At 47.0% G+C, this 72089-nt stretch overlaps 1 protein-coding gene across 1 annotated transcript; it reads left to right on the forward strand.

Annotated features, from left to right (window-relative positions):
* Nucleotides 1-7046: 7046 nt before the first annotated feature.
* LOC129383019 (monocarboxylate transporter 1-like) lies at nt 7047-41246 on the forward strand. The gene is made up of 5 exons (XM_055067205.1): nt 7047-7276; nt 16087-16230; nt 30949-31291; nt 31667-32199; nt 40435-41246. Exons 1-5 carry the CDS (start codon nt 7105-7107, stop codon nt 40569-40571), a joined length of 1329 nt encoding a protein of 442 aa, XP_054923180.1. The 5' UTR covers nt 7047-7104; the 3' UTR covers nt 40572-41246.
* Nucleotides 41247-72089: the final 30843 nt, after the last annotated feature.

The raw sequence follows: 72089 nt of genomic DNA on the forward strand, positions 1-72089 counted from the left end.
GTCATCGTGGTCAGTGTCTATGTCGGTCCTCCATGTCATTGTTCGTGTTATCTGTCGAAACAATATCACTCTAAGAAAACTTTAAACCGCTTGAGTCGTATCTTGCCACACGAAAATAAACGTCATCTGTCTTGTCCGCATTTACTTTCTTTGCCGCTGCGAGCCCGGTACTTCCAGGTCACGAACGGCACGCGCGTTTCAGCATGGCATAGCATTCCCAACAGGAAAGTAGCGGGTGTGGCGTTTTCAAAAAAATTTAGGAAACGCAAGCAAGGCAGATGGCGATTATTGTTGTGCGGCAGATATACAACGCAAAGGATGTAAACTTTTATTAGAGTGCACTCTTATGCTATGTTCGGCTGGTCGTTTCTGAGCACTCTGGAGCGCTCTCGCGAGCGGCGTTGTCTTCGACTGGTTGAAAGAGGGTGCGCGCCCTACGTTCGGCTGGTTCTTCTCCATTGCTCTCCTCTATCTTGGAGCGCTCTGAGGCGCTCCGAGCCCTGTCGTCGGAGCAGTCATCGAGATTGAAACGTCATCGCAGCGCCGCGTCGCTGCTGTTGGCGACGGCCCACCGTAACCTTGGCAACCTAGGCCACTGCATGCTGGCGTCTCGACGAACGTTCGTCCCGCCGGCACGTCCGCCGGTTTTTTGGGCAGCGCCGGGAGCTTTGGATAGGCGAAGCATCGGACGTTGGCAGTAGTCACGTGGTTTCGCATCAGCAATTTCCTCCTCCGAGAGCGAGTCGCACGTTCGGCTTGCGCGCTTGTCCCCTACCTTTGAGTTCGGGAAACGACCGATCTACCCGATTCTGCTTCGGCGCATACAGGCGACCAGTCGAAGATACCATTAGACAGAGGTATACCCATTGGGGTGTATTTATGCCACACAGGGATAATCGTCATCTGCCTTGCTTGCGTTGCCTTTCTTGAAAACGCCGAGCCCGCTACTTTCCTGTCGGGAATACTATGTCATGCTGATAATGCGCATGCCGTTCGCTACTGGGAAGTACTGGGATAGCAGCGTTAAAGAAAAGAAATGCTGAGAAGACAGCTGACGTTTATTGTTGTGTGGCAAGGTACAACCCAAAGGATGTAATTTAGTTTTAGAGTGTGTAGCCATCCCTTGTTTATTCAGCGTGCGGTGTTCGGTGTGAAAGCAAATCACGTCATGCGATATACTTTGCGCGGGAGGTGCCGGTTTTCCCCTTCGTACTTTCTGTCTTCTCTATTATCGCTCCACTTGTACGATGGATAACGCAGAATTTGGCGGCCGTTCACTCCATTGCAGTTGCTATTGTTCACACAACAGTTTCCGCTGTGACCCGGGAAAGCAGAGATAGCGATAAACTCGATATTTGCTTTAACAGAAATGAAAAGAGGCTGTTCGAGATCTCTAGTATGTAAACTGAAATTATGACCAGCCGCTGCGCAACAATATATTGCTGTTTATGTTTAGATCTCTCCTGGTCAATAAAGAAAGCCAATACATTAATTACCAGTAGAGAGTTACCGTACTGATTGCGCACTTGGCGCATAAAGGGGTGCAACTATGCCTCCATTTTTGCCTGATTGCGGTCTCTATGCATAAGAGGGCGCAAATGAACTCCAGTGTTGACTATTTGGCAAGCGTGGACTTTTTGTTGTTCGAAGACAAAATCGTTTTCTTTCAATTTGCAGACAGCGACCCGACTAGAGACCGAAACACACTCGCTTCTCCGCGATTGTGACTTCCAACTTGTAGTGGCGCTCCCTACGTTCATAAAGAAAAAATCCTCCGTCACATATACTTCTCAATCAACTGCACATCTGAACATTTGTTGCCAGATACAAGTTAACAACGGACTACTGAGCCTCTAAGAGGATATATATGAAGTGAACTTGACATTTCAAATCGAGCGTATGCGTTCATAGACACTTGAAATTTCAGCAAGAAGAAGCAACTGCAATTTTCAAGGTAGGCAAATTTAAGCCACCTTATTGGCGAGACCTATTAGTCTTCATTATGAATCTTTATTACCACTCGCCACTCGTGATCGGCTGGCCCTATTGAGATAACTATAAGCGTAGTGCCACTCTGACCCCTGAGGAAGCGCGAGAGGGAAATAAATTAAAATAGGATTACTACATTAGCATAGGGCCTCGTTAATTATCCATGCTGTTCATTTTTATTCATTGCCTGGTGGTCCCTGATTTGCGGGCGAGATGAAACGCAGCCCGAAAGTAACAGACTACCGCCACAATCGGCACACCTGTCTGTAACTGAATGACTTCGGGACACCTAGAGATGCTAAGGCTAAAGAGGAAAGACGGAACCGTCAGGTAAGCCAGGTTCATGGCATGGCGAGACGTTAAATACAGGCTCAGAAATTGGCTGCTATTTCTTTCCCAGGGAGTACTTGCACGAAATGTTCTTGTGTTTTATGAACGGGAGCTCTAAATCTTTAGAATTGTATTAGCTCATATTGTTTGCGAATACTGGAACTGAAATATCTTCAAGCACGGAGCTGATTTCCTGCTACATCCGCAGACTGCGATAGCTATCATCGCCTTCTTCTGAAAAAGTCATTTCTGGCTATGCACACTACGTCCGCTGATGTTGCTTGAAAAATGGACGCACCGACGCGACCGCTTTCAGTGTGTGTGCCAGAGAGAGGTGCAAAACCGTTCACAAATTGCATTCACGAACGTCAAAATGCGATACCGCAGTCCTTTGCGTATCCCGTGCCAATGTGTAAGTTGACATATGAACTGCAGTTCAAATACTAGTCACGACGCTGGCTGCCTTCCAATGCATTTGCGCTACCGATGATGAAATTGTGTGTTTGATTCGTAGCGGTACCAGTTCGATAGGGGCGGAATCCAAGAATGATCGTGGACTCCTTTTAAGGTTCACTGTAAAAAATCCCCAGGTGTAATGAAATACTTCGACCCATGATAGCGAAGCACTAACGCTACACCTGCCACAATAATATACGCACGAAGAGTCCCATTATTTTGCCTCGTATCAATTAAAGTGATATTTCAAACACGTTGTGAAGCAAGCTGATTTTGCGAAGAAGGCGTTCTTCAATGTTTGCCTTAGTCGTGTTCACCTTCCTTTGTGAAGGGTTCACTTCCCCCTAATAAACAGGTGTAGAAATGGATTCTGTTTTTTTTTTCATCTTGCCCACATTGTTTTTTTTTTTTTTTACCGAGTTTTGTTTATTTCAAATTAGCTCCGCATATTACCGATAATTTGCACAACGTGGCATCAGCTAATCGTTGGTCTTTAGGTGCATTACGGTGTTCTTTTACTGCATCCGTAGAAGGGGAAGCACTCTATTAGGCGCAATGAGCCATACCAAACGTCATACTTATCGGATGGAGGAAAGATTCGTACAGGCACACGCAGCCCTCTCCTGTCGACTCGGGAGAAAGAAAATTCAACGCAGTGTGGAGGTAGGGCTGCCCGGAGGGTGAAAGAAACGCATATGGCCTATTTATGCCTCCTCTTTCGTATTCTGCTTTTCCCATTCTACAATTGGCTCTATTTGAGTTCTTTCACCTCGGTTTCACCTGCTTTTTGTAAGTGAATAGCAGAGCATGGGTTCATACCACTAGAGCAGCTGGCAGTGTTGACGTGCTTTTGAGGTGCAGTATTGTTCTCGTGTGCGGCATCGGCGGAGCGGCTTGGCTGGCGCAGCAAAACGAGGCATCGGCAGCTTCCTCATTTACCGGGCATCCACGATGTACACATCATTGCCATTCAACAGATGCAGATTGAACGTAATGCAGGCACAGTAGACGCGGTAGAACCTTTCCTGTCCGATTACCAGGTGTGTCTAAGCTGCGCTATCGGCGTTTCTGCCTATTATATATATTATTTCTGAAGAAGGAACTGCGCTACGATTTCGAGGGGCGCATATAACGATCCCACGTAAGTATATATGGGGGTGCACGGAGAGTTGACGGTGTCCCCTAAGCAATGTTTGTACTTGAAGCCGCTCTGTTGTACAATTTAAAAGAGCCGAAATTTCGAGGGTTTGTTTAATATTTGCGCGAATTCTGCGCGGTTGCCTACGCTTACGTTGTTGGCATTTTGTAGCGATTAGAACATTGAAACAGCCGTTTTGATATCGAAGCAGTTTGGCGCGCTTTTTTAGCCAACATTAATTATAAGAAAAGTTGTGGATTTTGGTTTGGTATGTGTGACACAACTCCTCCTCATTGTACTAGAATCGAAGGTAAAGAATATCTGCTCTACCTGTAAGTGCCTGTCTCGCATCTCCGTAACAGTAATGCCTAGGGGACGGCACACGTAAAGAGGACGCGTAAAATAACGGAATATTTGTATTTTATCCCCAAGTACGTGTCCGGTAGCCACTCTATGTGTGCACAAATGATCTCTCACTGCTGGAAATTGAAGACACAGTGACTGGGACTGACGTGGCCAGAAATGAGTTGAGCCAATGTGCTTCTCCAGCTTTAACGGGGTGGTCTAGGCCTGATCACGCTTTGCTCAGGAAGCTCATCACGCACCTCCTTTTCTTCTGTAATGGCGAACATCCGTTCGTGCATAGGATGCTGCAGCTGTGCTTTGTCTATATATATTATATATATATATATATATATATATATTATTTTCCCAACATGGTTGTGACACCAACCTTTATGTACGCATCACAAGCGCTCTTGGTAATTTTTGAAAGAGGTTGCTGAGACATTCCTGTCTTTGGACGTTTCTTTTTTTTCAGCAAAGGATCTTTTTTAATGTTCCTGAAAACATTCCCCAGCGGAGTTGTAGATATCAATATGCGCTCGAACGCGTCTGTCTACTGTACCTGGCACCAAGGGTTAAATTGGTTATCCCTAAATTGCACACAGCAAACCTTCCTGCGTACCATAGTCAGCGAACTGCCACCTACGTTTGCGAGACGGCAGTAAAAAACACTGCGTCATACACTTCACGGACCCCATTTTTCGAAAGAACCTCAAGAACAGTGTTGCTATCATATTCCGAATTAATTCTTTACCTTTCAACAGCCTCGAAGATTCCATACGATATGTTTGTAGTATTTGGTCGCCCATAGCCTATGCAAACGTAAGCTGTGTTATATGCATGCAGGAGTCACGCGATCAACGAAATTATTCCTCTTTTATTTTTTCGGGAAACTGCGGCATATGTTCGTAGTGTGCACACGGCTCAAGAGGCCGCCGCCTGAGTTGAACTCCTGGTCAGATACCTGGCTTTGCCCTTGCTTAGTAATAGCCATGTGTGTACTTAGCGCTTATGCAGCGCTACTGCCTCTTTTCTAATGCAGAAAAAGAAGACATTGCAGCTGGTACGTAATACCTCTGACTGCAATTCAGTCACAGCGATGCTGTAATTCATTCGGGGCACTGCCTTATTTTATTTATAAAAACTCGCAAAACAATTTCGGATTCCTGCAACAGACACAGGCAGACATTGATACGACGAGAAAATTGAGCCCACAGCAGCTATTGCAGTAAAAAAGGGCGAAGAAGCGGCTCCCATAAGGCAAGGTGTCTCCCACGGTCTGCTGTGCAGCTTTCTGGAGCTAAACCCAACGATTTTGTTTATCCTAGTGGCGGTAGTAGGGAAAAGATAGGAGGGCGAGGGTTTGATAGATGCAATTAACTTATTATTATGTATATTTCGGAGGTCATACCGAGCAATACTGTACTGGTCGCGGATTACATTACGTGCATAGCAGTGAAAATTGGTCTTCATAAGGTTGAATATGTGTTTGTAAGGAACTCTTCATTGTAATTCTCCTGTCACCGGCATGAGGCGAAACAAATTAGCGTACATATCGTTCATCATGACAAGCCTCAAACGTGGCTCATAGCCACAATAAAGGATGCATCGAGAATAAGGTACTGTATGAAAAACAACGTCTAAATCTCCACAGCTGTGTTCCAATGACAATGACACGGGGTTTAAACAGTAGGCCACAGTACTCACAAGCACCCACTGCTTATCTAGTAGGTAGTGCAAATGCACAGAAAAAAAATGAAATTGCTCAAATCTTGTAGGTGGCACTCCGTCACTTCGCTCGTGAGATCAGTTCCACAAGTTTCATCTCGGAGTGTATTCAGAATTTCAATGTGGAACAATTAAAACGAGTCATCCTGCCTTATAAGCGTGAAGCCTTTAACAGGGCAACTGTATTCTCCCCTGCGGCCTAAATATTCACTTCCGCAAAAACAAAGAATGGTAAAAGAAGACTTAGTATTTGAAGGTCATTTTAAGTACCCCGCTGTAGTCACGTCAAAGCATGTAGGTGCTGGCAGGTTCTCCTACCCCACGACGAAAAAAAAAAAAACGGCTGTGACACAAAAGAAAAACGAAAATATAGAAGTTGAACGAAGATTATACCAATCAATTATGCTTAAATGCTGAAACTTTAAAACGCCATAAAACATATTCGCATGATAAGTTGGTCAAACAATTGCGAACAAAAGTTTTTTTCAATCAATGTTGTTTTAACCAAGTAAATATAACCTACTTACAGAGTGCTGAAGTCTGTCCATGTCTACTTTCATTTTCTCAACATGCACTACTATGTCGTATAAAATGAGGGCTCCATACATCACAAATAAGAAAAGGTAAGAACTTATTTATTTTCATACTACCATTTCTGGATTAAGCCAAATCATAATTACCGTTTCAAGGTAATAATAAATTGAGTTCTTCCTGTTGCTTTAACTAATTATTTTTCATACTACCCACCCTTCCCTCTTAAATATTACCCTAACCGCAGCGACCTCTTCCAGTTAAGCGTAGTGGGAGAACGCGATTAGTTGAGAAATAAGCAGGAAGCCAACACGCACATAATAAGATGCTGGTATTCACGGTAGGAAACGCTGATGTCACATTAAATAAGGTCTGCGCCGAAAGAATCGCTAGTCTGCTGTGTTTTTTGACATTCTAGGTTGTACTAGCTTGATAAATGCTTGAATAAATGTACTAGAAACTAACGTAGTACAAACCATTGTTTGCAGACACGTGATTTGCTGCTCCCGCGGACAGTCGAATGTGAGACGATATACCTGCGGCAACTTCCAGGACGTCGTTCAGGTTAAGCCTGCGGCACAGCTGCCATGGATCGTTGCTGGACGGTGCCGGTTACAATGGCTGCATCCGCATTTCTGATTTGTATGCCCTGGACATGGTTTGGTCTCCTCCTCGTGATGTTCGTGGAAAAGTTCGACGTAACCAGGGAAACCGCTTCCTGGCCAAAAAGCGCCGCCACTATGCTGAGCCATCTTTCAGGTATTTATACAGCTGTGCCCAGGTTGTGGCATTCCCTTACAGTGCGCTTGTCGCTTTGATAGACTACTTCATTAGTCATTCGTACGCACTGTCAAAGATCACTGTCACTTTCTGCAACATACTGCCGCGAGAGAGATAGGCTACACTAATAAAATTTACAACGTCACCGTTGTCAGAACTTCCATCACTGAAAAAAAAAATTCACTTTCGGCTTCGGACTCAAGCCTGACTGACTAATTATTAGTTACGAGACTCTATTCCCTCTATCGCCCTTAGGCACACCAAGATTGGACAAAAGATTAACCATTTTGACTAATAAAAATCAGAACCCACCGGACCTCAGACGTGCATGGACCCACAACAAGACTAGCGCAGGATTACTCAGACCCACGGACTGCTCACTTGGCCCCTCTTTAATGCACAGAGCGGGGCTAGTTGGCTTTAGCTTGCAACGCTAAAAAAAGGAAACCACAGATTAAATAGAAGCGCAAAACTCGACTTATTGCAGCATCTTCTATTTCCTTTTTTTTTTCTATTGCTCCAAGCTCGCGGATTCGTTGGCACATGGTCAATGAGAGTCAATAAAAGAAAGGGAAAAATTGGCATCCACCCGAATTGTAGCACGAAGCTACAACGGAAACACATACAGGTATGGTTAAGCCAAGGTCAGAATAAATTTTTCTTCACCTGCGAGGCTTCTCTTTCTGAGAAACATGTATGGGTTTCCATTCAACTTGCTTATTCAATAACGCTGATGGTAGAGCGACCGCCCCGGAAAGGCGTTGGTCCCGCGTTCAAATCCCGGACCACGACGAAATTTTTTTAACTGCGACCAGTTGCGTAGCCAGAACTTGTGTTCGGGGGGGGGGGGGGGGGGGCGCTCACGTTGCAGCTCTATCTCCTCCTCATAAAATTTCTCGAGGGATCAAATACATGAATTATAACTGCATTGCCATTCCCAAAGATTCTGCAAACAAATTTGTGAACGCTACGCACTGCCAAGTAAAATATCTATCTTTTCATAAAGAATACACTCGTACGTCCCTAATGTTGTGCCCGAAATAACCGATATCAATGCTTCCATGTTTTTGTCTATTTAATAAGTACATAAAATATCACACGAACTTTAGAACAATATCAGTTCTAAACCAGCAAAGCAGTGCATGCCGCTGATGTGAAACATGGAAAGGCCGTGAAATGAACAAGTTGTGGACAAATATTTTAATGAAACTTTAATTGTCATTCAAGAACCTTGCTTACATTTTTGTACATATGCAACGGCCAGGAAAAAATCTCAGTGACGCTGTCCTTTGTTCCAATACATTGCGCGGCAGCAGCTGCCAGCGGTCGTGTATTGCAATTGCACCGAAATTATAGTCGCGACAGAGAGCACATACATAAAGCACCAGTTCTGCAAGATATACGAGGGCCAGTCAAATGAAACTGAGCCGATGCGACTTAATGACAAACGGGGTACTTGCTTTAAAAGTAGTCTCTATGACCATTTATACATTTTCCCACTGACTAACGAGTCTCTTGATTCCCGTCTCATAAAGATCCTTGGGTTGCTGCTTCAAAAAGTCTGTAACTGACTCTTTCACGTCATCGTCCGACACGAGTCTGGTTCCCTTGAGCTGTTTTTTCAATTGCCCCAAAATGTGGAAGTCTCAAGGCGACAGTTCTGGGTTGTATGGCGGATGTGGCAAAGTTTCTCACTTGAACTTTGCCAGTTTTGTGTTAACTACATCAACGACGTGCGGACGGGCATTGTCGTTGAGCAAGGTGATCCTATTCGTCAATTTTCCACGTCGTATGTTCTTCATTGCGACACGCCGCCAATCCAGCGTTACCGAAAACAATTAATAGTCTCTAGGTTTAATAAATTCGATCAAGTAATGGCCCCTGACAATCTAAAAAAAGAAACTCAACAACACCTTTCCGGCGGAAATGACGGCCTTTGCTTTCTTTGGGGTGGTGAATTCGAATGTTTCTACTGTAATCATTTCGTCGTGTTTCAGGCTCGTAATAGAGCCACCATGACTCGTCTATGGTGACAACTGAAGAAGTCGTCGCCCTCATTGTGATGCCGGATCAGATGAGTCAAGGCAGCGCCGAACATCTCCGTCTCCTGGCCGTGGTTCAAAATCTTGGGCATCCATTGCGCACACAAGAGCGAATTCTGTGAAGCAACACACCTCAGAGCGTGGCTGTAGGCCCCGCAAACGCTTAGCTACATTGTCGTTTTTTTTTTTTTGCTATTCCGGTCTCTCTCTCCCTTTTACTTCCGGTCACTATCTCCATCTTTTTCTCCCCATACCCCTTCCCCGTGCAGTGCTGTTGAGGTGTCCTCCTGTGAGAGACAGTTACGGCACTGCACTTATCTCTTCCATTTCTCTTTAAAAATCACTTCACACATAACCGAGATGTTCATGAATTGCGGTGTGAGCCGAATTGTGGCTGATGTTCATACGCTGTGCCAGTTCGTCGATACGTATCCTCCGTTCTTGTCTAATCAGCCTTTGCAATTGCGTTAGGGATGATTTCACGGTGGCTTTCGCGCGGCCATGGATCGTCATTGCAACTTTCACGTCCTTCTTTGAACCGTTCGCTCCAACGCTTCACAGTGGATGGCATATGAAATGCAAAGTTCAAGGTACATGGCAGTCATACGGCGACTAATTTCTTTTTGAGAAACACCTTCAGCTTTCAAAAACCTCACGAAACCACGCTGTTGAACTTTTGGAGTGTCCATTATATCACGCAACCATGTTCAACCTATGGAACGTATAAAAGCAATAAAGAACATTTATCCTCACGCCTGCATGTTACTTTTTTAAATGACAGATGCCTGTGTGCTACGCGCATGGCTCGCAAATAATGAACCGAATCATTATTGCGAAGGGTGGGTTGGCTCACTTTCATTTGACTCGTCCTCGTACATTAAAAATGTGAAGATACAAGGGAATAGACAAATGAGAAGATACAGCTCGATAAAGGGCAAAAAAGTGTCACTGGAAATAATGTTCTATCCAATTATACATAAAGACCTCGCGAATGATATTTAAATATACGTCGAAATCTCCAATAAATCTACATGTCTGAGAAAAATTGATGTATATGATGCGTCAAACAAGGCAAATAAACATGGTGGGCAATCACAGATCACAGAAACCTAAGGACCACCCCCCCCCTCTCTCCACTCCTCTTGATGTATCGCACGTGACGGAAGGCGGCACGCTTGCTCCCCGCTGCTCTCCCTCGCTCACACAAGACTGAGCCACCATCAATGGCTCACCCATGCCACCCCCCCCCCCTAGCTTTCACTCGCACATGCAGCATGCGGCGCGCGGTGATCGTCCTGGGACTTTACGCGGAACATAAGGGCGACGGCGACAGCAGAAATGCGGCTTTAGTGTCAATTTAATTGCTATCGCAATAATATAATAAGAATATCCGGCAACTGAAGCGTCCCGCGGCCCATTACTTTCCGCAAAAGAAGACGAAGTGACGAAATCGAACTTTCACCATGCGGCAATTCGCAGCGCCGCAATATTTTTTTTTTTTTTTTTGGTGGGGCCAGAGCAACGAAATAAAAAAAAACGCAATGGAAAGCACGTTGGTTGTAATCGAATGCCTGCTTTAGGCACCTAATGCGCCTACCGAAGAAATATCGAAGAAATCGTGAAGCGTTGGTGCACATACAAGCATACGCATACTGCTCAGTATCCTACACCGGTAAAACAAGGCTTTCCGGAGAGGTTGCGCTCAAGCGAACGCGTTGCCATCTGCCGAGTCCCCACAGTGATGGTGGCAAGCGACCATTGTTTCTTTTACTCCACTGCTATCGAGAAACCGTGCAAAACTTTGCCTGCCGAAAATGCACTCGGCCAGACAAAACGAAAGCGCGCAGAAGGGCGCCGCGCAGTGGTCGGACCAACACGAGAAAAACGCATGCGCTCTGGCTGGCTCTGGCAGCCCGCGGGTATCGACAACTAGAAAATTGAAGAACCTCAATACGTCCTCGCGAATTAAAGTCAAAGTAGAAAAATAAATAAGAACGTAGTTACCTTTGCTGGCTTTAGTGTAATGACATGGATACTTTGGCGCAGGTGAAATGATACTCTTTTCTGTGACATGACGTCCCAAATTAACCACCACAACGCTTCGTCTCATCAGACCTCGCTGCGTGCTTTGTCCGCTTGTCTGATAGTCTATTGATTTGACTTGTCTCATTGTATAGTCCGATGTACGACTTTAGAAAAGTTGGTGCCCCTTTGGGCGTCAAATGCTTATAACAACATTAAACCCACAAAGTTGCGGAATTGATAACCTAAAGCACGACTCTGGAAATGTCAAGGCACCTTTCGCTTTAAATGTTTATAAGAGATTGCTACACATAATGTTTCGAGATGGAAATCCATGCGTTCCGTAGATGCAGCGACGAGCCCACTTGCTATCAAAGCGCCCTTGAAACATTGTGCTCGGATGGGGCTCCGTGCGTTATGTGACTCCCGGTGCATAGACGGTGCCGCGAAATCCAGCCCGAGTTTGCAATGTTTGCTCTGAAATGTCTTTTCGAGCGTGAAGAAGACATTGTAGATAAAATCCAAAATGACTTCCGGCGCCGGGTATGTTTTGGTCGGTGGTGCATGACAGCACGAAAAAATTTCGGGGGGGGGGGGGGGGGGCTGGGGCCCCATGAGCCTCTTCCCTCCTGGCTATGCCTCTGACTGTGAGGCTTTTCTTCCTGAGAAACCTGTGTGGGTTTTCTTTGTAGCTTAGCGCTACAGCTCGGTTGAATGCCAATTTTTCGCTTGCATGTGCTTGCCTCCACCTTGCGGGCTTCCGCAGAACTCATTTGCCGAGAGTTAGTACGCACAAACTAACTCCAGAAATCTGAATTGAACATCTGATTTAGACGGGCTTGCAGAATTACGGGATAAAGTTGAATCCTATTCGTAAAATGGCGTACTCGCTGAAAATCTTGACCTGGGGCCTACTTCGGTCCCATTACATCTCAGTTGGGCTCGTTCCGACTAGGACTTGCAGGTGAGTCCTAGTGGGAGCGAGCCATTAAGTTAGCATGAGGAAGCCAAATCATGAGTGAGTTTGCACACTAAGCAGGTAGGGCAAGGGCACCAATTTAAAGTAAGCACGCTTTACTCGAAGTAGTAAGTTACTTTTCTCCTGGGTGCCTATTGTACGGCCCCGAACACGCTTGTGTAGAGCACGGAGCTGCTGAGCTACGATATGCGTTTGCGCTGTTGGCCTTTTGTCACTGGTTTGAGCCAGTTTGCTTTGGGCATCTATTGGGCAATGAGCTCGTTGGGGTTGCAGGAATTTCTCGCCATGCAATTCGCTTTCACTAGACCCTTGTACAGCCCATACCACCTGATGACATGCTAGCATCAGCAGGCGCGAAGAAAAACCACGTGCCTTATTAAAGCGAAACTTCCCTTGCCTACAATCATGGGATGTTGCCTATGTTGGCCGCAGAGTTTGTCTTTCCCACGTCGGTCTCACACTAAATAAAAAAAGCTGGGGCATAGCTTATTCTTGGTTCCGCTAAGTTTATGCGCGTTTACGCTTGGAGACTCGGTCAAATTTTCTGAGTGGTGTCGTCGTTAGCCCCACAAAGAGCAATGAACACTCGGTCAATAAAATATGCACAATGTGTTGTTTCATTTTCAGTATCAGTCATTTCTTTCATCGTCGTCGTATAATGGCACAACTACACAGGGCAAATCTTCGTCGAGCGCGTTTTCCCACTAGTAAACCTCGCCACTGTTTCATGGGCGCGATATTTGGGATAGGACTGAAGTCGTCGCATCCGTTCTCCAATAGCGGCGCGGTGGCTTTCCCGCCGCGCTTCCTCTTACTGTGAAGTGGCGCTCTTCTGTCGCCCACCTCTCTTTTCGTCGGAGACCCGGCTGTTCTGGCGGCGCGACGGTGGCGCGGAGCTGCTTTTATACGCCCATGATTACGTCACGGCTTACGTCATGCGCGACTTCCGTACGGCGCGGGGAGGCAAAGCTACGGTGAAGCGGTGCCGGCGCGGGCGATGACGTCATCGCTCGGTGAGATTTTGCTGCGCACGTTTGCCGGCCTAACCACCAGCTTAAACAGCATCGCTGTGAAAATAAAGAAGAGCGTCGCCCAGCACAGCAACCCAGCGCTGTAAAAATAGATAAAATTTTTTTCTTCTTTCATACAGGGTATTTATAGCAGCATCTTAACATTCCGTGGAAGCTACACAACCCAAAACCCACAAATACCACATTATAAAGAACATAAAAAAATCCATTCGTATGAGTAATAGCCAACAAGAAATAAACGATCATAGTGGGCCCTAAATTGGAGGCAACGACGCACACCTAATTAATTGAAGTTACCAGTTCGGCGGAAATTGTGTTTGGCCATATTTGTCCACTCTACAATATTGCCCTGAAAACGAAACAACAAGGACATAATTGCAGACAATCATTGTTCGACTCATCAAACTGTGTATTCCATTATAAAAAACATGTCGTATGGCACACCATCTTTGTACGGAGCAATCAAATGCAGTCACAATATGCGGATTCAAATCAAATTTTTTCTTCACAGTCATTTGGAGCACGCTCCAAAAATATCACATCTCTACAACTGATAAAACAACGCTCTATTGCTTCTCTTAAATCGCTAAAACTGCAATTTACAGACGACAGAAAAGTGCCGTCATGTTGTATTCAGTATTGAACAGGTAATGCTTCGGTGTGTTTTCTTATAAAAAGGGATTTTCGTCCATTGGGAAAGAAGGATCTTGTACACAGTTTGTGTACGTCATGGCCCTTCTCCTCTATTAACGATCTGCATTTTCTCGTCTATCAGGTCATGAAACACTTTAGGCCACATTCGCGTGTTTACTTCCGTATAGTGTCAAAACCAACTAGCTCTTTTAGCTGATCGGGCCTTGTCGAAAGGGATTATAATTTCCATACTATAGCACATACCGCCAACTGGGAATTGGTGAAAAAGCATGTCGCTGTGTTTGTTACGATGATTTTAATACTATGGTACATACCTACAATGGCGTATCAGCCAACAAGTGCGCGGTACACGAAAAATAAATAATTTTAAATTAAGAAGTACCAACCAATATGAATGTTCTCACACTACGCAGCGCTGGTGCGTGAGAATACCATTCTTGCGCACCACTTCACACCAAATACGCAGCAATGAAGCGGGCTAATCTATATAGTTCCATTGACCGCTTCACGAAGGCTTAGCTTCACATTTATTCCAAGATTTGGAAGAATCTGCATCACTTTTCAATAAGAATAGCGGCTGTTTTTGTTGCACAGAGCGGCATGCTCGACGCTTGCGTTGACCCGTGGGTAAGGCGCTGACACGACTACGACCACTCAAGGTGGCTTTTACCGGTGAAAGGACGACGATGGAAACGGGCATTGAGAATCAAAAGTTCTCAATAGTGCTCCTTTTTGCACTTGACTAATTATTTTCTTAATTCATACCAGACTTGGCCAATCCTCCCCCCCCCCCCCCCCCCCCATAATAGGTATGAGCCACTCTAGGAGGCAAACAAACAGATGAAAACCGGAAAAATGTATTTATGGGCCATGCATGTATTACAGTTTCAAGAGCTTGAGCCGAACAGTGTGATGGTGACCGCCCTAAACGAGGTGACTTACTGGTCCAGCTAAATGAGATATCGCGTATAGGCGAGACATTAGGCAGAGACTTGCGAGGAACGCTGGTTCCCTCATCGTTGTTTGTCGCCGTTGTCCAGCCATCCATGGAGAAAGTCGGCCCTTGCAATGATTGTTCTAGCGTTAGGTGGCACCTTGCTGCACATTTAGTCGACTCTTTACGTCAGTGGCCGTTTCCACTTCGTTGCTTAACGCTATTGTCCGGTGAATAGGGTGTGGCCGTGAGTGCGACCAATGGCCGATGCACGGACTGGAAGCTTGTCCACCTCCAAGGAGAACCTCCGCACAAGAGAGTCTCCAGGACAAGCTTGCTTTACCGCTGGCTGCAGTTCTACCGAATGTGTCACACTTCATCAGTGGCAAAAGTGATGATCATTTCTCCTAAAGAAAAGCAATTTGCTCGACAAAGGAAAGAGGGGTGGAGGCCTCAGGCAGGCTTGTGACGGCGAACTCAAGGCCGGCCATAACAATGTCGCGTGCCATCAAGGAAATTGTCCCGAACCGCCAACCTCCACTAGATGATGCGGGAGCGTGCTTCACTACTGCGTTGCATTCTGCGTAGCCGTTATACTTAATTAACCACAAGCGGAGAAAACCGGCGCAAAAAAAAAGAAAGCAATATCTTGGCGTGGATGTGGCAATTGCTTTTGCTGAAGAACATGGTCCGGTTAATAGATTGAAACTACACGCGATGCAAATTATCCGGCCCTGGATGCGCAATTAGCCGTTGCCACTTAAGCATAACTACTTTGCTGGTCGTTATCATTAGTTTCGGCGGCCCGAAGGCTGGGAAGTGAGGAAACAAGGTACAATCGTGCGCCCTTCAATCTTATAAAAACTTGAGTAGTTTTGTTGAAATGTGTACTTTGTCGCGTCCAAGTAAATTTTTGTTAGTCCTTCTTTTTTCCTGATGTATAGCCTAATATAGACAACAATACCGCAACAAGCGCAGGACTCCTCAATTGATCTTACACACCTAAAGGCATTATCGTCATTTCTCATTGAATAATAAATCGTTGGCTGTGCTGAGCACTTCAGCTCTGAAAAGCGTGCTCTTTGTGTACTGATTACAAATAATGAATAAGGCCTTTCTATCCGTAGGACTGGTCGTCTATGCCCTTCAACGACGAATCAAGACCTTCTACATCGTGTTGTTTAGCACGATGCTCACATCTGTGGCGTTTATCTCGGCGGCATTTGCTCCCAACATGCTCTGGATGACAATAACAGTAGGCGTTATCCATGGTAAGATCTCCCATTTCCTTCACTTTGACAATTATTCCTGTTCATACGACTCCCTTCCTTTAATGAAGCTGTTTACCTCTCGCGTCGCTCATCTACCCTGCAGAAGATTGACTATAACCATCCTTACGAAGTTGACGGCATTGTTATTGTAAGTATTTTTCCAAGAACAACATTCAAGGTAATCAAAACCGAACCAAGATTTTCGTGAAAACGACGCGTCAGATATGTAAGAAACTTACCGCTTCTATGAGGACGACGAATTTTGTGCTACGGTGCGTTGGCTTTATAACAGCAGTTTTGCCATGATGAAAGCTGCACATCGCAATGGCAAATAAATTTTCGTTTGCTGCCAGAAACATTGTGACGAGATTTCGACTGCGCAAAGATAGGACAATTAAAAATTCACGACAGACCTCATCTCGCAAAGAACGTGGCTAATAATGCAGTTAGCATTCCGGCAATGTACTGACACAACGTATTTCTGAAGTGACGGTTATTTACCTTCTGTATCGGTCATTGTGAAACGTGTGTTGTTTCGGCTATATATGCCATGTACTGCCCTACCGTCCCCCTTGGTTATGGCACTCACTTGTCGTGGTCTCTCACGACCATGGCGGCATAAAGACGACTGTATGGCATCGACGCAGTGACGATTAGGGAACGACGACGAAGAAATAACGCAGTGGAGCAGCTATGATGGTACGACAACGACGGCATGACTACAATGAGATGACGATCCGTTATTGACGACTACAAAATAAAGAGGGGAGCGCGACTCCGACATCGAGACAATGGCGTAACGACGAGTGTATGGCGACAATACGGTGGCCAAATGGGTAGGTGTGCCGACCGCCATCGTTCACTGTTCCTCCCCGTCATGACAGCAGAGTGGCGCCGTGGTCAGAGGCCTGTCGCGAAGCACGCGTCGTTTGCTACTGATTATGTTGTTACTGTGTGCCTGTAACATTTAAAATAATTGTTTTTCGCAGTAAGACCTAAATACATTGCTGAAACGTTGTTGACACAGTGCATAAACGTGTGCTGTCTCTTGCTTCACTGAGTATCCTTGAAAAAGCTCATTTATATCGTATCTTAACATGCTGACGACACAACGTGCTGCGCTCGCAGCCACGTTAGTCTTGCGAGTTTCTGTAATTCCCTTAGAAGTTCAGGCATTGAAGCGACTACTGTGGGTGATGTTCATGAATACGGAGCTTTTCAGGCTTCGAGACAGAGCGTAAGTGCCCAGAAGAAAGCTATTTGGAGGCGCACTACTTACTTTGCATCGAATCACAAGTTCGGCTTCAAATTTGCAAGCCACGTGTTCAAATATCACTGATTTCGACGCCACGAGACCTTCAACCTTACGAGAAGCGTGAGCTTGTACACAGCCATGCGAAGAAAATGCTTCTACCTTAGCCGTCTGTAAGCGCCACTTCGGGGAGAACCTTATTGCGCGCATTGTGCAAATTCTGAAGGGGCAACTGCGACTAATGAGTGACACTGTCCCTTCGATTCTATCCAACGCTCGAGCTGAAGAAAACTCCAGCAGAAAGAACAAGCGTGGCTTCAGCTGGATGCGTGTCACTAAAATAATCCTGAAGAGACAGTAACCGAAACTTGCACACGAGTTTGAAGCAAATTGGATGCGAACGAACATGACCCGTCTTGAAGAAGCTAAGAATGAGTATTTGTACGCAAGTGAGGGAGTAAACGTGTCGAAAGACGGTCGACAAAATTATGCTGAGTGAGGAGCTAGAACACGTTTTGGTAAGTACGACGACAAATATCAACAGTCGCATAGTAGAATAAAATACAGCTTCAAGTGCAGTGGCCGTAGCTCATAATAAAACGACTGTTGCGTGCACTGCAGCTGGCAGATTATTCTTCCTTTTCCCAGCTCAAGCTTTCTGAACTGGTGGCTTGTGAGCAACACAAATGTAGTATTATTTACTCAAAATTGCATTCAGCGCTTTTATTCTTTTAAAAATATTTGCATCTTCATGTAATAAATGATCGTTGTGAGCAAGCATCTGATACTTGGTGGAAATGCCCGCCAAGCTGATTTGGGCTACTGTATAGGAATTTGTTACATTGTTTCTGTTCTGGTCGTCATTGCTATAATGAGCAGAAAAAAAAACGAGTTGGGACTGAACAAGTCTAAACACGAGACTCAACATAGAAATCCGCATGTTCGACTCAACTGTTTGTCATCAAACGGCCTTAAAGACTTTAAGCAGCCGAAGAAAGGCTTAACACGGCCGCCATCATGAACGAGAATGACCGTGACGATGGAACACCGTCTTCCTACGTGACAGGACAGAGAGTATGAACAAAGCCAGTGGAATGCGTGCAACGTGGAGTGGGGGTATCTGGAAAGAGCTTCACCTACCTTGAAGCGGCCACGAAAGAAATGCAAGAACTCAGGGGTCAAGGCCCCTCGTCAAGTCTGAATCACACCGAAAATGACGACAAAATGAAGCAGGGAGAGGACTCGCCAACAGGCGAGAGTGAAGGGCTGATAATCGCCGGCGACTCAAATCTACCTTGGCATTCAGAGGCAATTGTAGAGAGGGTGAAAGAAGAGAAAAGAATGGCGGAAGGGACATTTCCAAGTCGGATATTGGGTTTTGTCATTGAACGAGCAAAGAAAAGCTAGCAGTAAACGCCCACGGACGCTACCTTATTGTAGTAGAAGATGGGCGAAATGACGTGCTAAATAGAAAAGGGGCAGCACAGGCTCCGCGCTTGGCGACGGGCGTAGACGACTGGCGCGAGATGTCCCCTCAGCTGCAGATCGTTTTGTGCACGGTAACGGTGTTGCCTGTACGTCACAATCACATACAAATAGCTGTTATGGGTGCTGATCAGGCTATGTGCACAATATGCCGAGAGAAAGGTTTTGAGGTTGTAGTAGCACACAGGGAAGCAAGAATGTATGCGGCTTTTCAAAGAGACGGGATCCACTTCAATGACAGGCTTGGATGAGAAGTGGGCTGGTAACATGCTGTTCGCGCAGTTGCTTTTGGGGGAGCCCTCGGCCGCTCAGGATGCCAGGGTAGGTAATGAAGAAGGTCCCCTAGGGGAACCTCAGAATGGTATCTTCGACAATGACAGAAGTAGGAGGAAAACGAGAAAGGGGAGAGCTCGCTGTGCAGTATGCTACATAAACATGAAGCGCGCCCGAAGGAAGGAAAAATAGGTAGAAATTGAGGAACAGTTAAAATAGTGGCCAAATTGCGGCGTATACTGTTACAGAGAGGCATCTTACAGACTCGGATGAGCCACGAGTGACTGAGAATTATGTTTGGGAAGGGTGCAACAGAACTAAATTGGAAAAAAAAAGGAGGGGGACTCGGAATGCTCATCCACCTGGGAGCCAAACGGAAGAGAGTAAGTTCCAAATGTCGAGAGCATCTTTGGTTGTCATGCACAGTGAGTGGAAAGAAAACTTGGCAAGGCATAACGTCTTTTTGGACCGGAAATAATTGTGCAGAGAATCAAGAGTTAGTGGAATACCAAAGCTCTGATATTAAGGGTCTGGGGAATGATGCCGAAATTATCCTATTAGCTTACATAAATGCCCATGTTGAGGACCTAGATGGCTATACGGACAGAAATGGGAAGTCAGTGCTACATCTCTGTGAGTAATATAACCTCGTTATCGCGAATACACAGCCTACGTATGTTGGGCAGACCACATGGGGCGTGAGAAACCAGCAAGCGGCCATTTATTACTCTTCGATAACAGGAGGAATTTATTATAAATTGAGAGAAATGGTAATTGACAAGGAAGGGTATAGCAGCACAGAGAGTGACAATAAGCGCAACGTTTTGAATATACGATATGTATTTGGGTAAGAGAGCAAGCAGCGAAGAATGCGCAACTTGAACGCTTACCAAATATCAAATCTAGTCACAAGACTCGAGCAAGAACTTGGCAAATGGCCAAGCAAAGATTGCGAATATAGTGACCTTCTAAATGTAATTACGACAAAAATACGGAAAGAGAGGCTTCATGCTCGTTGGAAAAAAAAAGGAACTACCGAAAAGCTGGTGGAATAGGGAGATACCAGAAACTAGTGCCGAACGACAGAAAACATCACGAGAGCACAGGCAGCCAAAAAAGGGCAGTTGCCGCAGGAAGTAGCCAAAACAATGGAAATATACCGAGGAAAAAAATCTATGGTTCAAATACTGCTGCCAGCAAAGTTAAAAAGTGAAAGTGAAAGTTGGTTGTCAGAAATATGTGAGAAAAAGAAGGCCCCAGCTGCAATATTTGGGCACTACATAAATTTACTAGGCAGGAAGTCTTGAACGATACAACATGTCCTAGACAAAAATGGAAACAAACTGGAAGTGGAGATGGTATAAATTACACCCAAAAAATAACAGCAGAATCTTTCGCAGGAAATGACGGGGCTGTATTAGAGAAAAAAATGAGCATGAAAGAGAACCCGATGGTAAAGGAACTGGTGCTGACAATTTTCAATTGGCAGAAAGCCGAAGAGAAAACTCCTAAGCGCACAGCCACAGGGTTGGACGAAGTTCTCGTTAGGCTTATTAATAATACAAGACAAAAAGTGAGGAAGCTCTGTGGAACGCAGCAGAAAAAGAGTCAACGTATAGACGGACACCAGATAGTTGGCAACAATGTAGGATGAATTTATGTTTATAAAGTTTAGGGCGAAAAGATAGAATTGACTCATATAGACCGTTGACCATTGCATCGGTAATATACAGGTTAGCAATGCGCGCGAATTCATTAAAGCTGCGCGCATGACCAAGAATTATGGCATATTGGAAGAACTGCAGAATGTCTTCAGAATCGGCACGTGTTTGAACAATAACTTACTTGTCTTTAATCAGCGTATTGAAATATCCAGAGTAGAGAGGGGACCGTTATAGTGGATTTTTAGAGACCATAGAGGCGTGTAACAGTGGAGACTGCAACATTTTGTGGGATGTTCTGCACAGGCTAGGCTTAGGCGATGATCGCATACACATTTTCTGAGATGATTATCGTTTGCGTTGAATGGGAAGGAATGAAGTGAAAAGCGAAAGTTGAAATGAACAAGGAACTCAGCCAGGGATGTCCTGTATCCCCACAGCCATTTATGATGTACATGGCAAGATGTAAAAGACCACTGAATGCTTAAGGTAAAAGAATATAAATACGTTGGTATATGCTATATATGGAAACGCAGGAAAAGACAATAACAGCAAAGGGGAAAAGAAATGAGCCCCAATGAAACAAAGAGCGCTATGGAGCTGCAATAATTACGAGGTGCTCCGGGGTAAGTGGAACGGTGTAATAGTTTTAGGACTTACATTTGGTAATGTGGTTTTTTGCTTGAAAACAGGCGTACAATCAAGTCTCGATGGCAACCAAAGGTCAGTGGCACGCCTCCCATTGGACGCTCACGGGACGACTACAAATGAAGCATTGCAGGTGATATGGGCTGGACAAGTTTTGAAGTGAGGGAAGCTCCGAGTAAAATTGATTATGAATTACTGAGGAATATGGACGAAAGTGATTGGTCTGGGACAGTGTTCAGATATTTGTAGACATTGATTCACAGTGCAGGAAAATAACTAGGAAGCCTACCAGCAAGTATGCGACTGGTATGGTGAGCAATATGGCAACAAAGAACGTCAAACGGAAAGTCACAGTGCCTTAAATATTCTCATGAGTAGCGGCAGTAGAAATGAAACTGCTATGAGTTATTACTTAAGAAAAGGCGAAATCAGGAAGGAAACAATCTGATAACTCAAGGAAGCTCATTACTTTTCGAAGCGAGATCAGGACACCTGACATCGTGAACTTATAAAGCTAGGTACAACAAGGAAGACGAAGCTTGTGCTTACGGCCGTAAAGCTAGGGAAACGATGTAAGATGTCTTATTGGATTGTGAAGATATCGGCCCAGTGGTCGATTAGGCACCTCTGGCCTCCTTGAAGCCCTTGGGTTCAGCGAGAGCAGGGGCAAAGTAAACATGTCCACAATAGACATTAGTAAGAGGCGATTCAATTATTGGAGGAAGAAAAGTAGACAAACCACCAACGACGTAGATACACAAAAAGAAAGTTCCTAATAGGGGTCCAGAAAGTATGGTATAAGAGCTTGGTGGTGCAACGCACCGCCCCTTTCCAAAAGGGGCGCTCATAGTATGGATCCATCCATCCATCCGTCCATCGGAAATGCAATGGTTAGTGCAATATCCAATATGGTAGCCTTTTAGCGTTAACGTGCATCGGTACGCGCCGTGCTCGCCCTGTTGGCTTTGAAGCATGTATCAATGCCTTGGCTTTGGCGTAGCTGGTGCGTTCTAATTTTCAGGAGGCCCGACAGCCTCTACTGACGACGATACAAACAAGCAATGAGTGAGTGAACAGGATGTAGGACTTTATTGGCATAAGAAAAGCAGTGCACCTTCTCGTGCAAGATGACAAATGAAATTTGAATGAGGAGATACGCTGAGGCCATTAAGGCAAGCTCGTAAATGCCTCACTTTCGTGGTCGTGCACGGCGATCTGCTAACGAGCGACAACAAGCAGTGCAAGCAGATCGTACGGTGTCCCACCTGTTTGCACCGACCGTCACCGCTGAGGATTAGCAACTTGCATTGCGAAGCGATCGGGCGCGGCAAGCATCTTCTGCCGCAGCCAACACAGGAACATGGAATACCAGCCATTTTACCATTACATCCTTTCCAAATTCTACGTCTCCTTTTGTTCTTTCGGAGCCACTAATGTGTCGCAAACACTTGGTTCCCCATTTTATATAAATGGTCGGTTCTTGGTCGGTTTATTGTCGGTTTTTTGGGAAACACCATTTCGCAGCCCCTTTTGCATGCCTTTCCAGCCGCGTGGCTGTCAACTTCATACACTTCGGATCATGCCAGCTTGTATGGTAGTTTCCGTTCACGCAAAACAACGGCCCAGGAAGGCCACAAGCATACTTTACTCATGGCTGCAACAGGAAAGGACGGACAGGGAGCACGAATCACCGTGCGTGTAAACAGGGAGTCTGTGTCGATGTGCCGACTACAGCAGCAGGTGCTTACCTCGAGAGACTCTTACCCAATGCAACCGACCAGGCCTCCACATCCAAGAAACATAACATGGCGACCATGACCAAGTGAGACAGCAGCGAAATAAGGCTCTGCCTTCAATCAGCGCATACGGTTCAGACAATACACTATACATTGGCTATAAACCACATAACAGCACTGAGCATTCACGTACACGTGTCGCTTACGGCGCATACAACCATCTGACTACAGGCATAGTGCTTGCCTTCGTCACAGATAATGGTCTGATGACAAATAACAAACATCATGACGAGCTGATTGGACAGAGTGTCTTACAAGTTTGCATCAGCAGTCACCGCTGAAGGTGAGCAAGTTGCATTGCTAAGCAATCGGGTGACCAAGGCATCTGCTGCTGCAGCCGACACAGCGAAATGGACTACCCAGCATTTTAGCCTTACCTTCATTCCAACCTGCGCTTTTGTTTTTGTGCTTTCGGGGGCCACTAATGTGTCGCTCACATTTGGTGCCCCGCTTCCTCTCAAAATCGGCATGGTCGGTTTCGTGGGCATCACCTACGGCAGCCACTTTTGCGGGCCTTTACACCCAAGTCGGTATGAACTTCATACACTCCCTACCATACAATGATGCGTACTAATCTCATGTCACGCCAAGTCACAGCCAACGAGCGCCACAAGAAATTTTGCACACGGCTGCAGCAGGAAAGAACGAACGGGGAGAACCAGCCAGGGTACGTGCTAACTGGGAATCTATGTCGCTGTGCTGGACTGCAGCAGCAGGTGCTTACCTACAGAGACTGCTTCCCAGTGCAATTGACCAAGTTGTCACATGTGAGAAACGTAACACAGCGACTACGACCAAATGGGACAGCAGCGAAAGCAGATTCTGCAATCGATCATTTCACTGTTACTTGCACAAAAACCCAGCCTATCGAGCAAGAAGAGCAGCCATGAACGATAATAAGCATTAAATATAAGAATGAGGAAGCTTGCATTAAAGAAAGAAGCCACCCTGCTCTGCAAGTGTTCTAGGCCAGCTGGTTCCACAAGCAAATGCATGAAAGATATTTGAACTATTGCATTCTTTTTCTGCCCAAAGGGCATACGCTGCTTCCCTACTGCTAAAAAATATGCCTGATGGTAAACTGAACAGCGAGAACATTTGCAGCCAACAAGTACGCAATATCAATGAATTATCATGCGTGCAACGGTTCGATACATTGAAATAACTACTTTCACTTCAATTTACCCAAGGGTTATTCGGTTTTTTGGACGAAAGAAGTTGCCCTCAGACTCGAAAAAGCGAATATATTGATGAGGTTACTCAGTCGCCCATGGCCATGGCTACAACGAATTGAAAAATGCGACGGGCGTTCCGATATCGCTTTCTCTTTCCTGATTGCGTGCATAACGGTGGCCTCACAACTAAAGATTTATTTCGGAAACAGCCACGGAGGGTCGTTAACTTGTCTCCGCATTTGAGCTAACAACGCGAATAATACATAAACATTCAAGCAGCGATATAAAACGACTCACCGGTACTGCCGTCCTCAGTTGCAGCAAGATCCCGCTCCCGTTTCGTTGCAGACATGTTCTGTGTTGTTCACGGCCGAAACCTAGCCTTCAGGCTCACATCTCCACTCGCAAACACGTCACTTCACCCCAAGTTAAATAACGAGAGATAACGAAGTGCAATAAACTGGCTTTAGCAAAAAATAAGCAATCATCTTAAGTGTACGAACCAATGAATCCGTGCCTTCCGAGCCCGCGAAAATACCGGTAAAATTTTAAATGCAGGCCAGAGGTCACGTGGGCGGTCGTCGATGCTGAACGTTATTTTGGGTTTAAAGTGGCAATAAAAAGGAAAGCAGAGTAATACTCAAAAGTCATTCATCATCGCCATCAGCCTATTTTATCACCACTGGAGGACGAAGGCCTCTCCCTGAGATCTCCAATTACCCCTGTCCTGCGGCAACCAATTACAACTAGCGCTTGCGAATTTCTTAATTTCATCACTCCACCTAGCCTTCTGCGGCCCTAGACTGCGCTTTCCTTCTCTTGGCACCCGGTGTATAATTCTAATGGCCAACCAGTTATCTAAACTACGCACTACATGATCTGCCCAGTTCCATTTCCTTCTCTTAATGTCATTTAGAATATCGGCTATCTCTGTTTGCTCTCTGATCCACACCGCTCTCTTCCTGTCTCTTAAAGTTAAGCCCGACATTTTTCTTTCCATCGCTCCTTGCGAGGTCCTTAACTAGTTTTCGAGCTTCTTTGTCAATTTCCAAGTTTCCGCCCCATATGTCAGCACTAGTAGAATGCATTGATTGTACACATTTCTTTCTAATGGTAATGATAAGCTTCCAGTCAGTATCTGAGATGCCGAATGCGCTCCAACCCATTTTTATTCTTCTCTAAGTATCCTTCTCATGCTCAAGATCCCCTGTAAGTAATTGACCTAGGTAAAGGTACTAGTACCCAGACTCTAGAGGCTGGCTGGCCACCATGAACCCATGCCCGGTTATTGATCATTATCTTTGTCTTCAGCATAATATTCTTCAATCCACTCTTATACTCTCTCTGTTCAGGTCCTCAATCATTTGTTGTAATTCGTTCCCAGTGTTGCTGAACAGGACAATGTCATCTGCATATCTGAGGTTGCTGAGATATTCGCCGTTGATCCTTACTCCTAAGCCTTATCAGTTTAATAGCTTGAATAGTTCTTTCAAGCATGCGGTAAATAGCATTGGAAATATTGTGTCTCCTTCTCTGACTGCTTACTTTATAGGTATCTTCCTACTTTTCTCGTGGAGAATTAAGGTTGCTGTGAAATCTCTAGATAATTTCCCAGATGCTTACCTAAGTGTCCTGTGCTCCTTGCTTACGTAATGCCTTTATGACTGCTGGTATCTCGACTGAACCAATTGCCTTTTAGTAATCTATGAAAGTCACAGAGAGAAGCTTATTGTACTCTGCAGATTTCTGGATCACCTAATTGATGACATGGATATCCATTGCAGTGTATCCCTTCCTGAAACCTGCCTGTTCCCTTGGTTGACTAAAGTCGATTGTTGCTATTATTCAATTGTGTATTATATTGCTGAATATTTTATAAAATATTGGAAGTAAGCTGATGGCTTTATAATTTTTCAATTCTTTAACGTCTCCCTTTTTGTGGATTAGTATAATTTTGGCATTCTTCCAGTTCTCTGGGACCCTTCAAGTCGATAAGTAGTTAGTATAAAGGGCCGCTAGTTTTTCAAGCATTGTGTCTCCAACATGTTATAATAAATCGACTGGTAGTCCATCCTCTCCTGCCGCTTTTCCCCGTTTGATGTCTTGCAAGGCCCTTCTAACTTCATCGCTAGTTATATAAGGAGCCTCTTTAACCTGTTCATAACTCCTTTGAATGGGGGTATCGTTTTTGCTTTGGGTAGTGTACCGCTTAGTATAGAATTCTTCAGCTGCTTTTACTATATCATCGAGATTGCTGATGATATTACCCTGTCTATCTTTCGGCACAGGCATCTTCGTTTGTCCAAAGCCTTGTTTCCTTCACTGTTTTTAGGCTGCGTCCATTTTTTACTGCTTCCCAAGTCTTTCTCATGTTATAATTTCAAATATACCTCATTTTCTCCTTGTTGATCAGTTTTGACAGTTCCGCGAATTCTGTCTGATCTCTTGAGTTCGACAGTTCCATTCTTTGTCGTTTCTTTATTAGGTCCTTGGTTACCTGGGAGATCTGTATGCGCCTATGTCACCTTCATCTCTCTGTTCTAAGCCTGCAAAGTTGTTTGAAAGTGCAAACTTGAATTGATCTGCTTTTACCCTTACTGCGTGATGGTTGGCCTGTTTCTTCTTGACCAATTTTACCACTTTTCTCTTCAAAGTGAGGTGAATCTTAGCCCTGAGTACCATGAAATCATTGCACTTTACCCTACCTAACACTTCGGCCACCTGCACTATGCAGGGATCGGCAGACAGTATGAAATCAATTTCATTTCTTGTTGCATCATTAAGGCTCTTTGCAGATCCACTTTTTGTTTCAACGCTTCCTGAAGAAGATTTTCATTAATCGCAGCTTATTCTTTTCCGCAAAATCCGCCAACATCTCTCTTCGAGTGTTCCTACAATTCACGCCGTAGTTGCCAATTGCTTGTTCACGAGCCTGCATTTTTCCCACTTTTGTATTGAAGTCGCCCTTGACTACAGTATACTGAGTTCGCACTTCTCGCATCGCTAATTCCTCATATTCATGAAACTTTTTATTTATTCATCATCGCGACAGGAGGCTGGAGCTTAGGCTTGTACTACCTTTATTCTATACCGCCTATTTAGCTTTATTACGACTACTGCTACCCTCTCATTAATGCTGTAGAATTCGTCAATGTTGCCCGCTATGACCTTATGGATGAGGGGTCCTACTATGAACTGTTTCTTATCTGGTTGTCTCCTATACCAGAGGACGTGGCCATTTGTCAGCAATGTAAAAACTTTATCAGTTCTTCTAACCTCACTAAGGCCAGTGATATCCCAAACCATGCCTGATAGTTCGTCAAAGAGTCCGCCACGCTAGCTTTACTAGAGAGGGTTGGGGTGTTAAACGTTGCAAAAATCAGTTTCCATTGGCGATCTGTCCGGGTCCAGAGATGTCTAGCAGCCTCTGCTGTGTTACATGCTTGACCACCGGCCCCGTCAGGTACTCCGCAGCCGCGGGGGACTGCGGGCCATTCTGTAATTGCGTGAGTCATTTGGGAGGGAGTGGCCGGATACTCCACCCGGGAGGTGGATTCCTGTTCTGGTGATTGAGTGCCTTGTTGAAGCTTAGTGGGTCTTGTTTTACCTGGATTAGTATAGCCCCACTTGCTCTCGGCGTTTTCGCCAGTGCCAGGCGCCACTCTAAACATGGAGATTTTGTGTTCAAAATGGCAAAAAGAGAAAGCAGAGTAATACTCAAAAGTGCAATGCATAGTTAGGAATAATAATTTGATGCTCTATTTCATGTAATAAAAACGCTTGAATTTGTGTGGGAAAAAATTTCGACATTAAGCTGGCCCTTACGACGGTGCCCCTCAGTACAGTACATCGAAGCCACTCCAACGAATTTTCTATTTGCCACTAGGCCTGCAGAGGAAAAAGCACTGAGGCCTGCAGAGGGAAAGGCTTTGATGCGACCACACACACACAGAGGCACTGCTGGCGTCTTCCTTGCCGAGGCGGAGAAGGGGCAAATACACACATGAAGCTTAACCGTCCTGCTCGTTGAAGGAAGACAGCACTGGCGAGTCTGCGTTAACATTAGGGCGTCGCGCGCGCCGTAGGTAAGGAGCGAGGATGTGCACACAAAGGTATTTTCGCCGTTGCGGCCTCCTAGGCATTTCTTCGACAGTTGCGGGGGTGTTCGGCGTACATGAAGCATCCGGGCTTTCGAGATGGTTTTTTCCGGAGTGACAAACTGTTCACCGGACAGAGCGGTCGCGTAACACAACCTAGCGACTGTAACGACGCTGGCATAATGACGAGAGTCTGACAACAAACGGATGTCGAAGCTGACATGACGACGATGGAACGACCATGGTGGCCTGACGAAGAAGGTGTGACAACGGATGCCTAAAACGACCGTCTCACAACGACGCCACGGCCACGACGTAATTACAACGAAGGCATATTCACGATTGAACGTGCATGGATTAGATGATTGAATATAGATTTACTGGCAATGCGTGGCGCCATCATAACGTCGATGGTGGACGAAGGCAGTATGACGACGACGGCATGACAACAGGGTGAGGACAAAGAGATGGCGACGACTGTGTCACAAAAATTGAATAAAGATGACTGCAGCGCGAAGCATGCATTATATTGATGGCTTGACAATGACGGCATGAGGCGAGTCGCATGACGAAGCTGGAGTGACGACATTTGCACAACCACGTTAGCATGACGACAGCGTCATGACACTGGATGCATAATAGCAGCTGTCTCACGACGGAATAACTACGATGGCATAATCATGGCTGCATAATCACGACTGAAAGTGGACTACCATATTACGACGGATGACCAAAAAGCACTGACGTCGATAAAAAGACGAAGGCGGCATGGCGACGGGAGTGTGACGACAATGCGAAGACATTACTGAACTCATCATGATGGCAAAACGGCGGCATGGCGATCATGGCATGATAGTCGTGTCTAGTATGTGCGCCATTGCGCACGCACTAGACTCGCCTTTAGTGAGTCAGAACCGTGCAGCCACCATGACGTCGGGAAAGCGTGCTCGTCTCGCATTCCGGACGGCCAGGTTACATTCCCACCCAAACCGCAATGTACTGACTTTTCTTTTCAAAGCAATTCATTCACTTTGCCTACAGGGACCTGCGTGACAAATCTGACGTCTATCCGAGCATCTTTTTTTTGCTTTAACTCTTTGGGCCATCGGTCATTTTTGATGCCATCGCTCGGTCACGCTGTCAACGATCACGCCGTATTTTCGCGTAGTGAGACACGTAAAGCTTTCGCAATAATAACATAGCACTTTAGCAATCTAAGGCACAATTGCTTTCGGTGCGTGCGCGTTTAAATGACCCTCTTTCAGGTCAACGCTTTTGCGAGCAGTGCCATAAATGGCCTATGTATGTGCCACTCTTCAATTAACGTCTCGCCATATTGCTCCATTGTGTATGCGCCACTGGGTTTGCGGCCAGAGAGGGAACAATTCTCAGCGTTCGCACCGAGCTGCATGCCGCACATCTCGTTTCGCAGGACACGCGTGGACGTCTCGGCACGCGCCATATATGGCGCAGCTGGTGCAGAATAATGCGCAAGGGAGGAGGCCGACCGCCGCACGATGCGTTTCTCAGCGCATCCCGCGGCGCGCCCTGCATTTAGGAGGCCACGTGCAGGCTTCGCGGTGGTCCCGCTAGATGGCCCGCAGCCTTTGTAGCGAAAGGCGAGCACGAATCTCACTGCACTGTAGGCCTCATACAAATGCATTTCGGCGGCGGCAGTACGTTCTGTAGCTGCATTGCTTTAATACGAAGCGCATTATTCATCGTGAGACATTGGTCGACAGTCATCGTGAGATAGATTTTGCCGTTCTAGTTCTTCGTGGAAGATGTAAATTTAAATTGGACGTTGATCCAGCTGCGTAAAATAAAGGGCAGTCATAAATTCATTCAGCATAGGTAAATGAACGACTGCACCTGCAGCGCGTTCCTTTGGTGCTGCAGCAAAAAAAGCTTCTGTCCGTTTTGCCATGATATTGGTGTGTTATTTGATGATATGTCAAATAATAAGCCTGGAAGTCTAACGCAGCCAGCATCCGCTCAGTATAGTCGAGCAATAAGAATGCACAACCTACCTCCTCGATATTGACCTAATGAAACAGTAATTGCTTTACAAAACTTTTATCATTACCTTTGAATGTTACACGACAATAAATTTCTCACGTAAGTTAGAATACTCATTCATAAAGTTTCAAAAATCATGCTTAGCTCTAAGAAAATAGTAAGAGTATTATTTTATGTAATTTTGGATTCGTAGACATAGTTGCGTATCTTAAGCTTCACTAGTTAGTGCCGAGAATATTGCACTGAAGGGAAAATTTCCGGCTTGAGCAAACTTAAAGAGCAACGAAGAAAATGCACTGTTGTACCACGCAGGCTTGGGACATGGAATCTTCCTCACCTCTTCCACAGTATACACGCTACTACATTTTGTCAAGTACCGGACCATCGCCACATCATTCATTTTCATCGCATATGGCTTATCAGCTGTCGTCAGCCAATTCGTACTCACCGGGCTGATGAAATTTTATGACCTGAAAGGAGCATTGCTGTTGTACGGTGGAATTCTCTTGAACTCGTTCGTGATTGTTATGCTGGCCTGGAACCCTTCCCCAATCAGACTTCCTTGCAAACAAAACAGCCATGGATGTCTTGAAAATGCACTTCCCACGGAAAGGAATTATGGAGCAACTGGCGACGGCAACGCATCTTGGAAAAGGTAATGCAACCGCATTTTGACAGCTATTTAGATTATGGGATTTAAATGGTTGTATATCATACATCGAACGTCATAATGTCTGCTCGGAATAACCTCAGTAATCTTTGCCGCGAAATGCTTATTGCTGTTCGCCATGGAAGAGTTAATACAGTCGTTTTGTTTACATTAACCAGACATTCTTGCTTGCTGGTCAATATAATAACAATGGCAAAGTGACTCGTTGAAGCAGGATTTTATCACTGCTGTGACGTACGCTTGGCAAGATATAGCTCATTTCCGTATCTGTTGCTTCGCAAATACCGTAGCCTTAATTTGCATCCTTAATGCCACTTCAGCACAAATAATTTTACCTTGGTGCCCATTGTTTTATGGAAGCTCAGAAAACCGACGGTGCTCCGACCTCACGGACGAAGCGGCCCAGCCCGAGAGCAGCACCTTGAAGCATGTCCTGGCCCTCTTCAGCACGCCTTCATTTTACGTTCTGCTTGGAGCCATCCTTGTTGGAGACTACACTGGCGTCGAGTTCCTCAGTACAATCGTGGATTACGGAGTCGACAAAGGCTTCGAGCTTGGCAGCGCCCAACATTTGGTGACATTCTCTTCAGCAGGCCAACTTGTGGGCCGTATCATAGTTCCAGTGCTAGCGGACTGTGTGCCTTTCACCCGCCGACCGCTGTACGCGTTTAGTTTGGTGACATTTGGTGTGTGCATGATGACAATGCCACTAGTGGATCTTATCTTGCCGGCGCTAGCGTTAGCAACACTGGCGGGAGTGGCGCAGGGATACATCTTGTGCATCCGGTACGTGCTTCTCGCGGAATACCTGGGAGTGGAGAGGACGGCGGCCTCCAGTGGCATCGTCGGCGTCGCCATGGTTCCGATGTCCTTGGTCAGCCCAGTGATCATAGGTAACTGCACAACGAAATTGTTGCGTGCCTTGCTTGCGCGCTTGGTTGGTTTATCCAAGCATTGTGATTCGATTGTACTTCGTCATTACAAATATGGAAGAGGATCCTAACACACTAGCTGCCATGTTCACAGCAGGCACGCTTAACTCATTCTAAAGATTGCCTGCTGTCCAAGAACCCTAGACTGCGGGAGTACGCTGCTTTTGTTTCTTTAGGGGTGATAAATGTCTAGAATGACTGAACTATCTCTTTTCCGGATGGCATGAAGATACCTTTGAGATTCATTATTGTACAAGCTAGACAAATATTTTTTTAGTACGTAAAAATTAGGAAAACGTCTAAGTGCTACACACTGACGCGAAAAATGTACTGAAACCATTGTAAACTTCGGGATAGAGCATGAGTATTTCTCTTATTGGGACCAAAGTAGAACTGGTCAACGGGATCTGTGTAATAATATTTTCGCATGAAGGCCAACATACAAGCCGAGTTTTTAGGCTACAAAGTTCTTTTATAAACCAAAACTATGATATTAGTGAACGTGGATTTTTCACGGTAGAATTCCTGTGCGAATTGGACGCAATTTTCCCCGAATATCATGGCTTACAGAAGACTTATGAACAAACATTTTTCCGTAATTATTTGTCACATTCTGCACTGCAGCTATTTACATGAAACTTTTGGAGGCCACCAAGTTGTGGCCCACTTCCATGTCCTAAAATTATTTAGGATCGCACCGAATTCGTGGCACCCTATTTCCCGCACTCTAGTCCTTAGAATGCGCAAGTTGGAAAACTTAAATTTTGCTGCGCGCCCACTATCTACGGGTGCAGGCTACATATGATCCTATCTGTGAAGATAGGAGGAGCGTTAGAAGATAAAGAGACCGGATAGTGCCAGCTTACTTTTTCCGTGCCATATCACATAGAGAAAAGGGCTTTGCGATGGTCGTAGCTGAGCAAGCCCAATATTTCCTGCTTTTTCTGGTAGCTTGGGATATCGCCAGGGTGTTTGAAATATGCACCGCAATTATACATCCCCGCGACAATATTGCCACGGGGCAGATTTGGTGAAACGTAAGTGTATTTACAAGTATATGCAAGTTGAAGCAACACTAAATGCACAAGGTGGCTGCCCCAACCAGCCGCACGCTCTTCTCGACAAATCGTTGTCTTTTTTCCCAGTCATACTCTTACTATGCCCCACCGTTCCGTAACACCAGGCCCCTGTCGGAAAGCCGCCGTCTCGGCGGTAGCGTTTACGGGGGCGAAGTCGCGGTGAAGTAGGCTTTCGGCCTAGAAACGTGCACGACATCAGCGGGCGAAAGGGCAGACGATGAACCATAGTCCAGCGGGGACACTTCGTCATTTACACCGCCGAAATGGCGCAGTATCCTATGAGGCCTTGTGTAGTGCGGGCGAAGGGTTCATAGAAGAAGCGGAAGTGAGGGCAGAGATTGTAAGACTCAGAACGAAGTCGGCTCCGGGCCATGACGGGCTAACGAACAATATGCTCAGGAACTTAGACGATGATTCCATTAGTTATCTAACGAAGTACATGCAGGAAAGTTGCGATAAAGGCGAGCTCCCACAAACCCGGGAAGCCTCCGCAATTGGAAAACTTACGACCAATTTCCTTAACTTCATGCATGGGAAAATTGATGGAGCACGTCGTCCAGACCAGACTGATGGGCTTCAAGGAGCAGGGCGATCTGTGGACACATGAGATGGTCGGGTTCCGACCTCACTTGTGTACGCAGGACGTCATGCTCCAAATCAAACATGATATAATAGACTCAAGGTCTAGAGATGCAAAAGCAATTCTGGGACTGGGTCTCACGAATACTTTTGACAACGTAAAGCATGAGGTGGTCCTGGAATGGCTGAACAACAATAATGTAGGTAACGGGACATATCGATACATCAGGGACTTCCTGACGGGAAGAACTGCCTGCATGAGGTTCCAAACGCTGGAATCCCGCACAATTGAGCTTGGAGTAAGGGTACGCCCCAGGGATCAGTGCTGTCTCCCCTACTCTTCAACGTGGCTATGAGAGAACTGCCCGAGCAAATGGCAAAGCTCTAGTAATTAAAATTTACTATATATGTAAAATTTACTATATACTATATAAAATTTATATATATGTATATATATTTACTATATACTATACTATATATATATATGTAACGTGGTGGTGACGTTAAGAACACAGTAACAATACTGTGAAAGGCAAAACTAGATTTTTATTGGGCGAACCTGTGCCCACAAAACAGGCTACACTTATAGCACAACGAAAACGGCAAACACAGTCGGCGATCGTCGAAAATCTGATCAGCGGGTCAAGCGCGTCGGCTTTTATAGAGCAGTCGTCGAATGTTCCAGACTAATCGTTTGGACCCGCGTGCCTTCCACAAAGTTCTACACCATTCGCGTTACGCGATGAAATCAGATAACACAAGGTTCGGCGACAACAGACAGCCGGGTAGAAGCATCGATAACTTTCCAGAAACGTCGGATACATGCAGGCGCGTCCGTCGCTGTGCGATTACAGTTGTTAAGCGGCGAAACGTGGTCGCCCGATAAAGATAAGTACACGTGTCAATATGCGGATTATATAACCATCTGGGTCAACCGAGGAAGTGATTCAGCCGTCGAAAGCAGCTCCAGGCCGCCACCGACATCTTAGTCGATTACGCGGCCGAGAGAGGCCTAGCATGCTCGCCGCAGAAATCAGAATTGTTTATATACAATCCGAAACATTTAAGGTGCAAGGCACCGTCGGAGATCAAAATTAAAGTGGCGGGTAAGTTGGTACCAATAGTCGAGCAAATTAGAATCTTGGGCCTGATTCTCCAGTCACACGGCCACAATGGCGAGACCGTCAAGAGGCTGCAGAATCACGCAATACAGACCCTGAGCCTAATTAGGTGGGTGGCCAGCAAAGGCCGAGGGCTAAAGAAGAAAAATTTAATTAAACTAATACAGGCGTACATATTCAGCCGGGTGAGCTATGCAACGCCATACTTCGATTTGAAAGCGGTGGAAAGAGAAAAGATTGATTCTCTAATGAGAAAATGCGTAAAAGGAGCGCTTGGACTGCCCATGTGCACATCAACAGAGAGACTGATGGCTCTAGGAGCGCACAACACATGGGCAGAACTGGCAGAAGCGGTGCGAACCTCTCAAATTGAGAGACTTAGCACCACGAGGACAGGAAGAGCCATATTGGCTAAAGCTGGAATAAATCCGGACAGAGACCCCACCCAAAAGATGGAAGTAGATAGGGAAGTGAGAAAGAATCTGATTATCCCCCCACATCCAAAAAACATACACCCGGAACATAGCAAAGACAGGAGCCATAAACGAGCCGAAGCATTAAAAATTAGATTCGGTAAAATTTCGGAACGCGAGGTGTTCTATGTAGACGCGGCGGGAGGTAGCGGCAGTTTTACGATGGCAACGGCCATCAGCGGCCGGGGTATTCCCGTGACCGCTGTCACTCTGCGCGGGCGCAACATAGAAGTTGCCGAGGAAATTGCGATCGCATTAGCTTGCGCTGGAACGGACGCGAAATTTGTGATCAGTGACAGCAAAACTGCCATACAAAATTTTAGCAAGGGAAGGATCTCGCCCTTAGCGGCCAGAATCCTAGTCCAGAGAAAGTTAGATAGAAAAATTGAAGTAATTCGGACTCCGGCGCACGAAGCCGTTCCCGGCAACGAGGTGGCCCACGAGCTGGCTCGAGATCTCTACCGCCGAGCCGCTGCGGGGCCCCTCAATGACCGAGGGAGCGGAGAGCGCATGCTAAAATATGGGGAGATCGCGCATCATTATAGATTGGCTCGTAGACTGGTATCCCAACCAGACCCAAAATTAAACAACAGACAAGCAGTCTCGTGGAGACGACTACAAACTTCTACGTATCCACACCCGGTTATGGCGAACCACATGTTCCCCGAGGTCAGGAGCGATAGATGTAATCTTTGTGGGGCGAGACGGACCCTCGACCACATAATGTGAGAATTTCCGTACTCTCCCGGGGGAATGCACAAAATAGGTAGTAGAGACACCTGGGAGACCCTGCTGCGCAGCTCGGACTCTGAGCTCCAGCTCCGGCTCGTCCAACTGGCTGAAGAGGCTGCTGGGACCCAAGAACTCCCAGCGTGCATCTGAGGCGGGGGCACTCGCCCCGTGACCTGCGTGTCGGTGGGTGGGTAGATCACCTTATCCGTTGGACAGTAAAATTTATTGTATCTAGTATATGAAATCACAGAGGCCATACAGCAGCTCGAATAGGAATGACATGAAATATTTTTTCACTGGTTACCAACTCACTGTGGTATCATCGACGACGAACGTGGCGATCAAGCTGCTCGATCTGCTCATGTAAAGACAGTCGCCTATCGATGCCGCTGTCTGTCTAGGACAGATTCTGCAAGGAGGGTCCTCCTACTTGCATGCCGAGGCACTACATAAGAGCGGAATGAACCACATTATATGCACGCCCGTTTACACAACTTGGATCCTTCCTTAAGCCGTCGCCTTCCACCAAGACTTCTCCGAAGTGACGCGACCCTTTTGTGTAGGCTATAGTTTGGCATCGCGTTCACCAACACCAACGCGTTCCGCATAGGGATGGTTGACACCGCAGCATGTGGCGATTGCGTTGATGGGTAAATAATTTGGCGTGTTCTTTTTGTCAGTGTGCACAGTAGGGTGCCAAAGCAATTGCTTCCCGTCATGCCGCACCAGTTCAGCGACCAGCCTCTGTCAGAAGAAATAACTTTGCAATATCGACGCGACTTTATATAGCATCAAAACGCCGTGCCAGGGCTTATCCCCTTCTACAAATCGACCGGCCTGAGCAACTGCTTTGATTGAAACGCCTTTCATGTTACCTGGTCCTGTTTTTTTTTCTCTATCTCTCCTCTTCCCCTCTTTTCGATCCCTATATTGACCCCCAGCCAAATGCAAGGTACCAAACCGGGAAATCGTCTCTAGGTAACCTCCCTGCCTTTCTTCGGTTGCTCTCTCTATCTTTGGGGACCAAAGCTGTTAAGCAACTTTGGGTTAGAGTGCACGGCGTGACGACGACAGCATGACGAGAGCCAGATCACGAAACTAAGTAGAACTTGTAGCTGGGCGAGTTGGTTGGGATCTAATGAATACATTGTTGCGCCAAAAAAGGAAAATAATGACTTGGGAGGGAGAGTGCGAAACTACAGATTGAGCGCTGAACTTCAACTGATTTTCTTCTTAAAGCAAGGCAGAGAGAATGAACAAATGCGCATGCGTACATCAGTGTTGCCCAGAGTGATTACAGTGACGTTTTTAACAGTTGCAACTCGTTTTCAAACAGAAAAACAGACATATCACTAATACAACTCGTGCCTTTCTCTTTTATGTGAAATGCCTCCAAAAGTTCTCTTGCTAACGTATCAGAACTCCTACCGAGTATCTTTATCTCACGCAGTAGTGGCTGGCATCTGCCTTCCAGGCAAACCATGCAATGCGCAAGTAAATGCCCATTACCTTTGTTGAGTACAGACAATTCATGCTAGCGGGCCCGGTCATTAGCACATCTCCCTGTTTGTCCAATGTAGGATTTCGCACATTTCAGCGGTATCTCGTATATAACGCCCGTCGCACATTTCACGTACTGTCTAGTGCGCTTTTTCTGGCATCTTTACTTTTCGTCAACGGTTGCTATTATCCCTCAAGAGAAAAGTGTATAACAGCTGTGTCTTACCAGTACTCACGTACGGGGCCGCAACCTGGAAGCTTACGAAAAGGGTTCTACTCAAATTGAGGACGACGCAACGAACTATGGAAAGAAGAATGATGGGTGTAACGTTAAGGGATCGGAGAAGAGCAGATTGGGTGAGGCAACAAACGCGAGTTAATGGCATCTTAGTTGAAATCAAGAAATAGAAATGGAGCATGGGCAGCACATGTAATGAGGAAGAAAGATAACCGATGATCATTAAGGGTTGCGGACAGGATTCGAAGGGAACGGGAGCCTAGCAGGGGGCGGCAGAAAGTTAGGTGGGCGGATGAGATTAAGACGTTTGCAGGGACCACATGGCCACAAGTAGTACGTGACCGGGGTAGTTGGAGAAATATGGGAGAGGCCTTTGCCCTGCAGTGGACGTAACTAGGCTGATGAATATATATATATATATATATATATATATATATATATATATATATATATATATATTGCATTGCGGGATGAGGGCCATGGCCTCACAGCCCGGGGCCACGCGGCTGGCGTCCCCACAACATATATGCTTGTTGTAGAAGGTAAACTATTTAGCACAGAAAGAGTCTTGCGCCTCTTCATGCCATGGCACATCGCTGGTAGCCATAAGATTCAGAGTGCTCAATCCCAAAGCTGTTACTGCTTGACGCCCCACATGCGCTTAATTACTTGAGGTAATTTTCCCAGCCATGCTTTGGGGAGAAGTGCCCGTATGCATCTGTAAGGCAGTTTAGTCTACATCATTAAGGTACGCGTATGGTAGGATAGTAAGGTCTCCGCCAGCCATTTACTGAGCGGTAGTCCCAACGTAATGCGAGAACGTGAGTGGCAAGAAACACCCAAGACGTGGACGGTTCCGCAAGCGGAATAGAGCTATAAACAAGATCGCATCACGAGTTTAAATTTTCTGTCCTTACACCTTACCTTTATAGCTAATGCATGCATGGCCTGCTTTGGCAGAATTCTGCTTTCCCCGAAGCTTTCACTGAAAGGCTTCATTGTTCACTATATGGTTGCGTGCACGAAGCATAACGTTAATTCCCGCCAAACTTACTAGAGATGGAGCTTCGATTACGAGACGCACATGCGGTGCGTTTATTAGGCACAACACATAAGGCACACTGCAGTAACAAAATGTTTTAGAAGCTTGCCTTGAAAATTATAGAACGAATGAGCCATCGTTCGTATGTCTTAGCTTAGGTCCGAAGCGCGCATCATAGGAAACAGCATTGTCGACGTAAGTTATGACGAGCAAGCAGTGCACTTTGACCACCATCGTTTGGATCATTGTCTTAGGACGCAAAATACCGTTCCTTCTTCGTTCGTCTGAGCCAAGCAAAGTCTATTGTACTTTAACGAAGTAGTAAATGATGGAAGCGACTGCTGCATTTCGCACGTAATATTCAAACAATGCGTGTCGACATTCCGTGAGACTTCCAATTAGGGCACTACCGGATAATCGTCCCTCCAGCATCACTGTTGGGCCAACCTTCCTCCTACGCACCGAAACCATACCCGCCACTTCTCATTGCCTTCCGGTTGAAGACAAATACTTCCGAGAGAATGTATCTGTGAAAAAATTTAACACGTCTTCAAACAAACAAATTTCCCAAGGCACAGCCATCTGATACGTACGCTATGGTTAGCGTTTACTTCGTATGGTTCAATGTTTTATTTAAATGCTTGTTTTCATTGCCTGAACACTTATGTGCAGACTGTACAAAATATTTTCTCTCGCCCACCATTGGCCACGAATGCAGTGCGCTGAACTGAATGGTCATCAATGTATGTACATGCCCGTGTGCGTTTTCTTATTTCCCTATTTCTTTATGTCAATTGCATATATCAATTAAAGAGTAATTGTTATAGAATAGCGCAATACTGAAGTTGCCTACATTTCTAAAATTATCAAAAAAGCCAATCTATCAAAATCGCTCTCCGAATGATGACGGCTGTCATCGCTGTTGATAGAGCTGTCAGCATTTTACATATCGCCCAAGTGCACTCTTCCCTCCAACTAAATGACAAAACAAATAACTCAACGTTGAAGCGAATTACCTCCACGAAGCTAATTCGTTTGCGTGTAATTTTTCGGCTTTGTTGCAAATGAGGTCCGACAAAGATGAGGGACATCATTTGCTCAATCTTTTTGAAGATTTCTGGAAGTGCATGACATTAGGGCACAGTGATAGGGCACTATTCCTACACTCGGCATGATACACGCGAAATTGTAATTTGTGCGCGATTGTGCCCGGAATGTGCTAAGGTCCTGTATTATTTCACCATCCTCTATGCATTCCAAAACATGTCTTCCATCCGATAATTAGGCTATGCACCGTACTTTCCGCAGTAACCTCATTCATAAATTCATTTGTTTTATGTTTTCTCATTCATTCATTCATTCATTCATTCATTCATTCATTCATTCATTCATTCATTCATTCATTCATTCATTGTTTGTTCTATATATGCAGGACATTTTCGGGATGCAACCGGATCGTACGACAGCTACTACCAGATGCTGGGAATAATCAGCTTGGTCGCCGCTGTTTTCTTCGCAACGCACGATTTCTGCCAGAAGAAGAGTACAAGAGACGCTCACTCTCAATGAACGTTGTTTCAACCAGATGAGAAGTTGAGCTTACTTGCGGCATAAGCAGCAGGGATACTGAATGATGGTGCCATGAAGGACTGGCATGGTGGGTGTCAGCGTCGGTAAAAGGGTCCCTACATCGGGAAAAGCAAGCTTGTGTTCTTGAGTATCAGCGCATCAAACGTTACTGTTTCTGCTGCTTCCCCAGGCGTATGTTATATTACAGCGTAAGCTGTTATGGGCTCATTCCAATACCCGTTTCGGTTGTCGATGGTGTCCCCCTTAGCAGCCGTCGCCACCAGTGTCCCGTCTCCGTAACAGACATCACCGGGAATGAGAAAAAGGGTTTCCAGTTCCCACCGAGACGGAGCCCAGGTCCACTGCGTGGGAGTCAGCTGCTCTGCCAGCGAGCCACGAGTGCACTTGCCAGCATGCAGCCGAAAATTGCCCTTCAAACAGGTCCTAGCGCGCCAGGAAACACGTGACATGCGCGCCGCATAGAGTCGATACATGCACATTTTGCATCGCAGTTGCATATCACTAGGCCAGATAGAACGCCATGTAGCTGGTAAAGAAGGTTTCAGGAAGAAAAAGAAGTTATCGTGCACCTGATTAAATCAAGCTGCCTACGTGACTATGTCACTACCGCGCTTTAAAGGGGGTGTCAATAAATTATCAACATCAGTAGTATCATGTCCTGCCAATTGCCTTGAGAGGTGATATGCGCGCCGCGTGGCGCCTATACGTGCTCCATTTGTATTGCACTTGCATATTATTATACCAGGTGGCACGCCATGTAGCAGTTTCATATGCAGCGGTACAAGACAGATAGAGAAATCACGAGAAAAAAGAAAGATTATGGAGATTTATAAGTACATAAGTAATGAAAAACTTGTATGGCATACCTCATTAACTTACGCAAGCTAGGTGATTGTCACAGTCCCGTTTCAAAGGGAATGCCATTAAAAAAATCATCATCATCATTAGCATCGTATCGTGCCATTTGACACGCGATGTAGCATACGCGCCGTGTAGCGCCGATACGTACAAATTTTCCATTGCAGTTGCGTTGTATTCCAACAGGTGTCCCAACATGTAAAAATTGCATATAGCACTTGCATGCTACAACTGCATGGACCTGGTTAGCTCAAGCAGGCTTGGTGACTATTTGTCACCAGGCAGTTTCCAAGGGGATGCCAATAAACCATCATTATTATCATAATGAACAGCAACGTGTCATGCCACGGATCAAGGCATGTGGCATGTGCGACACGTAGTCTGAATACCTGTGTTTGCTATTCAGTGCACTTTATGGCACCTCCTCGTAACGTAGGTACCGCTACTGAAGAAGTGAATCGCAAAGTTATACGCGCGCAGTTGCAAGGGGGAAATATCGGTCTCAGCAGACCCCTCTGCAGAGAGCAGGACAAGCCGCAGCCCAAGCCGCAGCTCGCCCTTGACACCACGCAGGCAGTTCAGATCGCTCTGGTGAAAAGGACGCGAAGAGACTTCGACGCGAAGACCATGTAGTGAGTGGTGCCGAAAATTGAGCTCCTCTGAAACCACTCCTCCAGATTACACTGGGACTGTGTTACATGCGCCGCGCAGGCTGATGACATTTTTATTTGCACTTTAGCTATCTTCCTTGGCCCTTCCAGATCAAGCTGTAACCTATGAGTGTAATGGCAACAGTAACAGGGATGGGTTGCGTTAGACCATAATATTTCAGCCGCATCTTTTATTTCAGATATATCAAAGCGATAAACAAGTTTGCGTGGCGCATATTGTTGCTTAAGCGCGTAAATTGTAAGAAAATGCGAAAAACATTCACTAGAATGTCGCGGACTTTTCATAGAAAGTGTCCGTTTTATCAGGAGCATTCAATGCTTCTTTCTTTTCTAGTCACGAAACTCTTGCGTAACGCAATGTGAGCGTTTCATCAGTTTCACATAGCCGCCGCAGTGGACGCACCACGCTGATGGCGTAGGCACAATGACATCGTTACGGATGGCGGACTGAGGTCCTGGGCGTTCTGTGCGTACGTCTGCTGCCACGCAAGGGTGAACTGTCATCACCGGATTGTGCACATTATCAATGTAACGTGAAACTAACCGCTACGTGTCTGTGCAATGCTCCAAACTGAAACGCGAACAATTGAGAACCGAACCTTTCTGCGGCGAGGAACTCTCAGCTTCAATTTTGACTGGAAGCACACTGGCAAGTGCGAAAAAACTAATTGATGCCGCGGATATTAATTTGTGCAAGCATGCACATAGTGAACGCAAATATTGGCGTCAGCGTAACGTTACCAATGAAACAAATGCCAGTCCGAAAGTTCTTGAAGCAGTGCGGGCTTGCGCACTTGTCTAAGCCGCAAGAAGAGCCTCTTGCAGTGACATAATATATAGGGTTTTCATGAAATTTGTTTGCAATTCACTTAAAAGAGCGGAGCCGAGTTTATTCAATGGCTTTCTCTTTGTTGCTTTCAAGACCATCATACATTTGAAGATGACTCAGAATAGTTAGGAAAGTATGGAAATTCAGGTAATTCCCTATTTAAAGGCCAACTGCAACGAAATTTCACTTGGGCTAAGTTGCCTATGTACGTTTAGCAGAGATATGTTATCAATGTAATCTTGATAATGTATATTATCAATGTAATAGGCGCCTCAGCAGACGACGCTTGCGCCTGGCTTTGAGCGGTAGTGGTGCGGATACGCGGATAGTTTCAGAAGCATACAGGATTGCTGATCTCTCCGTTGCGTATAGGCGCCCAAGATCACTGAAAATTCGCAAATCGATGGGTGTCTCTCTCGCCACGCTTTCTCACTCCGCGAGTGATTTTATCTCTCACGATAATGCCCACGCGTTGCCTGGCCGTCGGGTGCTTGAACACATACTCGAAGGCGAGCAATGGCTGGGTAGCGCACAACGCTGCGTAGAGGAACGCGGAACTGATCTTTCCTGTCCCAGCTTTCAGAGCTTAAGCTGCAGGCAAGCGCAAAAGGCAAGTACTATGCGGACCAGCTAACGCAAACAAAGCAACCAAGATTCTGAATGGTGTTCAAGAAGTCGTGGGGCGAGGTAGTGTTTAATTGAGCGTCACAAGTTTGCGGCATGAGGTGATTATATATCTTCAATCGTGTTTTTTACTGGTTGTAACAACGTGTCAGTATTTCGTATTATTCGCGGTGCCTCCAGGATACAAAAGCGGCAATGGGCACACCAACGCTAGAACCTGGATTGGTGCATGGGTTGGGGCTCCCCGAAGCTCTTACCCAGGGACTGGCCTGGTTCTGCTTTGATGCCCCCGCTGCCCTTTGGGCGCCCTGAAGATCTGTGCTGCCTGTTTTAATATAATATGAGGTGCTGCCTGAGGCCTGGTTTGCGGGTCCCATGTGCCCTCCTTGAGCAGTACTTGTAAAAAATCCAGTCTATCGTAACTACTAAAAAAGCAACCAGCAAGACAAAAGGGCCTGCGTCTTCTGCTACACCAGTCAGAACCTTGCCTACAAAGCATGCAGGCTGCAGTTCACGAAGCTGTACAAGCTACATTTCATGAGCACAGTCACTTGCCTGTGCAAGATCTGCTTGCTAAACACTTTCTCGTAATGACTGTAAGTATTATAATCTGCGGTGGCGCACGAAAAAAAAAAAGCTCCATTCTGTCGCGATATGCTCGAGCGGGAATTTCCTCTAGTGCATCTTCGATGCTTCTCGCGCGTCTCTACATTGGCCGCGTCGAAGTATACGATAACACAGCACCAGAAATGCTGCCAGCAGGAACTTCACGGCGGATTTGTCACGAAGGATTGCGCGACGCGTAGGGCATGGCGTAGAGGCGGTGGCAAGCCATGCAGGAATGCGATGCCACCAGAGCGAAATCGGTGGAACTTTACAACGTCCTGAGTCCGGCCCAGGGTCGTCCGGCCTATCTGGCCGTGACTTAGGCGCACTTTGCGCCGAGCCCACTGCAGTGCCGAGCGTCATACAATTCTCATCCTTTAATATCGATGGCGGTACCCTTGTGATGAATGAAATCTCATGCCGGAGACGCTAATATCGTTAAACGGTTACCATGCGTAACCTAGGGGGCGTAACTTAGTGGGCGTAAAACTTGGCCCGCAGCCACCGTATCAGCGCGGCAATCAGTTGTTACCGCAACACAAGCGCACAAGTGCGCGTCGAGCGAGCGCTTTGTTGTGTCTCGAAAGCGGAAACTCAACACGCTTGATTCAGTGAAATTGAACTGTGCTGCTGCCAGCCAAGCTAGCGCCTGATCCATTCTGCTCCAGTGACTCAGGCTTGAGGGATAGGATATGTTCCAGGCACGTGCTCAGAGTAGGGGAGGGGGGCGGGATCCCCCGCCCTCCCTCTGAAATTAAGCGGCATAACTCCCCCTTTCCCGTCCCCTTACGCCGCCACTGCTCACACACGTTCCTAAAGGCCGATCCACACGACGGACCAAGTCTGCGGGCCGATCGGTCACGTGATGCGACGTCACGGCCCGCCGCGGTCCGGTCCGCCGGAGGCACATCCACACGGCGGACCGAAATAGCAGACGGCAAGCAGACCAACCAGCTACACTCTCGGCCAGACTGTTATCATTGTTATTCCGGCTCCAGTCCCACAAAGCCGGGAACTGCTCAACGAGGGATGCAAAACAAAAAAAACCTCCTTGTCACTCCAAGAGGACACGGTGTTTGAAAAATATATCTGCTGCACGCACGTGTAACGGGAACAGCGTACATGAAACGACTGGCTTGACTGGCTTTTGCTGAGCCGAAAACTAGATTGGATTTGACTGAAAACACCCCGTTGCCGGACAACACTCGTTGGCTACGCCAAAATCGCTGCGGTTTGCATGCGGTCCGCCGCCAAAACTGAAGCGGGAAAAGCCTCGGCGATTTGTTGGACGACGAGGGCCGCGCTCTTGCGCGGGCCAACGGCGGCTCGCACGAACTTGTGACGTCCTATCACGTGATGCGCGGACCGCGGTCGAAAAGAGCAATTTGGTCCGGCGTGTGGATCGGCTTTAAAGCACCGACAGAGAAATCTATTCCGCGGTCGACATTTTGCTGCATTTTGCAGCGAAAGCTGTATATGACTAACCTTAGGTAGTTTCTTTGGCATCCCTCAACAGAAAAAATAATAATGTGGGCCGACCCTGGTGAATAGTGCAAAAAGGGTCCAAGCTCAATGGCACATGCCCCCGTGGGCTCGAGAGAGAGAGAGAGAGAGTAAACTTTATTAAGAGAAAGCAGTTTCGTCGGCTGGGCCTAGGCCTCCCTCGATGGTATGTCGAGGTCTTGCTGCTTCGTAGGCCTGCAGGTAGCCTAGAGTTGGTCGTCGAGATGGGAACTGTGCAGGGCGGCGAGCCATCTCGACGAGAGAGAGAGAATGTAGAGGAAAGGCAGGGAGGTCAACCAGATATGGGTCTCCGGTTTGCTACCCTACACTGGGGATGGCGGATAGGAGTTAGAAAGATGACAGAGAGAAAACCACTAAAAAAGAAAAAAAGGTCAAACGCACACATGGAAACGAACAAACAAAAGGCGTTCCAGTTAAAGGCGTTCGCAAAGGCCCGTAGATCGAAAAAAGCGCAATAGCGCTTGCACGGCCTTCTTCTGTGATGTTAGCTCCCTTCGATCTTGTAAAATTCTTTTTTCGGATAGCGGTTGGTCGTCCAGTTGGTCAAGTTCATGGCAAAGGCATTGCCTCTGTGGACCGTACGGCGGGCAGGCGCACAATATATGGTCAATTGATTCTTCATGGCCGCAGCGGTCACAGGTTGGGGTGTCGGTCATCCCTGTGCGGAACGCATAGCCTTTGGTAAAGGCAACGCCCAACCACAGTCGATGCAAAAGCGTGGGGTCTCCACGGCGAAGCTGTGAAGGCGCTCGAAGGCATTATGTTGGATCAAGTGAGTACAGTCGCGTAATCTTAAAAGGGGGTAATTCCATTGTGACATAGTGTACTGCCGAGCAAGCAGGCGGAGCTACGATGCTGCGTGAGTTCTGGAAAGTGGAATTGGTACGTGGTGCTCCTCAGTATAGGCTGAACGGGCAGCTTTATCGGCCCGTTCATTGCCGATAATCACGCAGTGACTTGTAAGTCATTGGAAAGGAATTTTATCGCCTGCATCACTTATATGGTGTAACGTCTCTGTATTGTGAAATATTAGCTGTTCTTGCTGTCCGCGTCGTAAAGGTGACAGCAGAGACTGCAGTGCCGCCTTAGAATCACAGAATATCGTGCACTTGTGTGGCTGTTCATTACCAATATATTGAAGGGCACTAAAGATCGCTGCGAGCTCTGCTGCCGTCGACGTTGTCGCGTGAGTCATCTTAAATTTGATTGTTGTGACTGTCGCTGGTATCACGATTGCCGCCGCGGAGCTGTTTGGCAAGACAGATCCATCAGTGTAGATGTGTGTAGAATCACGGTAGTTCTCGTACAGAAATAGTAGCGTGAGCTGTTTAAGGGCTGGTGATGATAGATCAGCTTTTTTCGTGATGCCAGGTATTGTAAGATTGATTTTGGGCTGAGCCAGGCACCATGGAGGAACCGAAGGTCTCGCAGCCGGAGTGCAACAAGTTGGCTTGTTGCCTTGATTCATCTTGTGCGGTAATTGTTTGGCTGAATGATGTGCGAGGTCTGTCCGCTGGTAGATAGGCTAAGTGGTGACGAGGAGTCCTGGTTAGATGCCTTATATGGGTCCTGAGCACTTCAATTTCAATGTGGGTCTTCACAGAGTGGTCTCTAGCGATTGTTATCGTAGCCGCTGTTGATGCACTCTGAGGCAGGTCTAGACAGATCCGGAGCGCTTGAGCTTGAACACTTTGTATTGTAGGTAGATTCGTTTTACCTGTGTGGGTTATTGCTGGCAAGCTGTATCGCAGAAAACCTAGAAAAGGCACCCTGTACAGTTGTAACATGACACTTGTCGAAATTCTCTAAGTCTTGGCAGTGAAAAACTTGAACAGGTGGCAGATGCCTGTCAACCGTGTTTTCACGTATGATACGTGAGAGCTCCATGATTAGTCCCTGTCGATTATGACGCCTAGAAACTTGTGCGATCGGATATGTGGTATTTGGCCATTTATCATTACGCCGTAGTTTGTAATGGGTTTGCGCGTAAATGGCACTAGTGCGCATTTCTTGGGGGAAATTTCCAAGCCTCGATTACGGAGGTTGATAGCAGTTTGGGTGGCAGCTCTCTGAATTCTCGCTCGCAACTGTAGGCGTGTTACTGCAGACGTCCATATGCAGATGTCATGCGCGTACATTGAAAACCTCTCTGTACTTGGCACGTGCTCAAGGAGAGCAATTAGTGTTAGATAAAATAATACAGGGCTAAGTACACCGCCTTGGGGGACGCCGCGGCAGCTATAATGTAGAGAAGTATGGTCCTTCTCGGTGCTTACAAAAAAGGATCACACGGAGAGATAGCTCCGTATGCATTGAAACATCCGACCACCCACTCCTACTTCTGTGAGAGTAGAGAGGATCACTTCATGCGTAACGTTGTCATATGCCCCTTTGACGTCGATGAAAAAAGAAGCGCAGAGACGCCTACGGCATTTCTCATGCTGAATGTAGGTGACCAGGTCGACGACGTTATCGATCGATGATCGACCACGTCGAAAGCCCGCCATGGCATCCAGGTAGGTGTTGTGGTACTCCAAGTACCACTCCAGGAGTCCTCGGACCATCCTCTCCATTACTTTGCCGACACAGCTTACCAAAGCGATCGGGCGATATGACGATAGTTCCAACGGCGACTTGCCAGGCTTCAGCAGTGGAACAAGGCGACTTGTCTTCCAGCTTGTTGGTAGCGTTCCATCTCTCCAAGATTCATTGTACACCACAAGGAGAGCACCTCTCGCTCGCTCACCCAGATGACACAGAGCTCGGTAGGAAATTCCATCAGGTCCTGGCGCTGATGTACGGCTACACAAAGATAATGCTGCCTTGAGTTCATGGATTGAGAATGGTAGATCCATGCGGCGATCACATGGTGGCGGACTCGAACACCAAGACCTCAATTCCGTGACCCTTTCATCTCGACTAAAGGGTAACGGAATTAACGTCTTGGTATTGATGTTTCGACTCCCATAGCATGTGGGGAGTTTTGCGGATTGAGTTTTACAGATCTTGCACTTGGGGCTTGGGTAGATGTCGTGGTACACGATGTGATAGCGTGTGAGGTAGGGGTATGTATTGGTCTGTAACAGGCGAGGGGTGGTTGCCTGTGTTATGTTTAACTTCTGGTGCGACGACGACGACGAAGTGTTTTTGACACAGAGCTGTTCTTCCTTGCTCCAGTTTTATTTCTGTGAAAATCTAAGTTCATCCGCTGATCCTCGCTCCCTGCTCGGTCGTGATGGAAGTGGACGACCCCGCACGTCTGCCGGCGACGGCGGCGTCAGCGGCGGCTGCCTCCAGAAAGCGGAACGGTCAGCAGAGCGACAGCGACAGCGAGGACACCCATGTCTACTCTCTCAGCAGCGAGGACACTTCCGATGACGACTTCCAGCTGGTGCAGAGCCGCAGAGCGAAGAGAAGAAACACCAGGACGTCCTCATCATCAAGCACGCAAACAGTAAGACACACGCAGAGGCCGGACGCCAATACCATCATATTCGTGCCCTTGCTTCCCACCGTCAACATGAAGCTACTCAACACGCAATCTGTGTCGATGTCACTGGAAGCCCTGGTGCCAAATGAAATATCGGACATTCGAGTCAACACTCGGAAAAATCTACTGGCGGTTGATGTCCAACATGCGGCTGCTCTGAACACTCTACGCAGCGTAACGGACATCGATGGCATTCAGGTGCGCTCTTACATACCTCTGGGATCTGACGTAGTCTGTGGCGTTATCTACGACGTAGACGTCGCCATCCTTAATAACGACTTGCCGATTCTTATCAAGCCAGCCAAAGATGAGGTCATTGTTGATGTCAAGCGGCTAGGCAGTTCACGCTGCGTGAAGATTGCATTCAAGGGTAAATATATACCCTCGCATGTTAAGGTGGGACACTTCAGACATGCAGTGCGGCCTTTCATTGCGAAACCTCTTCAGTGCCGCAAATGCATGAGACTGGGACACGTGAGCAGCGTCTGCGAAAATCAGGCAGCATGCACCCGTTGCGCCGAGCCCCACGCTGCAGATAAATGTGGCGCGACTGTAATGAAATGTTCAAACTGCGGAGGGTCACACGAAGCTTCCTCGAGGAAATGCCCGCATATTAAGAAGGAAATGGCTATCTTGAAAGAGATGGCGAGAGATCATTCATCTCATCGCGAAGCAGCCGAAAAAGTCAGGAAGCGACGTTCCCGTCGCCGGCGCCCCTCAATGAAGGCTGTTGTCTCTGCGACGCGCATGCCACTTCCTACAACACCTCCTCCTCCTCTGCCGCCCGGGCCAGACACTGTCGAAAGGACCGCGAAGAACAACGCAACTGAGAGGACCACACCTGCAGAATCTTGGCCGGCTCTACCGAAACGACAGCATCCACCGACAGAATCGCAGCAACATTTTGCTGGACAACCCCCGAAGTCTACTGTCAGTGATTTGTGCGACCAAGACAAGCAGGTGGCTGATATGCTGCAATCGCTAATTAATACAATGCGCATCATACTGAACAAGCTGCAAACCCCAGCAGCTCGAAGTGCTCTGCAAATACTAGATGCACTAAATCCAGTGCTTGCTAGCATCGTTTAAGCATCATGGCTCGACCAGTAGTCCCCTTCCGCACTGAAGTTAAAAGTGCGTCGATCTTTCAGTGGAATGCTAGGGGTCTAAGGACCCGCATAGCAGACTTTCGCCAATTCATTTTTACAAATCGCTTTCCCATACTGGTCATTTGCGAACCAAATACATCAACTCCACTCAGACTGTCCGGTTACGAATCTTTCGTCTCGTCCACATGCGGTGCGAGCACGAAAGTAATCATCTACATCCGCACGGACTTTACATATGTCGCTAACGCGGTAGAGCCCCACGACGACAACCAATATGTCTGCCTGAATATCCAAAAGAAAGATGTGTCATTCACACTCATTGGAGCCTACATATCCCCAGCGGGTCACTTTGACGGCGAACGACTCAAGAAAATATTACTGATGAACAATGGCCCCTGGGTTATTACAGGTGACTTCAATGCGCATCACCAGCTATGGGGAAGCACTAAAATTGATTCCAAAGGCAGGAGTCTCGCCTCCTTTGCTGCCGACCATGATTTGTGCTGTGTGAATGACGGCAGCCCTACGTTTTTGCGGGGCACCACCTATAGTAGCTGCTTGGACTTAACATTGGTGTCACGGCACTTTGCCTCGAGCGTCCACTGGTTTACGGACATTGAAACACATGGAAGTGACCATATTCCAACATACATAAAGATCAGAGGAGTTGAGCAACGCTCTTCTACTGTCTTGCGTATAGTTGATTGGACAAAGTTTAAGAAGGATATGGATGACGCATGTCGAGAAGGCCTTTCACACACTATCCAAGATGCAATCGCAGAGACATTGAAAACATCCATCTGCTCGCTCACAAGGTCGGCAAGGCGAACAGACTTGGATATGGAACTGGAGAGGCTTCGTGCGGAACGCCGACGGGCGGAGAGGAGGTATCGGCGCACGAAGTCCGTCTTGGATCTGAGGGCTTCACGACGCATACAGAAGAAAGTACAGCGTCGTATAGATAAACTGGATGACAAGCGATGGAAAACTTTCTGTCAGTCGCTTGATCCCCGAAAATCGCTCTCGCACATATGGAGAACTGTTAGGGGACTTCGCTCATCTCCGCATCAAAGGAAGCCCTTTGCTGCTCTGGCCCTATACAAACTCCGCTCGGAACTTCAAGTGGCTGAAGAGTTCTGTGCACGGATTGCTGGGTCCGCGGCCACCATTACTGACGCAGCATTGAATGACATCCCTGAGGCACGTGTACCAGAAATGAACGTGCTCTTTTCACTCGAAGAGCTCGATGCTGCGTTGGCGACCTGCAGGCGTTCGTCGTCACCAGGACCTGATGGCATCACGTATGCTGCCCTATGCCACCTTGGACATGACGCACGTGATGAGCTGCTCAGCTACTACAATGAGTCTTGGCAGTACGGCGCCGTTCCTAGACAATGGAAATCAAGCCGCTTGATCCCCATTCTGAAACCTGGAAAGTCTCCGCTTGAGCTCTCATCCTACCGTCCGACTGCGCTTTCGAGCTGCGTCGGTAAAGTGATGGAAAGAATGATTCTCGCTCGCTTGGAATGGTACCTAGAGCGATTCAACATCTATCCGGACGCCATGACGGGCTTTCGTCGAGGTCGCTCGTCCATCGACAACGTCATTGACATCGTAACCTGGGTCCAAAATCAAAAAAGCCTCAAGCGCCTATCAGTGGCACTTTTTCTAGATAATAAAGGAGCATACGACAACGTCGCCCATGAGGCCATACTGAACTCGCTTGAGGCTATTGGAGTTGGTGGCCGGATGTATCAATGGATTCGGGACTATTTAACTGAGAGGTGCTTTTTCTTACAGACTGAAGACGGCCCAACTTCGGAACATTACATCAGGCGTGGTGTGCCGCAAGGTGGAGTGTTGAGCCCCATTCTGTTCAACCTCGTCTTGGTAGGACTAGCGGAGTACCTACCGCGGTCAGTTCACGTCTCAATATACGCCGACGACATTTGCATCTGGGCTTCTGCGGTGACTCGACCTCAGGTACGAGCCAGGCTTCAGCGGGCGGCAACCATGACGGCGTCTTATCTACGAGAACAAGGCCTCAGCGTGTCTACTGAAAAGTGCGCATTGGTTGGCTTTACGCGCAAACAAATGTCATCGTATCCTGTTTCAATCAATGGTCAAGCGGTATCCTATTCTAAGACACATCGCTTTCTGGGTGTAATCATTGACCGCAACCTCTCGTGGAGCCCTCACTGCGTCTATCTAAAGAAGAAATTGGTTGCCATTGCTCAGGTCTTTAAATTTCTCTGCGGCAAAAACTGGGGTACACCAGTCCGTTCTATGATGCAGCTCTACAGGGTACTGTTTCTCGGACTCCTACGTTACAGTCTACCAGTGTTGTCAAATGCATGCAAGACGAACTTTCGCGCCTTGGAGAGCATACAAGGGCAAGCCCTACGCACGTGTTTAGGGCTGCTTCGGTGCACGTCAACAGCAGCAACAATTGCCATCGCTGGGGACCATATGATCCAGACACACGTAGTGTTCGACTCTCTCAGAGCGCACATTCGCCATCTGTCAAGGATCCCCGACCATCATTTGACCTCCCTACCAGCCGAAAGACCTCAAGCGACCTTTTCACGAGTGATTAGCGCTCATCAAGAGTGCATACCGTCATCTTTTACACCGGCGACAAAGCCTTCATCTCCCCTGTGGTGCCTACGACAGCCTTAAGTGAATTTTGATATTCCTGGAATTACAAAAAAGTCCAATCATCCATCGCCGGCTCTGAAGCAACTTACGCTCCTATTACTACACCAGACGTATCATGACCACATACATATATATACCGATGGTTCGACCTCACGTGCCAGCTCAACTGCCGCATTCGTCGTTCCAGCCAAGAACGTTACAGTTAAATTCAAATTGTCGCACACGACTACATCGACATCGGCAGAACTTGCAGCTCTCCATGCCGCTATGATGTACGTCACCGAAGAGCCAACAGAGAAATGGGTCGTATTTTGTGACTCTAAGGCAGCCCTTCACAGCATCAAGTCTGCATTACGTCACAGAATATACGAGCAGATGATATCTAACATCAGGGAAGTGCACCACCATGCTCTGGAAAGAGGGCACACCATTACATTTCAATGGATTCCTGCTCACTGTGGCATTGTCGGCAACAACCTAGCCGACAAGGCTGCCCGGTCTGCCCACGAAGATACCCAGACGCGTTCAATACCTTTGGCGAGGTCGGACGCTGCCAGGGAACTTCCCCTACATGCACGCAAAAAGTCGCAAGATCTCTGGAGTTCAGGTGCCTTCAACTGCCGATTATATAAACTGGACCCCACGCTACGGCTACAAGTGCCATCTAGCCTTTCCCGCGGTGAAGCAACCTTGCTGTACCGCTTGTGGCTGGGAGTAGCGTTCACAAACTCATATTCCTTTCGTTTGGGAATGGCCGAGAGCCCGATGTGCGATTCCTGTGGGTGCGAGGAGACCATCGAGCACCTATTGTGTACCTGCCCCCGCTACGATGTACAGCGCCTCCCTCTGCGGGAAACTTTGCACCGACTAGACTTACGACCTTTCACCGAGTCAAAGATACTCGGACCGTGGCCCCACCCGTCGCTGGCACGAAAAGCGAATCGTGCATTACTGCAATACTTGAGGAACACCGGTTTAAGAGACCGTTTATAGTGTCCCTGTGCATAGTGTCCCGCCCACACGTACTCAGTGCTCACTCTCTCCCTTTCTCCTTTTTCTATTCCCCTTTCCCCCACCCCCAGTGTAGGGTAGCAAACCGGATACTCTTCTGGTTGACCTCCCTGCCTTTCCAGTCCTTGCTTTCTCTCTCTCTCTCTCTCTCTCTCTCTCTGGTGCGAGGTGGGGAAGGTTTTTTCTAGGTAAAATGACTTCCCAAGGTCGCTGTATCATGTAAGGTGGTTGTGTCCGGCGGGAGCACCTGCACCTTATCCCTCACGGTAGACTAATTCTCGTGCTACGGAGTGTGTAACCTCGTTGAGATTGAAGTGCGGGTGGACATCGCCGGCGTGTGCTGAGATCCCGACGAGGGTTATTTGATTTTTAAACGAATGCGGGGCTTGTTGTAAGATATGGAGTTATTCTTGAGAAATACCACTCTTGATGTAGTTGTTGATTACTGTGCGAGAATCGCTCAGTATGGTGTGACAAGCTGGGTCAAGTGTGAGCAGGGCGATGACCACTTCCTCGGCCCTCTCGGTATTTTAGGTAATGATGCTGGAAGCGTGTTGAAGCAAGCCGCCTGCTGTGGTAACCGCCGCAAAGCGACGTCCATCTTGGTATTAGCTGCGTCGACGAAGGCGACGCCCGCGGTGTGGGCATAAGCTTTGATGAGGGAAATAGCTCGTGCCTTCCTGCGTTTTTTCTTGTGGTCTGTGTGCATGTTTTAGGGAATAGGGTCGGCGTGTATCCATTGCCGAATGTCGCGTGGTATTGGATGTCCGTCTCCATATTGGCCGGTGGTAGGCGATATAGAACTATCTTTCTAAAACACTCTTTTTTAAATAATCTGAGTATCTCAAAGCGACGGCATACAACATTATGTGGTTCTATCCGGCTACGTGGCATTTGCATATTTATGATGTTTGACACAAGTTACAGGGAACGTCCAATATAGGTAAGCATAATGTACCTTAATCAATGCGTCATTGCTTCTGGCACTTTCAAACGGCAAACTATGTTGTAATTTCAATGGGAGGTGTCAAATATCGAACCTATTTACCAATGAAAGGCTGTAGTGCCCAGTATATGTGATCAGCGGCTATGGTGTCCCGTTTCCACTTGCGACCAAAATGCAGTAAGTCGCATACTCTAGGCATCACAGTGCACAATAAATAAATAAGTTGATGTAGCCTGATGTCCTGAAGTATTATTTGGAATCCATGAAAAAGATTTCGAATAAAGACGCCCGCAGATCAAAAACATGTGCAATGAAAAAATTCCTTCAGAACCCAGGCTCGTGATGACTGTCGACGATAACGCGATCAGAATTTAAGCAAAGTAACGACGCAAGTATTCTTCAAGACACGTTTATTCGAAACCTATTGTGGTTCAGAGACTTGCCTTGTTTCTTGTATATGGCACCTACAATGTTCTCAGGCATCAACCCCCGCAGTGTAACGCATTCGCTTGCCAATTTATGCCACGTGCATCGCAGCATGACGACGACGACGCTGTGGCAACGATAGCATGTCAAAGAAGGACTAACGTCGGAGAAATGACGAAGGCGCTATGACGACGACTGATTACCTGAACGGTATGAGGACGACTGTGTGATGACGATGGCAGTACCATGACGTGTTGACAAGGGCGGATGACCAAATTATAACAAGGAAGAAGGAACAACCACGATGGCATCAGGACGACAGTATGGCGATCAAATGACGGCAATAGCTTGTCAAGGGTACCAGGAGAATGAAATGCTGACGGGTGTACAAAAAATGATTGCGTGATGAAGACTGTGCAAGAAGAATCCGATGACAAAGCTTGAGCGACGGCAATGAAACGAGCACAACGGCATCACGACGACGGTATTACAACGTCTACGCATGGCGACTGTATGACGAAGGCCTGACGACCACAAAATGACGAGAATCGCATGACGAAGCTAGATTGACGACGATGGAAGAATGACGATGGCATCACGATGACGATATGGAAACCAGTGCAACACAAGAATCGAGCGACGATGTTGTGGCGACGACGGCATGACGAGAGTCCGATGACGAAGCTGTAATGACTACAATGGAACGACCACGACGACATCACGCTGACGCTATCGACACGAATGGGTGAGAACTGTACGACGACAACGGTATGGTGACGACGGCATGACGAGAGTGGGATGAAGAGAAGGTTGAATGACGAAAATGGGGCAGCCACGACGTTATCCCGACGATGATATGACAACGAAGGAATGACGATCATTTGATGATGAGGGTGTGAAGAGGACAGCATGACGAGAGTCAGGTAACAAAGCGAGAATGACGACGATGCAGCGACCACGATGGCATCACAAACCCTAGCACATAGCTAGTGACCCACGCTATTGAAAATCTTGGTCCGCTGGATCGACATGAAAGGCGCCATTACGACGGTATGAAAAAATTGAAATGACAAAGCCGGAATGACGAGAATATGTGCACGACGGCATCACGACAATGTTATGACAACGAAGAAATGCATGACGAGTATATGACGAAGATGGCGTCAAGACGACGGCAGTAAGAGATTCGGATTACGAGGCTGGAATTCAGTTATGGTGCTTTACGTGCCAAAACCAGTTCCTGATAATGAGGCACGCCGTAGTGGAGGACTCCGGAAATTCTGACCACCTGGGATTTTTTATCGTGCACCTAAATCTAAGTACGCGGGTGTTTTTGCATTTCGCCTCCATCGAAATACGGCCGCCGTGACCGAGATTGGATCCCGCAACCTCGTGCTCTGCAGCCCAACACCATAGCCACTGAGCAACCACGGCGGCTACGAACTGGGATCACTACGATGCAATGACCGCGATTTCTTCAGAAGCACGAGCACATACAAAGAGGCCCAATCTATTAGATACTTGAGCCATTCGGTCGGTGTAATAGATAGATAGATAGATAGATAGATAGATAGATAGATAGATAGATAGATAGATAGATAGATAGATAGATAGATAGATAGATAGATAGATAGATAGATAGATAGATAGATAGATAGATAGATAGATAGATAGATAGGCTTCATATGCGTGGCGTATGGAAATGATTAATTGCCATTAAACGAACACTTCTATGACCGTGCTATGTCCCAAGGATTACTGCTCCGTATAAAACAGAGAGTACAGTGTTACGAGGCAGCAAAAGGCTCTAGTATTTTACACAGGTGGCCGCAACACCATTAATACGGGAGGTTGAGGTTCATAAAAAATGGGTGACGGGAGCCGCCAGGTGATGACACTGAACTTCGTCCTCATTGCTTCAGTTCGCCAGTGGTCTGCTTCACCGCGACACTAATCCACCGGCAATAGAGCACCGTCCCGGAGCAAGCTTCGCTTGGGTACTCAAGGCGGGCACGTTGGGCTTCGAACCAGCAGAAGCTTGATATGGACGAGTTGGGTTTCCATACTTGAAGAAAAGAGCGCTATCAAGACGCGGACTAAAAGAGGAACATGTACGACGGACAAGGCGCTACTTCCAAATAAATGTTCTTTCTTTTTTAACAAACAGGATTTTCAATGGATACAACCTAGAATAGCTCATCGTGACATCACGACCTCCCTATCTCATAAAAAAGCTATCGCTTTTTCGGTAAGCGTCACTGAAGGGCAGCTAATGCACGCGCCCTCGACTTTTGCAATGTAGAAAGTTTCTAATATCTCCCGTTCTAGTCAATCTCTAGATCGTGCCAGAAACCTGGCGTCACGAAGATACGGACGGCAATTTTGACGTTTACAGTGTTCTGCCAGATGGCCCCCAGCATTGCTATTTACGTCCCAACTGTGCTGACGCACCTTTTCATTAAAACACTGTCCGGTTTGACCGATATAAAGCTGTTGGCAACTTCGGGGTATCTCATATACGACATTACTTTTGCAAGCCGTGTACTGTGCTGTATGTTTCTTAGAGCATGGTTCGGGTTTTGCCTTTGTCAGCGTAGGACATATCTTGGCCAACTTACACGGTGCACTGAAGAGAAAATTAACACTGTGACTTTGCGCCACCTTCTTGAGGTTGTGGAACACCCTGTGCCAATAAGGAATCACATGTACTCTCTTCCTATCAACTGGCTTTTTTGTGTTCATGCCCTCTCTTGCCTCTTTGATCTTCTGAAGGAGCTTATCGCCGACACCGTACCAAGTAGGCTTCAAACCAACAACGTGAACAACACTCTAAGAACAGTTTACACCCTTTGGAGTGCCCCTTCTGCCACACAACGATAATCGTCATGTGCCTTGATGCATTTCCTTTCTTTACCGCTGCGAGCTCGGTACTTTCCAGGAACGAACGGCATGCGCGTTATCAGCATGATAGCATTTCCTGTCGGCAATGCTATCATGCTGAAAACATGCATATTATTATACTAGGTGGCACACCATGTATCAGTTTCATATGCAGCGGTACAAGACCGATAGAGAAACCACGATAAAAAAAAAGATTATGGAGATTTATAAGTACATAAGTAATGAAAAACTTGTATGGCATACCTCATTAACTCAAGCAAGCTAGGTGATTGTCACCGTCCCGTTTCGAAGGGAATGCCATTAAAAAAATCACCATCATCACTAGCATCTTATTGTGCCATTTGACACGCGATGTGGCATACGCGCCGTGTAGCGTCGATACGTACAAATTTTGCATTGCAGTTCCGTTGTATTCCAACAGGTGTCCCAACATGTAGAAATTGCGTGGAGCAATTTCCTGTCGGCAATGCTATCATGCTGATAACGCGCGTGCCGTTCGTTACTGGAAAGTACCGGGCTCGCAGCGTTAAAGAAAGGAAACGCATCAAGGCAGATGACGATTGTGGTTGTGCGGCAGAAGGGGCATTCCAAAGGGTGTAAACTGTTCTTAGAGCGAACGTTCGTTTTTGGTAGGACCGTTGATGCACTCGGAGCGGCAGCGGCAATCTCATTCGTGATAACGGGGTAACAGTTTTGTGTTATTCCTACAGGACCTGACGCAGGCCGCAGGAACAGACGGGAACCAGGTATTAAGTGGATGTCCCTATGGTGCTTGCCTTAGTAGGTCTTAAGCAATCCTGTAACGCCATCAGGCGCATGTGCGCAATCTGACGAGCTAGGGTACCCAGGCAAGTTGCAACGCGAGCATAAGCACTCGACGCGACAGGCAAAACAGGATCACAGCCAAACAGTAAATAAAATTGCGAATAACAAATGGTTATATAGTTTGTTAACGAAGCTTTCCCTCAAGTCTAAATATTTTAAGGCAGTTTGTCGTGTGCGTATCATGGCCACGCACGCTTATATCGCCTTCCGTTTCTCTACCACGGGTGCGCTTTAAAACCACGGCGCTGTAATTTTGCTTCAGAGACTTTCCTTTTCTTCCTTCTTCTCCGCCCTTAAACTGGCTCTCTTAACTACTACACACAGAACAAAGCAACAGCGCGCGCATTAGATCCCATAGATGAGATAAATATTTACATTTAGTATTAGGGTTATAATCATATTCGAGTGCTGATTGCTGTGCTATCGTTTGTTACCGAAGCTTTCCCTCAAGTCTAAATATTTTAAGGCAGTTTGTCGGGTGCGTATCATGGCTACGCACGCTTATATCGCATTCCGTTTCTCTACCACGGGTGCGCTTTAAAACCACGGCGCTGCAGTTTTTGCTTTTCTTTCCTTTCTTCTTCTCCGCCCTTAAACTGGCTCTCTTAACTACTACACGCAGAGACAAAGCAACAGCGCGCGCATGCGATCCCATAGATGAGATGAGTATATATATATATATATATATATATATATATATATATAAAACTATCAGTCATAGCTCTCGTAGTATAGCCCTCTGGGCCGTTTCCTTTTTTTTCTTTCGAAAGTAGTCCTATTAGGGTTATTATAATTACACGAAGGTATTTCGCCCTCGTCAGCAGCAGTCCTTGGTATAGTTATTCTGGCGGCTAGCTTCCCACGCTATGCGTGCCGCCATCGCACCTGGTTAAGCTTTTCCTAGACGCTAGAGTTATGCTTTGTCCGCGCAACCTTGAGCGATCGGAAAGCGCGTTTTCCCCTCTTGGCCGGCGGAGAGAAGAGGCTTCGTTCCGGCCGCGAAGCTCTCCACATCTCTGTAAGGTGCCTTGTGGTCGTCTCGTGCTGACGATGCCCTCTCGGTGAGCGCATATTTCCCCCCCTCATCTTCTAAGAGGTTCAATACATACAAGCATTTGTCTCGCAAACCAGATTTTTTTCAAGGGAATTTTCCACGTCTCAGTAATTTCTCTCGTCGTATTCGAGTGCTGATTGCCGTGTTATAGTTTGTTAGCGAAGCTTTCCCTTAAGTCTAAATATTTTAAGGCAGTTTTCCTAGCCTCTAAAGCCGCTCGAGTTCGCTCTTCTCCTCGAGCGGCCATTTTTCCTAGAAAGTCGACTATCGACTCATGTCGACCGACTATCGCGGACAACATGAGTCTCTTTCCACGTAAGGGTGAGGCTCGGAGCAGGAGCTTTGGCGCTTGAAAGTAGCCTGGGGCCTGACGAACCAACCGACTGAGCTATCTTTCCGGGCAACATCGAAGGGTCACGAGTTCAAATCACCTGTTATGTTCCTTTTTTTTTTCGCCCCTTTTCCTTTCTTTTTTTTTCTTTCTTTTAATGTCTTTTCCTTTATTTTATCACTGTACGGGAACCCTCCTAAAAAAAAAAGGAAGAAAGGTATATATCTTCCAATATGTATGGCCTCACATGTGCAGGTCATAAATACCAGGTTCTCTAGCCGAGTGCCATCCATGCGGTATAACCGAGCTCAGATTGATCCACCTTGACTGATCAAATAGGGCACCACTGTAGGTTAAATGAGGCGTACAACTCCTGCGGGACCCGCCGTGGTTGCTCAGTGGTTATGGTGTTAGACTGCTGAGCACGAGGTCGCGGGATCGGACCCCGACCACGGCGGCCGCATTTCGATGGGGGCGAAATGCGAAAACACCCGTGTACTTAGAATTAGGTGCACGTTAAAGAACCCCAGGTGGTCGAAATTTTCGGAGTCCTCCACTACGGCGTGCATAATCAGAAAATGGTTTTGTCACGTAAAACCCCATAAATTAATTTTTAATTTAACTCCTACGGGGACGGTAGAGTATCCGTCTCCAGTGCAAGAGGACCGTGATCCAAATCCCGGTGCCGCGCAATTGTCCACCGGGAAATACATAAAAAAAAACCGTGTGTTGAGAAAATTGCACAAGCAGGCCTGGAGTGCGGCCTGATCCCGGTGACCAGAACCGGTAACGCACTCTCTAACCAGAGCAGGATTGGCCACCCTGGTGCAGTACTTGGCCACAACCTCCTATATGAATACAACGATCGAACCCCGGCCCTCAGTCCCCAGCAGCCGCGAAGCAACTGACCACGGCGGCGGTCAGATCTGTGACGCTGCAGAGGGTGCTAAGAATACCTGGCTCCGGACAGGCCGCCATTCGAATCTGAACCTGGCAACGTTTAACGTTAGAACGCTATCTAGTGAGGCGAGTCTAGCAGTGTTATTGGAGGAATTAGAGGGTAGTAAATGGGATATAATAGGGCTCAGTGAGGTTAGGAGGACAAAAGAAGCATATACAGTGCTAAAAAGCGGGCATGTACTGTGTTACCGGGGCTTAGCGGAGAGACGAGAACTAGGAGTCGGATTCCTGATTAATAAAGAAATAGCTAGTAACATACAGGAATTCTATAGCATTAACGAGAGGGTGGCATGTCTTGTTGTGAAACTTAATAAGAGGTACAAAATGAAGGTTGTACAGGTCTACGCTCCTACATCTAGTCATGATGACCAGGAAGTCGAAAGCTTTTATGAAGACGTAGAATCGGCGATGGGTAAAGTCAAAACAAAATACACTATACTGATGGGCGACTTCAATGCCAGGGTAGGCAAGAAGCAGGCTGGAGACAAGTCAGTGGGGGAATATGGCATAGGCTCTAGGAATAGCAGAGGAGAATTATTAGTAGAGTTTGCAGAACAGAATAATATGCGGATAATGAATACCTTTTTCCGCAAGCGGGTTAGTCGAAAGTGGACGTGGAGGAGCCCGAATGGTGAGACTAGAAATGAAATCGACTTCATACTCTGCGCGAACCCTGGCATCATTCAAGATGTAGACGTGCTCGGCAAGGTACGCTGCATTGACCACAGGATGGTAAGAACTCGAATTAGCCTAGACTTGAGGAGGGAACGAAAGAAACTGGTACACAAGAAGCCAATCAATGAGTTAGCGGTAAGAGGCAAACTAGAGGAATTCCGGATCAAACTACAGAACAGGTATTCGGCTTTAACTCAGGAAGAGGACCTTAGTGTTGAAGCAATGAACGACAATCTCATGGGCATCATTAAGGAGTGCGCAATAGAAGTCGGTGGTAATGCCGTTAGGCAGGAAACCAGTAAGCTATCGCAGGAGACGAAAGATCTGATCAAGAAACGCCAATGTATGAAAGCCTCTAATCCTACAGCTAGAATAGAACTGGCGGAACTTTCTAAGTTAATCAACAAGCGTAAGACAGCGGACATCAGGAACTATAATATGGATAGAATTGAACAGGCTCTCAGGAACGGAGGAAGCCTAAAAACAGTGAAGAAGAAACTAGGAATAGGGAAGAATCAGATGTGTGCGTTAAGAGACAAAGCCGGCAATATCGTTACTAATATGGATGAGATAGTTCAAGTGGCTGAGGAGTTCTATAGAGATTTATACAGTACCAGTGGCACCCACGACGATAGTGGAAGAGAGAATAGCCTAGAGGAATTCGAAATCCCACAGGTAACGCCAGAAGAAGTAAAGAAAGCCTTAGGAGCTATGCAAAGGGGGAAGGCAGCTGGGGAGGATCAGGTAACAGCAGATTTGTTGAAGGATGGTGGTCAGATTGTTCTAGAGAAACTGGCCACCCTGTATACGCAATGCCTCATAACCTCGAGCGTACCGGAATCTTGGAAGAACGCTAACATAATCCTAATCCATAAGAAAGGGGACGCCAAAGACTTGACAAATTATAGACCGATCAGCTTACTGTCCGTTGCCTACAAAGTATTTACTAAGGTAATCGCAAATAGAATCAGGAACACCATAGGCTTCTGTCAACCAAAGGACCAGGCAGGATTCCGTAAAGGCTACTCAACAATAGACCATATTCACACTATCAATCAAGTGATAGAGAAATGTGCAGAATATAACCAACCCTTATATATAGCTTTCATTGATTACGAGAAAGCGTTTGATTCAGTCGAAACCTCAGCAGTCATGGAGGCATTACGGAATCAGGGTGTAGATGAGCCATATGTAAAAATACTGGAAGATATATATAGCGGCTCCACAGCCACCGTAGTCCTCCACAAAGAAAGCAACAAAATCCCTATAAAGAAACGCGTCAGAGAGGGAGATACGATATCTCCAATGCTGTTCACAGCATGTTTACAGGAGGTATTCAGAGGCCTGGAGTGGGAAGAATTGGGGATAAAAGTTGATGGAGAATACCTTAGCAACTTGCGATTCGCTGATGATATTGCCTTGCTTAGTAACTCAGGAGACCAATTGCAATGCATGCTCACTGATCTGGAGAGGCAAAGCAGAAGGGTGGGTCTGAAAATTAATCTGCAGAAAACTAAAGTATTGTTTAACAGTCTCGGAAGAGAACAGCAGTTTACGATAGGTAGCGAAGCACTGGAAGTGGTAAGGGAATACATCTACTTAGGGCAGGTAGTGACCACGGATCCGGATCATGAGACTGAAATAACCAGAAGAATAAGAATGGGTTGGGGTGCGTTTGGCAGGCATTCTCAAATCATGAACAGCAGGTTGCCACTATCCCTCAAAAGGAAAGTGTACAACAGCTGTGTGTTACCAGTACTCACATATGGGGCAGAAACCTGGAGGCTTACGAAAAGGGTCCTGCTGAAATTGAGGACGACGCAACGAGCTATGGAAAGAAGAATGATGGGTGTAACGTTAAGGGATAAGAAAAGAGCAGATTGGGTGAAGCAACAAACGCGGGTAAACGACATCTTAGTTGAAATCAAGAAAAAGAAATGGGCATGGGCCGGACATGTAATGAGGAGGGAAGATAACCGATGGTCACTAAGAGTTACGGACTGGATTCCAAGGGAAGGGAAGCGTAGCAGGGGGCGGCAGAAAGTTAGGTGGGCGGATGACATTAAGACGTTTGCAGGGACAACATGGCCACAATTAGTACATGACCGGGGTAGTTGGAGAAGTATGGGAGAGGCCTTTGCCCTGCAGTGGGCGTAACTAGGCTGATGATGATGATGATGAAATTAAATATTACGGGATTGTACGTGCCAAAACCACGATCAGATTATGAGGCCCTCGCCGTATTTGGGGCTCTGGAATAATTTCGACCAAGTGGGCTTCTTAACATCCACCTAAATCTAAGCACACCGGTGTTTTCGCATTTCGCGCCCATCAAAATGCGGTCGCCGTGGCCGGTATTTAACCTTGTGGCGTCGTGCTTAGCAGCCCAGCACCATAGCCACAAGCAACCACTAAGCGTGATAACCACTTAACGGTTCGTCGTAAGGTTCGTAACAGTGCAGAAAAACACACGGACAAAACGAAGGTAAAAAACAAGAACGAAGCACTGACTGGCAATTGACATTTTTTTTAAAGGAACGTCTAACACATATGTAAGTGCCAGTGGAAAAACCGTGGCATACGCGACGCACAGAGATACATCAAGGAAGCTTTGACGAACTTAAGCATAGTCACAAGCGACAAAAGTAACAAAATTCCTTGTCAGGAACAGCAATAGACGGTTTGTTGATAGACACCTTGTCCGTAATCTTAATACTGTAATCCTCAGCGATTTCTCTTGTCAATTGCCTCGCGTGTTTACAGATGTCAGAAGTGTTTTTATGGATAAGGCCGGTAACGGGACGACTTGCAATGCTCCAGGAGATAAAGTGGCGCAACCTCTTTTATAGATAACCCATGCTCCCTAAGTAGAACATTCACACAACACTTTGTTTGTCCCATGTACTGTCTACCCCAAGTTAATGTAATGGCATTCACAACCTGCTTAGCACAAGTGATGTACGTGGCTGTTCGCATGTTTGACCGTGCACTTTCCCTTTATTTGCTTTTCTTGAGCATATCGTCAATTGTCGGCATATGCGACCTACCTTATCTCTCCCAGAAACACGAACAGCGCTTCCCTGAAATCCCTGAAGATTAGGTGCAGTTTCCAGACCTGAGATTACACTTTGGTAAAAGTCATGTGTGCTGAAAACATGATTCCAGGTCTGTTAAGCCCATTTTGAACTATAAATCCAGTCATCATAAGGTAGTGAAGAGGGTGAAAACGAAGACTATCCTATATGCTGCACTAAAGAAGTCGTGCCTTCATATGTCCAAGGCTGCTTTTTCTGACGAGGTTTACTAGACGTTGGTTACGTTGAAGTGATTACTTCATCTGTTTGTTATAGGTTGCTGCCAGGCGCAAAGAGAATAAATCACTAATGTGGTAAAACTAAATTAGAGTAAAAAATAAAGAAAAAACGTAGTACCGTATGTACAAAATATGGCGCATGGGCTTAAGAGCGTCGGTTGAAGGTACGGCATCGATGTTTCTTTTTCTGTGGAACATGTGACACGTCGCACACGCCCAATAGCTGACAATATGCTCAAGTATAAGCGAGTCAAGGGAAAGTTCACTGTCAATCCCGTGAACGGGCACATCCCTTGTGCTAAACAGGTTGTGTATGCCATTCAATTATCTTGTGGTAGGGAGCACGCGGACAGACGAAGAGCTGCGTGAATGTTCGACTTATTGAGCGATAGCTATCTCTTCAAGTGGTCTGCCGGAGCATTGGAACTCATGCTGTTGCCACTCCTATTTAAAAAAATGTCATTTATATACAGGTGAGCCAATTGGCAAGAAAACTCTGAGGTTTATATTAGGATTAGGGACAAGGCGTGTAACAGCGAACCGTGTATCGCTCTTCATGAAAAGGAATTTCGTTACTTTCGTCACTCTTGATTATGCATAAGTTCGTCACAGCTTCGTTAATGTATCTCTGTGTCTCGTGCATGCCGGGGTTTTTTAACTGGCAATTATATATGTGTTAGACGAAAGATCAGTTGAGACTCAGTACTGCGTTTCCACTTTTTACCTTCCTTTTGTCCGTGTCTTGTGTTACGCAGTTGCGAACCTTAGGATCGATCCTAAGCGACTGGCCCAACTTACTGTCTTGATTCAATGAACGGTGTCTCGCGAGAAAAGGTATATGAAAAAGGATCATATGGCAGAACAACGTCATCGTTAGGATCAGGTGAAATTAAGGTGAAGAGAGCAGAAATAGCGACTTTAGGCGACAACCGGACAAAGAGAAGAAAGAGAAGGAGGTGCAGTAGAAGCGGAGTAAGGTTCAGAAGACTGGTACAACTGAAGAAGGCCTGTAGAGCCCTCGATCGAGGAATAGTGGGTAGAAGAATGGCGAGACACAGAAGCAAGTCGTGAGGACAGCACTCCAGGCTTATAAACGAAGCGGTAGTTAGGGGGCCGGCAACAATCACTTGCGTTGTACACATGCGGATGACAGGGGACGTACTACCCTAGAAACGCATATGGTGTAAGGAAAGGTAGGCATGAGGATCTTTCTTAATCTTCGAGGAAGGGCAGAACTCATCACATATATCTCGACTTCTGTGTCAACCAACTCAACCATCCACCTCAATATATAGTAAGCTTCCATGGGTAGGCAGAGTTAACAGAGGATTGTCAGACCTGGTCGCTCACGCAGCGTCACCTTCGAGAGCTGCCGCGGCTTGCTTTCCGGAGGAATGAAATACCGGCGCCAATGGAGAAGAGTCCGTGGCAAACCAGACCTACGGCGTAGGGGCGATGTTAGTCCTAAACGTCTAGTTCCGCCTTCGTTCTTCGAAGTCTGGGTGTGGACAAGAAAATGGCGTGGGCTTGGCTCCGAAGGGCTGTTCGGAAATCTCCACTGGGATAAGGATGCGCAATGATTGCGGCAGTGTCGTGCGGTATCTCCAACGCGCGAGCAGTTCAAACAAACTGTCCTGTCAGCCGATGCTCTCCAGTCGGCCGGTTGAGACGAGTAGGAAATGTAGGACGCTAGTAGATAACAATCGGAGAGTCCGAAACAGCGCTAGTAGCATGAACGCGATAAAGGGGAGCAAAACCAAAGTTGGCGATCGCTTGTCGAACAGTGGCTTGTATCTGCCGTGTCGAGGACGCATTATCCTGGCCCCCTAGGTGAACACCAGTGGAATGTATAGCTTCGAGCTCATGGCGCATAATTCCTGGCAATATTTAGAGGTGGTGGGTTTTCGCACGAATACATCGCAGCCGTATTCTGAGCAATGTCTGTATCTGCGGAGTCACAGTTCTTACATATGAGAAGACTGAAGATGTTAACTGGAAGCCCTTCAGTATGTGGCAGAACTTGCCCGACTACGTCATGTTGGTGTGGAGCTTACGATGACGGGGAAATATCCTGAATGTCCAAAGTGTTAGAATCGGTTGACGTCAGTACGTGGCGCGCTAACTCCTTCTAGCTGTGAGCTGGTGAGTAAATGGCTTTCCAAAATGGTATCGTAGCTTTCCATTACAGACGCACTAGGTCATCATGTCGACTTAGTGCGCCTCTAACTAAGCTCGCCCTCTGTCCCGGGGATAAAATATATAGGGTTTACCAACACTAGCGTTGCGTCCAACTGGTGGTGATCGTTTAAGCGCTCGTAATTATATCGCGGACTACGAGAAAAACTAACGTCAGTAAACAAGAAAACGGAGTGCTATTCCAGACAGCTGGCCCTGCAACAGTGGGATGAGACGTGCAACGAAACGGGTGGTTGCATGAGAATAGGTAATAAGTAGAATCTGCTTAAAAGCTTCGTCAACGATAACCAGTCCAGGAGTGCTTTAAATCGCGCCGTCGATAGTCTCATAGATAAGCAGGTCACGTGGGGCCTCACAAACGAAGCAATTGTCAACGACCTGGCGCGAACCTACCTACCCGTCAGAGAGCGGCCATACACAGGGCAAGACAGGCCAGAATTTGACAAATCTTTAATAATTTCGGAAATCAGAGTCGCATTCTTCAACTTAAATGGAAGATTGGCCCCGGGGCTGGACGGGGTCATTTACAAGCTCCTCCGAAATCTGGAGGACACGGCCATCAAAATCCTAACGGCAGAGGCAAACGAGGTGTGGAGCTCGAGGCAGGTGCCGTCGGAATCGCGTACCAGCAACGTGGCACTCACCCCCAAACCGGGGAAACCTCCGCATATAAGTTACCTGGCCCAATCTGTCCAAAATCGGGCATGAGCAAAGTGGCGGAACATGCAGTACACACTCGAATCGTCGAACACATACAAAACGACGAACTATTTAGGAATAATGTAATAGGATTTAGAAAGGGACTCTCCACGCAGGACGCGATGCTCCTCCTGAAAAGATCAATATTCGAGCACGACACTCGGGACAATCCACCGTGTTTGCTTAGTGGCTATGGTGTTGGGCCGCTAAGCACGAGGTCGCAGGATCAAATCCTGGCCACGGCGGCCGCGTTTCTATGCGGGCGAAACGCGATAACACCCGTGTACTTAGGTTTAGGTGCACGTTAAAGAACCCCATGTAGTCAAAATTTCCGGAGTCCCCCACTACGGTGTGCCTCATAAGCAGAAAGTGGTTTTGGCACGTAAAACCCCGTGATTAAGAGACTGAGACGTCCAAGGAATCGTTGCACTCTACCTCGCTAAGACATTTGATAAGGTGGCTCACGAACACATCTTGAACGAAATTGGCTCTCTCAATCTAGCGGGGAAATTCTTTAATTTCACTCTCTCGTTCCTATCGGAAAGGAAAGCGTTCCTTCGACTGGGCCCGATCTCGGGCGATCATTAGGAACTGGAAAACTGTGGAACCCCTCAAAGCTCGTTCGTATCCCCGCTACTATTCAGTATCGCCATGCATAAACTCTGGGAAACGCTGGCCGAACTCCCAAAAATAGGCCACGCAATTTGTGCAGACCACATCACAATCTAGTCCTGGGGGGATCTCTGGCCGATCTAGAGGAATCTCTCAAGACGGTCATAGATGTAACAGGAGAATTTCTTACATGTACGGACCTCAAGCTTTCACCGACCAAATCTGAACTCCTCTATTGACAGTCCAGGCAGGGCGTTAGAAACCTCTAGCATCTGGAAATGCTGCCAGATGAAATTACGACAGGAAAGAACACCCCATCCTAAGGGTGAACTCTATCAACATTTTTGGGCTTTTAATCAATGCCAAAGGCTCTAATGCACAAGCTCAAAGCCGGCTATGCGCGCAGCCGAGCAATATACTAGGGCTCATCACCAGAATCACAAGCTAAAGGGGAGGACTCAAGGAGGACAACCTACTCAGGGTCCTTCAAGCTTTCTTCCTAAGTTATATTACTTACACGGCACTATTCCTCAAATGGAGAGAAATCGAAAAGAACAATCTAGACCTGCTGATCAGGTCCGTTGTCAAAAGAATACTCAGTATTACGCAGTCCGCCAACACGGTAACACTACTCGAACTCCAAATTCCCGACACCACAGAGGAATTAATCAAAGCACAGTTTATTCCACAGATCTCCAGGATTTCATCGACTAAGCAGGGAATTTAGATTTTTGATGAAGCTGGTATAATCCCTATACAGGCACTGCTCGAGAGATACTCCTTGTCTAAATTAGCCCGGGACCGTATAAAGGTAGGCCCCGTACCGACGCACATCCACCCGATATATAACGAAGGCAGCATACGAGCACTGGCTAGAATCATCCTTCAACGAACCGATCTATACGGGGCAGATACATTCTTTGTCGACGCCGCCAAATACGGCAGCCAAGATAGGTTTGCAATCTCGGTTGTTGACGCGCGCGGGGAACTTATCAGTGCCGCGTCAATCTACATTAAACACGCGATCGAGGCGCAGGAAACCACGACAGCCTTAGGTCTTCAAGCCGCTAAAGGCCCGACGACCATTTTCTTCGACTCTGCTGAAGACGCTGCCGGCTTCGTCAACAGATCCTTTCGTAGTACTACGGGCGAAGAAATTGGAAGTCATAGCATAGCCTGGTTCCCTGCGCACGTGAACGATACAAATAACCAAGCGGGTTGCAACCCTAACGAACGGGCCAACTTTCCGGAGCGTGGATTCAAGACCCGCGCCCGATCTAACGGTCTGACTCTCCCACAGGATTGCCCCTTCATAGATCCTCTTACCACCTATCACGAAATTACGTCGCATAGCACAAAAAGCAGGAGGAAATTCCCTCCCCTCAGCCCGAAACTGAACAGGACTCAGGCAGTTACTTTCGGGCTCTTACAGACGAGATCCTACTTCACCTCCAGAGCGCTTACTTGGATAACCCTAACTTCCCGCAATCATTCTCCAAATGCGGTCACGCATGCTGCTCTTTCGACCACATGCTCTGGCTGTGCCTGTAAAACGCGGGCTCCGAACTTCACTACAAGTCCAAGAGGGACGCCTTGCTGAATAGCTCGGAATACCTGCACCAACTACAGGCCGTCCGGAGAACCCGCGACGTCGCAGAGAGTCCCCACCTCCCGCTCCCTTTGTGGGCAGAGCCACCAACTTGATTGGGGAGTCTTCGGCTCACACCAATCAAGTTTCTCAGGACACTTCAAGAAAGTTCTTGTCATGTGATTCTTAATGAAAAAGACTGTGGTTCTGGGATTCTTGCATAAAAAAGTAACTGCATGCTAGCTTTTGCTCTGACATCCCTCTTTAGCTTTAATCCAGCTGTTCACCAGATGGAGGCAGGTTGTTAGTAAGCTCTCAGGCAAAATGGTGAGTAGAAACACTTCTATTCATCATTTTTCAGAGCGCACCTCTTAGGCGCCCCTTCCTGCGGCGAGCGTCGTATTGCCTCGGCGTCGTAGCGCAGCGTAAAAAGGCGAAAGAGCACAGTGAAAGAGGAAAGCTAACGCGGAACGCCGCGGAAGAGGAAACATGCGTGGAGGTAAGGGGAGAGATTGGTGCAGCGGAGCGATGCAGTGGAAATCGGAGGAAGGTATGGGGAAAGGGTGTAAAGAAAAAAAATTACCGACGATTACGTTACTTCCTAATGCGAAATTTGAGCGCAGCAAATAAGCTGTTTCACCTTTTCGATAGATTGAGGCAAAGAAATCGAGCAACACATGTATGCGCTATCACAGAACTTTTTTTTTATTTTTCACACGTATTCCTTTAACAAAGACTCCACTAACAGTTCTTGACAGTCATGAAGGAAGCTTTGTGGTCGGAGAAATAGACTGATATATGTTCGACTTGGTACACCAATGCTTGATTCTCAAAGACGAGATCTATACAAGTGCCTCGCGAGGTTGTCACAGCCGTGGGACGCGTTACGAGCGAGAGGAACGGGATGTTCTCCCGCATAAGTGTTAGGAAATTGCTGTTTGTCTTTATGTCAAGCCGCCACCGATCTGGCTCTCTGATTGCCACCGCACAGGGCGAACGGCAGCGGCAATTTCGGCTCGGGCGGTGCACATATACAGATGCGCCGCCACCGATCTGGCTCTCTGATTGCCACCGCACAGGGGTTGCATTGGAGGAGGAGCGAAGAAAGGAATTAAGTTCGAGCCGGCGCTTTGACAACCGGAGACTCGCAGGAAGATGGGGGAGGGGGGCGGCGTGTACACCCAGCGGCAAACGATGGGGGCAGAAGCGCGCGCAGCAAGCGGACAACACGATAAAGGGAGGAGGGAAGAGATAGCAGCGACTGACTGATGCCGCTGACGCCGATAGTGAGTCAACCCCAGCTGCGGAGTTGGTTTCAGGGACAACGCCGCCGATGCCGACACAAACAATATGATACCCTCGCTTCCGCAGCGCTAAGAACCAGGTCTAGCCGTGGGAAGGTGGTCACGTATTCGTCGACGTGCCGGGGCCTACGTGAAATAACCGGCGCGTCGGCAACTGAAGAGCACCCTATCCGCCACACAAGAACAGGGGGGGGGGACCCTTTCCTCCTCTTTCTGCATGGCGGCGACGGTGTTCTATGCAGTCACGTTATCTTGACTCTCTAGCGGCGTCAGCGGCATCCAGCGGT

Source organism: Dermacentor andersoni, chromosome 3 (assembly GCF_023375885.2).
Source record: "Dermacentor andersoni chromosome 3, qqDerAnde1_hic_scaffold, whole genome shotgun sequence".
NCBI lineage: Eukaryota > Metazoa > Arthropoda > Arachnida > Ixodida > Ixodidae > Dermacentor > Dermacentor andersoni.

Coding starts and splice junctions, on each gene's coding strand:
- LOC129383019 (XM_055067205.1), top strand. CDS start 7,105: ATGGATCGTTGCTGGACGGTGCCGGTTACAATGGCTGCATCCGCATTT. Junction 7,277..16,086: donor TATGCTGAGCCATCTTTCAG/GTATTTATACAG, acceptor TTCTATCCGTAG/GACTGGTCGTCTATGCCCTT. Junction 32,200..40,434: donor GGTCAGCCCAGTGATCATAG/GTAACTGCACAA, acceptor CTATATATGCAG/GACATTTTCGGGATGCAACC.